Source organism: Triticum aestivum, chromosome 6D (genome assembly GCF_018294505.1).
Source record: "Triticum aestivum cultivar Chinese Spring chromosome 6D, IWGSC CS RefSeq v2.1, whole genome shotgun sequence".
NCBI lineage: Eukaryota > Viridiplantae > Streptophyta > Magnoliopsida > Poales > Poaceae > Triticum > Triticum aestivum.
The window spans coordinates 48,448,518-48,520,606 of NC_057811.1; the positions used below are offsets into that span (position 1 = coordinate 48,448,518).

Genomic DNA, 72,089 nt, shown 5'->3' on the forward strand with positions numbered 1-72,089 from the left:
CTCCTCTGGAAATACATCCGGATAATCCTTCACTACATGCACTTCCTCGTGAACAACTCCTGAGAGGGAATTTACTTGGGTTCTCTTTGGCGTGTGCCTGCATACATACTTAATCCTTTTTCCCTCCGGGGTGGTGAGCAGAATTGACCTACTAGCACAGTCAATGTTCCCTCCATACTCTGATAGCCAATCCATGCCTAGTATTATATCCAATCCTTGTGACTCCAAAATTATTAGGTCTGAGGGGAAAACATGGCTACCAATGGTTAAGGGTATCCGATCGCACCATCGGCTGGCCATATATTCCGCTCCTGGTGAGCTTACTAGCATGGGTGACCTAAGGGCTAAGGTGGGTAACTTAAACTTGTCCACAAATCCTCTTGATATGTATGAATGTGATGCACCAGTATCAAAAAGAACGAGAGCGGTAAATGACTTAACCAAAAACTTACCGATAACTGCATCTGGCTGCTCTTCAACCTCCTCTACGTTCACGTGGTTCACTTGTCCCCTGTTGAAAGGGTTGGGCTTCTTCCCAGAGCTTCCATTGCCATTACCATTCTTTGCTTTAGGACACTCATTGGCATAGTGTCCAGTCTTCCCGCACTTGAAACAAGTAATGTGACTTTGATCCTTCTTGGCGGGTGTGGCTGGGTTAGAGCGGTTCTGATTGCTACCTGCTCCATTCCCATTTCCATTCTTGGGGCCACTATGGTTATGTGAACTTCCTCCATTGTGGGTGTGGCCTCCATGGTTATGGGTATAACCTCCCGAGTTCGGGGTAAAACGTGGCTTCTGCTGAGCTCCTGAATGGTACTTCCCTTGTCCATACTTCCTTTTGCGGCTCTCAATCTGCTGCTGCTTGATACGTCTCCAACGTATCTATAATTTATGAAGTATTCATGCTATTATACTATCCTTCTAGGATGTTTTATATGCATTTATATGATATTTTATATGATTTTTGGGACTAACCTATTAACCTAGAGCCCAGTGCCAGTTTATGTTTTCTCCTTGTTTTAGAGTATCGCAGAAAAGGAAAACTAAACGGAGTCCAATTGACGTGCCACTTGACGGAGATCATTTTTGGACCAGAAGAAGCCCACGGAGTACCAGAAGCAGGCCAGAAGAGTCCCGGGCTGCCCACGAGGGTGGGGGGCGCCCCCCCTGGGCGCCCCCTGCCTCGTGGACAGCCCGGAGACCCCCCTGACGTGAAATCAACGCAAAACTCTTCTATATATACCCAAACTTCCAGAAAGAAACCTAGATCGGAAGTTCCGCCGCCGCAAGCCTCTGTAGCCACGAGAAGTCAATCTAGGCCCTCTCCGGCACCCTGCCGGAGGGGGCCATCATCACCGGTGGCCATGGAGGAGTATCCCGGAGGGGCCATCATCACCATGAAGGCCAAGGACCAGAGGGTGGAGGCCATGGAGGAGGAAGCACAAGGGGGAGAACCTCTCCTCCTCTCTTCCGGTGGCGCCGGAGTGCCATCGGGAGGGGAATCATCGCCACGGTGATCGTCTTCATCAACATCACCATCATCATCACCATCCTCATCTCTTTTACGCGGTCCACTCTCCCGCACCCCGCTGTAATCCCTACTTGAACATGGTGCTTTATGCCACATATTATGATCCAATGATGTGTTGCCATCCTATGATGTTTTGAGTAGATATCTTTTGTCTTTGGGTTGATTGATGATCTAGATTGGTATGAGTTGTATGTTTTATTTTGGTGCTGTCCTATGGTGCCCTCCGTGTCGCGCAAGCGTGAGGGATTCCCGCTGTAGGGTGTTGCAATACGTTCATGATTCGCTTATAGTGGGTTGGTGAGTGACTGAAACACAAACCCGAGTAAGAGGGATTGTTGCGTATGGGAATAAAGAGGACTTGATGCTTTAATGCTATGGTTGGGTTTTACCTTAATGATCTTTAGTAGTTGCGGATGCTTGCTAGAGTTCCAATCATAAGTGCATATGATCCAAGTAGAGAAAGTATGTTAGCTTATGCCTCTCCCTCATATGAAACTGCAATAGTGATTACCGGTCTTGTTAACAATTGCCTAGGACAATTCCGCACACCGATCCACCATTATTCCACACTCGCTATTTATAATATTTAGTAATATATTCTAACTTTATGATAACAGCACCTACTTTTATATTTTAGCTCTCCGATATCATGCAAAGTTATCCTCTTCATACCCACAACGTAGTTTTATTTCTCGTTTCTAGTTGGAAGCAAACGTTCGGTGCACGTAGAGTCGTATCAGTGGCAGATAGGGCTTGAGAGAATATTGATCTTACCTTTAGCTCCTTGTGGGTTCGACACTCCATACTTATCACTTCCACCTTTGGAAATTGCTACGATGATTCCCTGCACTTGGGGATTATCAAGCTCTTTTCTGGCGCCGTTGCCGGGGAGCAATAGCGTGGGGTTGATATTCTCGTGTGTGCTTGTTTGCTTTCTTCACTAAGTAGATTTTGTTTTTCCTTTTTGTTTCTGTTTAGTTGTGGGTGAAACATACAAATTTTAAAAGAATGAAAATACAAAAAAATATTACTTGCCTCTCATGCCTAAAAAGTTTTTCAAAAAGAGAAGTGATTGGAAAGTTATGCATTGAAGAAGTGAGGGTCGACCTTGAGCACTTGTGTTCATGCTCACGGAAACAATGTAGAATTTTTCATGGAAGTTTCTCTGTAAATAATTATCCCCTTGTATATATTCATTGTATTATAAAAATAATGTGCCAAGCTTTGGTTTTAGGATGATTAGATTGCTTGTTTACTATGTGCAGAACAAAAACAGAAACTTTGGCTGTAGTGCGTGAATTTACATTTTTTACTGGAAAGTCAAATGGGTCTGAAACTTTTTGCACATTACTTCTGTACAAATGTTTCAAATTTTCAAATTTATTTCATAATTTTAGGAGTTACAGAAGTTTACTAAACTTCCAGATTACTACAGACTGTCCTGTTTAAGACAGATTCTGTTTTTGATGCATTGTTGCTTGTTTTGATGAAACTATTGATTTCTATAGTGGATTAAGCCATGGAAAAGTTATATTACAGTAGCTACAATGCAAAAACAAAATATTAATTGGTTTCCAACAGTACCTATAGTAGTGATTTGCTTTGTTATACTAACGGATCTCACAAAGTTTTTGTTAAGTTTTTGTGGATGAAGTGTTCGAAGAACGAGGAGTTACCGATGTGAGAAGAATAAAGAGAGGCAAGAGTTCAAGCTTGGGGATGCCCAAGGCACCCCAAGTAAATATTTCAAAGGATACTCAAGCATCTAAGCTTGGGGATGCCCCGGTTGGCATCCCCTCTTTCTTCTTCAACAATTATCGGTATACCTCGGTTTTTGTTTTGTTCACATGATTTGTGTCCTTTGTGTTTTTCTTTTTCTTTAAGAACCATGCTAGTATGAGATGTCCCTTCATAATTTATAGAATACTTCATGTGCTTCACTTATATCTTTTAAGTATGATCTTATAGAATTGCTCTTTGTGCTTCACTTAAATCTTTTGAGTATGGTTTTATAGAATGCTTCGTGTGCTTCACTTATACATTTTGAGCTTGGATATTGGTTAGTCTATATTAATTGTAGAATGCTCCATGAACTTCACTTATATCTTTTGGAGTATGAATAATACTATCATTTAAAGTGGGTTTGGAAGAGTGTCAACTTTAGGAATTAGTGATCCCACTATTTTGGAGGGTGTTGAATCTTAGTGTGATATGTATGAAAGTGGATTTGGAAGAGTGTCAACTTTAGCTAGTAATGATTCCACTATTTCGGAAGAGGTTCCAATTGAGTATGAGAACAAAGTTGCTATCCATGATGCTACTGAAAATTATTATGAGGGAGGAATACATGCTTGTAGGAGTTGCAATAATATCAAGTTTCCTCTCTATGTGCTTAAAGTTTTGAAGTTATACTTGTTTTGCCTTCCTATGCTAGTTGATTCTTGTTCCTATAAGTTGTGTGCTCACAAAATCCCTAGGCATAGGAAGTGGGTTAGATTTAAATGTGCTAGTCATATTCTTCAAGATGCTCTCTTTGTGCTTCAATTCCTATCTTTTATGTGAGCATCATTGAAATCATCATGCCTAGCTAAAAGGCATTAAAGAAAAGCGCTTATTGGGAGACAACCCAATACTTACACTTACTGTTTTTGTGTGTTTACATGATTAATCTAATGTAGTAATCATGTTTTATAGCTTTTGTTTCAATAAAGTGCCAAGTAAGACCTTTGGGAAGACTTGGGAGAAAGTCAATGTGATCTTGCTGTAAAAAACAGAAACTTTGCGCTCACGAGATTAGCTGTCATTTTTTACAGAAGAGTGATTTTTAGTTGATTCTTTTTGCAGAAGATTAATAGACAAATTCCTCACGTTCACCAATTTATTTCATAATTTTTGGAGTAGCAGAAGTATGGTTTATGTTCAGATCATTACAGACTGTTCTGTTTCTGACAGATTCTGTTTTCATTGCATACTTTGCTTGTTTTCTAGTTTCTATGACTTATATTTCTCAATATAAATTGTAGAAATGATATGGTACAGTAGGCATTGTGTGAGAACAATTATGAACCTTGTCTTGACAGTACCAAAGTGAATGGTTTGCTCTTTATCATACTAACCTATCTCACGAAGTTTGGTTAAGTTTTGTGTGATTGAAGTTTTCAAGCTTTGGGTGAGATATCGATATGAGGAGAATAAGGAGTGGAAAGACCCTAAGCTTGGGGATTCCCAAGGCACCCCAAGGAAATATTCAAGGAATACTCAAGTACCTAAGCTTGGGGATGCCCCGGAAGGCATCCCCTCTTTCGTCTTCAAAACTATCGGTATACCTTACTCGGAGCTATATTTTTATTCGTCACATGATATGTGTTTTTCTTGGAGCGTATTTTCAATTTTACTTGCTGTTTGAATAAAATCATTGGATCTGAAATATTGAATGAAAAAGAATCCTCCCATGGCTAGTTAATTATTTGACTACTCAGTGTTCTTCACTCATATCTTTTGGTGTAGTTTGTCATTTGCTCATGTGCTTCATGTATATCCTATGAGTAAATGGTTGAATAAATTGAATGTCATAAATCTGAATTTATATATGTTTCGTATGCTTATAACAAGGGGAGTAATGACTTCACATATAATAAGTATAAGTAGTAAACTTATTGAAAGTTAGCAAACGTAGAATTGGTCACTTGAACAATTCATGAAAGAATATTGAAGGAAGAGGGATTTCACATATAAATATACTATCTTGGACATCTTTTGTAATTGTGAGCACGCATTAAAATATGACATGATAAAAGGTTGATGTTGGACAAGGAAGACAACGTAATGGGTTATGTTTTCTTATATCTGAAATAAAGTATATTGTCATGGATCGCCCAACACGTTGAGCTTGCCTTTCCCCCTCATGCTAGCCAAATTATTTGCACTAAGTAGAGATACTACTTGTGCTTCCAAGTATCCTTAAACCAAGTTTTTCCATGAGAGTCCACCATACCTACCTATGGATTGAGTAAGATCCTTCAAGTAAGTTGTCATCGGTGCAAGCAATAAAAATTGCCCTCTAAATATGTGTGATTGATTAGTGTGGAGGAAATAAGCTTTACGATCTTGTGATGTGGAAGAAATAAAAGCGACGGACTGCATAATAAAGGTCCATATCACAAGTGGCAATATAAAGTGACGTTCTTTCGCATTAAGATTTTGTGCATCCAACCCTGAAAGCGCATGGCAACCTCTGCTTCCCTCTGCGAAGGGCCTATCTTTTACTTTTATCTCTTACCCTTATGCAAGAGTCATGGTGATTTTCACCTTTCCTTTTTACATTTTATCCTTTGGCAAGCACCTTGTGTTGGAAAGATTCTGATATATATATATATCCAATTGGATGTAAGGCATCATGAACTATTATTGTTGACATTACCCTTGAGGTAAAAGGTTGGGATGCGAATCTATAAGCCCCTATCTTTCTCTGTGTCTGATTAAAACTTTGAACCCATAAATATCGCGTGAGTGTTAGCAATTGTGAAAGACTAAATGATAGTTGAGTATGTGGAGTTTGCTAAATCAAAGCTCTGACATAGACTCTTCCTGAAAATAAGATGAATTGCAATTGTTTGATGACTGAGAATATTGTTTGTTAGTTTTCAAGAAAGTTTATGATCTATACTTTAACATGTGATTGCTTGTTACTTGATCATGAAAAGTTTTATGAGATGAGCTACTGTTATGACATATAATGATGCTAGAAAAAGTGATTGGAATTATCATTGATCAAACTTAAGCACTTGCTAGCATTCACACTTCATAAATTATTTCTTTTATCATTTACCTACTCGAGGACGAGCAGGAATTAAGCTTGGGGATGCTGATACGTCTCCAACGTATCTATAATTTATGAAGTATTCATGCTATTATACTATCCTTCTAGGATGTTTTATATGCATTTATATGATATTTTATATGATTTTTGGGACTAACCTATTAACCTAGAGCCCAGTGCCAGTTTCTGTTTTCTCCTTGTTTTAGAGTATCGCAGAAAAGGAAAACTAAACGGAGTCCAATTGACGTGCCACTTGACGGAGATCATTTTTGGACCAGAAGAAGCCCACAAAGTACCAGAAGCAGGCCAGAAGAGTCCCGGGCTGCCCATGAGGGTGGGGGGCGCGCCCCCTGCCTCGTGGACAGCCCGGAGACCCCCTTGACGTGAAATCAATGCAAAACTCTTCTATATATACCCAAACTTCCAGAAAGAAACCTAGATCGGAAGTTCCGCCGCCGCAAGCCTCTGTAGCCACGAGAAGTCAATCTAGGCCCTCTCCGGCACCCTGCCGGAGGGGGCCATCATCACCGGTGGCCATGGAGGAGTATCCCGGAGGGGCCATCATCACCACGAAGGCCAAGGACCAGAGGGTGGAGGCCATGGAGGAGGAAGCACAAGGGGGAGAACCTCTCCTCCTCTCTTCCGGTGGCGCCGGAGTGCCATCGGGAGGGGAATCATCGCCACGGTGATCGTCTTCATCAACATCACCATCATCATCACCATCCTCATCTCTTTTACGCGGTCCACTCTCCCGCACCCCGCTGTAATCCCTACTTGAACATGGTGCTTTATGCCACATATTATGATCCAATGATGTGTTGCCATCCTATGATGTTTTGAGTAGATATCTTTTGTCTTTGGGTTGATTGATGATCTAGATTGGTATGAGTTGTATGTTTTACTTTGATGCTGTCCTATGGTGCCCTCCGTGTCGCGCAAGCGTGAGGGGTTCCCGCTGTAGGCTGTTGCAATACGTTCATGATTCGCTTATAGTGGGTTGGTGAGTGACTGAAACACAAACCCGAGTAAGAGGGATTGTTGCGTATGGGAATAAAGAGGACTTGATGCTTTAATGCTATGGTTGGGTTTTACCTTAATGATCTTTAGTAGTTGCGGATGCTTGCTAGAGTTCCAATCATAAGTGCATATGATCCAAGTAGAGAAAGTATGTTAGCTTATGCCTCTCCCTCATATGAAACTGCAATAGTGATTACCGGTCTTGTTAATAATTGCCTAGGACAATTCTGCACGCCGATCCACCATTATTCCACACTCGCTATTTATAATATTTAGTAATATATTCTAACTTTATGATAACAACACCTACTTTTATATTTTAGCTCTCCGATATCATGCAAAGTTATCCTCTTCATACCCACAACGTAGTTTTATTTCTCGTTTCTAGTTGGAAGCAGCCGTTCGGTGCACGTAGAGTCGTATCAGTGGCAGATAGGGTTTGAAAGAATATTGATCTTACCTTTAGCTCCTTGTGGTTTCGACACTCCATACTTATCACTTCCACCTTTGGAAATTGCTACGATGATTCCCTGCACTTGGGGATTATCACCGCTTCCCTTCAATCATAAGAGCCTTATCTACCAACTCCTGGTAGTTGGCGAATGTCGCTACCATCAGCTGCATACTCATCTCATCATTCAGCCCATCCATAAACTTCTCCTGCTTCGCGGCATCTGTGGCCACATCATCTGGGGCATAGCGAGCTAACTTACTGAACTCATCCACGTACTGCCCCACAGTATGGTTTCCCTGGCGTTAGTTGCGAAACTCACGCTTCTTCATGCTCATAGCTCCAGTTGAGACGTGAGCAGTGTGGAATGCTTGCTGAAACTGCTCCCAAGTGGCATTGGCTATAGGGAAAGTGGCTGCGTAATTCTGCCACCATGCGGCTGCGGGTCCATCCAATTGATGTGCGGCAAAACGCACCTTCTCTGCATCTGTGCAACCTGCGGTGGTCAACTCCCTTCCAATCCTGCGTAGCCAGTCATCAGCAACTATTGGCTCGGTGCTACTGGAAAACACCGGTGGCTGCAACCTCAGAAAACGGGCTAAGTTGTCAACAGGAGGTGGTGGCGGTGGGTTGTTGTTGTTGTTGTTGTTGTTGCCTTGGTTCTGGACTAGTAACTGCATCAGGGCATTCTGCTGTTGGATCAACTGAGTGAGCTTCGGTGGAAAGACAAATCCGGGGTCACGTCTCGGAGGCCTCTGATGGGTTTAGAGGGAAGAGATTAGAATAGAGTGAGGTCTAATGAGAAAGCACTACCCATATTCACATGAGACAAACACATTCATATCGCACCAAATCAATTCAAGCAAGGGCATACAATCGATCTAACTATCGTTACAGAAGTGCTCGGACTACTACTATCTACATGGGGAAATACTACTAATAATAGGGTGGTCTACTAGAAATTTTGATCGGTGGAAGACTCCATGATATCCGCTCCAACTTCATCTTCATAATCATCATCACTACTGTCGGGGTCGGAGTCAGTGTCGTCGATGATGATGTAGTCCTCGGGATGGTCGTCATCTCCTCCTGGCGCTGGGTCTCCCATGAATACTCCTAGCTTCCTTGTCAGGTCGTCATTCTTCTCCACTAGTATTGCAATTTCCTCCTTGTATCCGTCGCGTGTAGACTTGAGTTCCTCTTCTAGCTCCGTGTTCCTGGTCATCACCTTCTTCAAATCTATCATGCTTGCGCACATCTAGTTCTCCTGTCGACGAATGTACTGGTTTAAATCCTGGATGAAAGCTGCAATGGACCTGTCCCTCCTGGTGCTGATCATCTCCCATTGCTCATTTCGGCGCCCACATATCTGGTAGATGGTGTCCTTAAGATCCTTGTGATAAACTTTGCCGATGCATCCCATGGCGATGTGGGCTGCCATGCTCTTACCTAGACTCCAGGTTGGTGCATCAAAGGAAAACTCTATGGGCTCAGTAACTAGTGTGAATGTCCTTCCTGGAACTTGAACTCAAATCATCCAACGCTCTGATAACCCACAAGTATAGGGGATCACAACAGTTTTCGAGGGTAGAGTATTCAACCCAAAGTTATTGATTCGACACAAGGGGAGCCAAAGAATATTCTCAAGTATTAGCAGTTGAGTTGTCAATTCAACCACACCTGGATAACTTAGTATCTGTAGCAAAGTATTTAGTAGCAAAGTAATATGGAAGTAACGGTAACGGTAGCAAAGTAATATTTTTGGGTTTTGTAGTGATTGTAACAGTAGCAACGAAAAAGTAAATAAGCGAAGAACAATATGTGAAAAGCTCGTAGGCATTGGATCGGTGATGGAGAATTATGCCGGATGCGGTTCATCATGTAACAGTCATAACATAGGATGACACAGAACTAGCTCCAATTCATCAATGTAATGTTGGCATGTATTCCGAATATAGTCATACGTGCTTATGGAAAAGAACTTGCATGACATCTTTTGTCCTACCCTCCCGTGGCAGCGGGGTCCTAATGGAAACTAAGGGATATTAAGGCCTCCTTTTAATAGAGTACCGGACCAAAGCATTAACACATAGTGAATACATGAACTCCTCAAACTATGGTCATCACCGGGAGTGGTCCCGATTATTGTCACTTCGGGGTTGCCGGATCATAACACATAGTAGGTGACTATAGACTTGCAAGATAGGATCAAGAACTCACATATATTCATGAAAACATAATAGGTTCAGATCTGAAATCATGGCACTCGGGCCCTAGTGACAAGCATTAAGCATAGCAAAGTCATAGCAACATCAATCTCAGAACATAGTGGATACTAGGGATCAAACCCTAACAAAACTAACTCGATTACATGATAAATCTCATCCAACCCATCACCGTCCAGCAAGCCTACGATGGAATTACTCACGCACGGCGGTGAGCATCATGAAATTGGTGATGGAGGATGGTTGATGATGACGACGGCGACGGATTCCCCTCTCCGGAGCCCCGAACGGACTCCAGATCAGCCCTCCCGAGAGGTTTTAGGGCTTGGCGGCGGCTCCGTATCGTAAAACGCGATGAATCCTTCTCTCTGATTTTTTTCTCCCCGAACACGAATATATGGAGTTGGAGTTGAGGTCGGTGGAGCGTCAGGGGGCCCACGAGGCAGGGGGCGCCCAGGGGGCAGCGCGCCCCCACCCTCGTGGACAGGTGGAGGCCCCCCTGACGTGGATTCTTCTTCCAGTATTTTTAATATTTTCCAAAAATAAGTTCCGTGGAGTTTCAGGTCATTCCGAGAACTTTTGTTTCTGCACATAAATAACACCATGGCAATTCTGCTGAAAACAGCGTCAGTCCGGGTTAGTTCCATTCAAATCATGCAAGTTAGAGTCCAAAACAAGGGCAAAAGTGTTTGGAAAAGTAGATACGACGGAGACGTATCAACTCCCCCAAGCTTAAACCTTTGCTTGTCCTCAAGCAATTCAGTTGATAAACTGAAAGTGATAAAGAAAAACTTTTACAAACTCTGTTTGCTCTTGTTGTTGTAAATATGTAAAGCCAGCATTCAAGTTTTCAGCAAAGATTATGACTAACCACATTCACAATAACTCTTAGGTCTCATGTTTACTCATATCAATGGCATAATCAACTAGCGAGCAATAATAATAAATCTCGGATGACAACACTTTCTCAAAACAATCATAATATGATATAACAGGATGGTATCTCGCTAGCCCTTTCTGAGACCGCAAAACATAAATGCAGAGCACCTTTAAAGATCAAGGACTGACTAGACATTGTAATTCATGGTAAAAGAGATCCAGTCATAGTCATACCCAATATAAATTAATAATAATGGATGCAAATGACAGCAGTGCTCTCCAGCTGGTGCTTTTTAATAAGAGGGTGATGACTCAACATAAAAGTAAATAGATAGGCCCTTCGCAGAGGGAAGCAGGGATTTGTAGAGGTGCCAGAGCTCGATTTTAAAGCAGAGATAAATAATATTTTGAGCGGCATACTTTCATTGTCAACATAACAACCAAGAGATGGCGATATCTTCCATGCTACACACATTATAGGCGGTTCCCAAACAGAATGGTAAAGTTTATACTCCCCCTCCACCAACAAGCATCAATCCATGGCTTGCTCGAAACAACGAGTGCCTCCAACTAACAACAGTCCCAGGGGGAGTTTTGTTTGCAATTATTTTGATTTAGTTTGCATAAAGCATGGGACTGGGCATCCCGGTGACCAGCCATTTTCTCGTGAGTGAGGAGCGGAGTCCACTCCTCTTGAGAATAACCCGCCTAGCATGGAAGATACGGACAACCCTAGTTGATACATGAGCTATTCGAGCATACAAAACAGAATTTCATTTGAAGGTTTAGAGTTTGGCACATACAAATTTACTTGGAACGGCAGGTAGATACCGCATATAGGAAGGTATAGTGGACTCATATGGAATAACTTTGGGGTTTAAGGGATTGGATGCACAAGCAGTATTCCCGCTTAGTACAAGTGAAGGCTAGCAAAAGACTGGGAAGCGACCAACTAGAGAGCGACAACAGTCATGAACATGCATTAAAATTAATAAACATTGAGTGCAAGCATGAGTAGGATATAATCCACCATGAACATAAATATCGTGAAGGCTATGTTGATTTGTTTCAACTACATGTGTGAACATGTGCCAAGTCGAGTCACTTAAATCATTCAAAGGAGGATACCACCCCACTATACCACATCACAACCATTTTAATAGCATGTTGGCACGCAAGGTAAACCATTATAACTCATAGCTAATCAAGCATGGCATAAGCAACTATGATCTCTAATTGTCATTGCAAACATGTTTATTCATAATAGGCTGAATCAGGAACGATGAACTAATCATATTTACAAAAACAAGAGAGGTCGAGTTCATACCAGCTTCTCTCATCTCAATCAGTCCATCATATATCGTCATAATTGCCTTTCACTTGCACGACCGAACGATGTGAAAATAATAAGAGTGCACGTGCATTGGACTAAGCTGGAATCTGCGAGCATTCAATAAACAGGAGAAGACAAGGCAATATGGGCTCTTGGTTAAATCAACAATAATGCATATAAGAGCCACTTCAACAATTTAATCATGGTCTTCTCCTATCGACCCCCAAAGAAAAGAAAAGAAATAAAACTATTTACACGGGAAAGCTCCCAACAAGCAAAAAGAAGAACGGGAAATATTTTTGGGTTTTCTTTTTAATTATTACTACTACAGCAAGAAAAGTAAACTAACTAAAAGCTACAACTATTTTTTTGTTTTTCTTAAGGTTTATTAAACACACAAGAAGAAAGCAAGAAAAAGGAAAATAAACTAGCATGGATATTACAGAGAAAGAGTATGAGCACCGACATCTAGCAATGAGTGTGTGAACATAAATGTAATGTCGGTGGGAAATACGTACTCCCCCAATCTTAGGCTTTTGGCCTAAGTTGGTTTATTGCCACGGATGGCCTGGCGGATATCCATAGTTGTAGTTGGGGTCGTACTGAGATGCAGCGGTCATTGCATCGTGTGCAGCAGCTTGGAGGCGAGCTATCTCAGCCCTCCTCTTATACTCCTCCACCTCCTCTCTGGTTATGTAATGTCTCCCTTTTTCCTGAAAGTCAAAGAGAGTAGGGGCAGGAAGAACAATATTGACGGCGTGACGCCTGTCAAAGATTAGTCTGTACTGGAGAGGTGGTTCATTCCTCTCGACAACCTGATGATGAACCATAGCATTAAAGTCTAGATAAGTAGGAGGCAATTCATATCATCATCACGTATGGTTACACCAAGAAAATCAGCTAAGCGGGTTGCATAAGTTCCACCAAAGAAATCTCCATTAAATCTATTGTGATGCAACCTACGTGCAACAATGGCTCCCAAATTATAAGATTTATCTCCTAACACAGCACTCCTAAGAATACTGAGGTCAGGGACACACATGTGACATGCTTCATCCTTACCATTTATGCACCTACCTATGAAGAGAGCAAAATAATGTATAGCAGGAAAATGAATGCTCCCTATGGTTGCTTGTGCTATATCTCTAGATTCCCCCACAGTTATACTAGCAAGAAATTCTCTAAATTCAGATTTGCGGGGTTCACTAGTACTACCCCATTGTGGAAGTTTGCAAGCAGTGGTAAAATCCTCTAAGTCCATAGTGTAAGATTTTTCATAGAGATCAAACAGGACAGTTTGAGAATTGCGTGAAGATGAAAATTCAAACCTCCTCACAAAGGAACTAGTGAGATAGTGGTACTGGCGGCACTTTTCTCCCTCGAAGATCACAAGATTAGCGTTACACAAATACACGTTAAATTCTTCCTTGATTCCCGCTCGGTCCATAAAGCCTTCTGAAGGCCATTCACAAGGCCGCACTGGAGCGTTCCTTGGTGGCTCATCATCGGCATCGCGCATTGCGAGCCTGGGTCCTTGCTTCCTTGAAGGACCACCTTGGTACATTTTCCTAAGCATATTTCTTCCTCTGAAAAATTTCTGAAATTTTTAGTAACTTCAAATAAAAGTGAACCAAGCTCAACAAAATTGATAGCAACTACTCCTACAAGTGCCTAGAGACTATATCATGCATTAGAACTACTTGGAACCATATAAATTTGACATGCAAGCTCAAGAACATGGTCACCTAGGCAGCACAAATTTGCAATGAATAAAGCACTAGAACAAAAACTAATTGGACCAATGGAGGAGTCACATACCAAGGAACAATCTCCCCAAGCAGTTTTGTGAGAGGTGCTTTGAGCAAGGAGATCGAAAATCGCAGCAAAATGAGCTAGAACTCGTGCTTGAGCTGGATGGTGATTTTTTTGGGAGGAAGAAGAAGTGTGTGGGTGCAGGAATAAGTGGAGGGGAGCCACCATGGGCCCACCAAGCAGGGGGGCGCGCCCTGGACCCTCGTGGCCAGGTGCTTGCTCCCCCTGCTGTGTTCTCAGTGCCAGATATTCTCAAATATTCCAGAAAAAATCATATTCCATTTTCAGGGCATTTGGAGAACTTTTATTTTCGGGGTATTTTTATATTGCACGGATAATTCAGAAAACAGACAGAAAAATACTATTTTTACTTTATTTCAACTAAATAACAGAAAGTAAAAGGAGGGTACAGAAGGTTGTGCTTTCTAACTTCATCCATCTCATGCTCATCAAAAGGAATCCACTAACAAGGTTGATCAGGTCTTGTTAACAAACTCATTCCGAATAACATGGAACCGGAGAAATTTCGAATAACACTATGTTACCTCAACGGGGATATGCACATCCCCAATAATAAGAATATCATATTTCTTCTTGACAGTAGGAAGAGGAAATTCAAAACCTCCAAAAATAATCGATGGAATTTTTCCAATAGAATTGATACTGTGGACTTAAGGTTGTTTCCTCGGAAAGTGTACCGTATGCTCATTACCATTAACATGAAAAGTGACATTGCCTTTGTTGCAATCAATAACAGCCCCTGCAGTATTCAAAAAGGTCTTCCAAGAATAATAGACATACTATCGTCCTCGGGAATATCAAGAATAACAAAGTCCGTTAAAATAGTAACGTTTGCAACCACAACAGGCACATCCTCACAAATACCGACAGGTATAGCAGTTGATTTATCAGCCATTTGCAAAGATATTTCAGTAGGTGTCAACTTATTCAAATCAAGTCTACGATATAAAGAGAGAGGCATAACACTAACACCGACTCCAAGATCACATAGAGCAGTTTTAACATAATTTCTTTTAATAGAGCATGGTATAGTTCGTACTCCTGGATCTCCTAGTTTCTTTGGTATTCCACCCTTAAAAGTGTAATTAGCAAGCATGGTGGAAATTTCAGCTTCCGGTATCTTTCTTTCATTAGTAACAATTTCTTTCATGTACTTAGCATAAGGATTCATTTTGAGCATATCAGTTAAACGCATACGCAAAAAGATAGGTCTAATCATTTCAGCAAAGCGCTCAAAATCCTCATCATCCTTTTTCTTGGATGGTTTGGGAGGAAAAGGCATGGGTTTCTGAACCCATGGTTCTCTTTCTTTACCGTGCTTCCTAGCAACAAACTCTCTCTTATCATAACGCTGATTCTTTGATTGTGGGTTATCAAGATCAACAGCAGGTTCAATTTCTACATCATTATCATTACTAGGTTGAGCATCATCATGAACATCATCATTAACATCATCACTAGTTTCATGTTCATTACCAGATTGTGTTTCAGCATCAGAAATAGAAATATCATTTGGATTCTCAGGTGTTTCAGCAATAGGTTCACTAGAAGCATGCAAAGTCCTATCATTTTTCTTTTTCTTCTTTTTAGAAGGACTAGGTGCATCAATATTATTTCTCTGAGAATCTTGCTCAATTCTCTTAGGGTGGCCTTCAGGATACAAAGGTTCCTGAGTCATTTTACCAGTTCTAGTAGCCACTCTAACAGCATAATCATTATTCTTACTATTCAATTCATTGAGCAAATCATTTTGAGCTTTAAGTACTTGTTCTACTTGAGTGGTAACCATAGAAGCATGTTTACTAATGAGTTTAAGTTCACCTTTAACTCTAGACATATAATCACCCAAGGTTCAATCATATAAGCATTTTGTTTTAATTGTCTACCAAAATAAGCATTAAAGTCTTCTTGCTTAACCATAAAGTTATCAAAATCATCCAAACATTGGCTAGCAAACTTAATAGGAGGGATTTCAGCTTTATCATATCTATAGAGAGAATTTACCTTTACTACCTATGTCGGGTTATCAAGACCATGAGTTTCTTCAATAGGTGATGGATTAAGATCATATGTTTCTTCAACAGGCGGTAAATTAAGACCATGTATTTCTTCAATAGGAGGTAAATTCTTAACATCTTCAGCTTTAATACCCTTTTCTTTCATAGATTTCTTTGCCTCTTGCATATCTTCAGGACTGAGAAATAGAACACCCCTCTTCTTCGGAGTTGGTTTAGGAATAGGCTCAGGAAGTGTCCAATTATTTTCATTTGTCAACATATTATTCAATAAAATTTCAGCTTCATCCGGTGTTCTTTCCCTGAAAACAGAACCAGCACAACTATCCAGGTAATCTCTGGAAGCATCGGTTAGTCCATTATAAAAGATATCAAGTATTTCATTTTTCTTAAGAGGATGATCAGGCAAAGCATTAAGTAATTGGAGAAGCCTCCCCCAAGCTTGTGGGAGACTCTCTTCTTCAATTTGCACAAAATTATATATTCCCTTAAAGCAGCTTGTTTCTTATGAGCAGGGAAATATTTAGCAGAGAAGTAATAAATCATATCCTGGGGACTACGCACACTAACAGGATCAAGAGAATTAAACCATGTCTTAGCATCACCCTTTAATGAGAACGGAAATATTTTAAGGATATAAAGGTAGCGAGTTCTCTCATCATTAGTGAACAGGGTGGCTATATCATTTAATTTAGTAAGATGTGCCACAACAGTTTCAGATTCATAGCCATAAAAAGGATCAGATTCAACCAAAGTAATTATATCAGGATCAACAGAGAATTCATAATCCTTATCAGTAACACAGATAGGTGAAGTAGCAAAAGCAGGGTCAGGTTTCATTCTAGCATTAAGAGATTGCTGCTTCCATTTAGCTAATAACTTCTTAAGATCACTTCTATCATTGCAAGCAAGAATGGCTCTAGCAGATTCTTCATCCAGAACATAACCCTCAGGCACAACAGGCAATTCATATTTATTAGGGGGAGAGTCTTCATCATCACTATCTTCAATATTATCAGTTTCAATAATTTCATTCTCTCTAGCCCTAGCAAGTTGTTCATCAAGAAATTCACCAAGTGGCACAGTAGTATCAAGCATAGAAGTAGTTTCATCATAAGTATCATGCATAGCAGAAGTGGCATCATCAATAACATGCGACATATCAGAATTAATAGCAGAAGCAGGTTTAGGTGTCGCAAGCTTACTCAAAACAGAAGGTGAATCAAGTGCAGAGCTAGATGGCAGTTCCTTACCTCCCCTCGTAGTTGAGGGATAAATTTTTGTTTTCGCGTCTTTCAAGTTCTTCATAGTGACCAGCAGATATAAATCCCAAGTGACTCAAAGAATAGAGCTATGCTCCCCGGCAACGGCGCCAGAAAATAGTCTTGATAACCCACAAGTATAGGGGATCGCAACAGTTTTCGAGGGTAGAGTATTCAACCCAAATTTATTGATTCGACACAAGGGGAGCCAAAGAATATTCTCAAGTATTAGCAGTTGAGTTGTCAATTCAACCACACCTGGATAACTTAGTATCTGCAGCAAAGTATTTAGTAGCAAAGTAATATGGAAGTAACGGTAACGGTAGCAAAAGTAATATTTTTGGGTTTTGTAGTGATTGTAACAGTAGCAACGGAAAAGTAAATAAGCGAAGAACAATATGTGAAAAGCTCGTAGGCATTGGATCGGTGATGGAGAATTATGCCGGATGCGGTTCATCATGTAACAGTCATAACATAGGGTGACACAGAACTAGCTCCAATTCATCAATGTAATGTAGGCATGTATTCCGAATATAGTCATACGTGCTTATGGAAAAGAACTTGCATGACATCTTTTGTCCTACCCTCCCGTGGCAGCGGGGTCCTAGCGGAAACTAAGGGATATTAAGGCCTCCTTTTAATAGAGTACCGGACCAAAGCATTAACACATAGTGAATACATGAACTCCTCAAACTACGGTCATCACCGGGAGTGGTCCCGATTATTGTCACTTCGGGGTTGCCGGATCATAACACATAGTAGGTGACTATAGACTTGCAAGATAGGATCAAGAACTCACATATATTCATGAAAACATAATAGGTTCAGATCTGAAATCATGGCACTCGGGCCCTAGTGACAAGCATTAAGCATAGCAAAGTCATAGCAACATCAATCTCAGAACATAGTGGATACTAGGGATCAAACCCTAACAAAACTAACTCGATTACATGATAAATCTCATCCAACCCATTACCGTCCAGCAAGCCTATGATGGAATTACTCACGCACGGTGGTGAGCATCATGAAATTGGTCATGGAGGATGGTTGATGATGACGACGGCGACGGATTCCCCTCTCCGGAGCCCCGAACGGACTCCAGATCAGCCCTCCCGAGAGGTTTTAGGGCTTGGCGGCGGCTCTCTATCGTAAAACGCGATGAATCCTTCTCTCTGATTTTTTCTCCCCGAACACGAATATATGGAGTTGGAGTTGAGGTCGGTGGAGCGTCAGGGGGCCCACGAGGCAGGGGGCGCGCCCAGGGGGCAGGCGCGCCCCCACCCTGGTGGACAGGTGGAGCCCCCCCTGACGTGGATTCTTCTTCCAGTATTTTTAATATTTTCCAAAAATAAGTTCCGTGGAGTTTCAGGTCATTCCGAGAACTTTTGTTTCTGCACATAAATAACACCATGGCAATTCTGCTGAAAATAGCGTCAGTCCGGGTTAGTTCCATTCAAATCATGCAAGTTAGAGTCCAAAACAAAAGCAAAAGTGTTTGGAAAAGTAGATACGACGGAGACGTATCACGCTCCTCTTCTAGTAAAGTGGCGGTGTAGGTCTCGGTGAAGCTTGGTATTCCGATGTTCGGGTACCTAGTGACTTCCTTCAAGTGTCTCCCAAAAGGTGTGTCTTCATCCGGTTGTGCAAACTTGTTCCTTGAGTCCGCCATCCTTTAGAGTCAAAAATGGAGAGGAGTCAGAAATCAGTAGAGAAGAGTGACCTATGGCTTTTCTTAGTGGTCGTGTCCTACAATCAGCGTGTGCCCTGATACCATCTTGTAGCGATCAAACCTCAAACAGTCGAATCTCTGTGCTTAAGTGTCATCCCTGGATCGCTAATGCTGACACACACAGTACTTGAAGGATTTATAACAGAGTGGAATCACACACTTAGTAGATCGAGTGTCTCAAAAGAGAACTTTTTACAATAAATATGGCTTAAGGGCATCTAAATAAGATAACATCGGAAGGCTTGGAAGATAAAGTGAGTCCATCAACTCCAATGGCATGGCTGAGTGCACGACAACGACCTAGCGCACATTACTCTTCGTCTGAAAAGTCTGCAACATGATATGTTGCAGCCCGAAACGGGTCAGCACATGGAATATGCTGGCAAGATAACACAATAGAGCAATGAACAAGTAAATACTATCACTACATGTATATATGGCTGGTGGAGGCTCTATGGTTACAAGGTTTTGCGAAAAAGCCAATTTTTTCCTACATCAAAGGAATATATTTTATTTAACTATCATGATAGTTGATAAACATTGAGAATGGTACCCCCATCTCAATCCCAATTAAAAGTAATTAACAGCCCAACAAAATTAATTTAGAGTGATGAGATCAACATGATAATCCAAGAACCAGATACTCAAGATGTCCATAACCGGGGACACGGCTAACCATGATTAGTTTGTACACTCTACAGAGGTTTGCACACTTTTCCCCACAAGACTCGATCTCCTCCGTTGGATTTCTCGCACTACATGGTGTTTGAGAAACGGATGACCGAGACACAGTCTTTCAGAAACATTAACTCTTTACTTTGGGTAGACAGTACCAACCTACATCCCCTACATCTGCTAGTCTACCACTGAAAGAGGTCATGCAACGTACTCAACTATGCTAGAGCCCATAATAGCTTGTGGCTGCACACGGAAGTTTCTTGCATAAATAATCTTATGATCCCTTTGAGCCTGGGTGGCGAACCAAAAGGACAGCACTGGTATATCCCCAGGTGCCCGCAACCAATCCACCCAGATGTGTATTTAAGTAGCCACCTTAAGTTAACCATTAATTAACAATCTCACATCTGTCATGGATACACTCAAACCCAATCCACGTCTACGAGCATAGCATGGCAATATAAGCATATCGTAGAAGTAACTCCTAGGGTTTTGATAATAAAGGACAATAGGTTCTACCTCATCATCTACTTCCCAATACCCACATGTTAAATCACATCCTAATCATGCAGTGTTTGAGGATTGTAACTAATGCATAAAAACTAGATAATAAAGGGGTAATATCAATGTGTTACTTGCCTTGCTGACGATCTGCAAACCCTAGAGACTCGTAGTAGCACGCTTCGTACTCCGGGAATTCTATCGCAAACAAACAATAGCATACATAAGCACTCCAACACAGATGCAAGGGTAAAACTCAAATAAGAAGATCCAATCTGAAGTTCAACTGAAGAGATTCGATTTTCAAAAAGAATCGATCGAATCGGAGCTACGGAACTGAAACTACGGTCAAAAGAACTTCGAATTCAAATCTGCTTGAAACTAATATTTAAATTGTCAAAACCATGTTCAAGTTGCTTAACCAGAAAGAGGGGTTCGAGACGAAGATTTTGGCGTTGGTTTCACTGGATTTGGACGAACGGTTAAAAAGTTGCGAGGGTTTGAAGATCAGGGGCTAATCCGCGATAAAAATAATCGCGGATAGGTCCCTGGCCGAAAATAAACAGAAAAAAATCTATCGGACGAACGTCCGCTAACAGAGACAAACGAACGAAAACGTTCGTTAAAACGAGCTAACGAACGAACGTTCGCGGAATAAGCTAAACCGAGAAAACCGAACCGATCTAATAAATAAATAAAAACTGATCTAGGGTTTAAAAAAACGAACGGTTTTTACCTAAATCGAAAAAAAACCGGCGGCGGCTTCGGTCAACGGTGGCGTGGCTCCGGCGGAGTGGGGCGACGGCAGCGCGGGATGGTGGTGCGGCGCGGCGCGGCTCGGCGGCGGCTGCAGGCGGCGGGGCGGCTGGGCGAGGCGTGGGACGAGGTGGAGAGGGGGCTCGGGCTCCGGTATTTAAGGGGCCGGGGGGCTGCTTGCGGGAGGGGCAAGGGAGTCCGGGGCGGCGACGGCTTGCCGGCGATGCTGTGCGGCGGCAGGACTCCGGCTCGGGGTCGGGGGCGACCGGGGCGCTAGCTGGGCCGCGGCCCACTCGGGCACGCGCGCAAGGCGCGGGGAGGCGGCGGCGGGGCTGGCTCGGCCTCTGGCTGGGCCGGCCTGGCTCTCTTAAAAAAAACAAATTCCGCCGAAAAGAGAAAATCCTAAATAAAATATAAAAAATTCTAAAAATGCCAAAATCAATTTTCACCGTCTAAGTAAAATATTTAGAACAAAGTGAACATTTTCTTGGCCTAAAAATGTAATTTTGAAAAATGCATATTTTTTCCTAATTCGAATAAAATAGCAATAAATCCAAATAAAATAATCATTTGATTTTAATATTTTTCCTCCAATATTTCTTTTATTTTGGAGAAGTCATATTATCTCCTCTCGTTTATTTTTATACTGGAAATATTTTTGGAGAGAAAAATAATTAAAACCAAAGTAATCCTCTTTTCAAATTTGAGAAAAATTCAAATATGAAAAATAAATGAAATCCCCAACTCTCTCCGTGGGTCCTTGAGTTGCTTAGAATTTCTAGGATCACAAACGAAATGCAGATAAAATATGATATGCATATGATGACCTATGTATAACATTCCAAATTGAAAATTTGGGATGTTACAAAACAGTACAACACCGAGGATGGATTGGTGGCAGGTGGCTGCGGCGGCCCTCATACCCGGCAGGCGTCCTGGTTGAGGAGTGCGCCGGACTGGTAGGTGCCCCATACCCGGCAGGCGTCCTGGTTGGGACCTTAGGTCTTAGATGTTAGGTTTGGCTGCGAGGTCTGTTTAGTACTAGGTCCAGACTATCAGCATCCCTTCATCAATTGGATAGGAGTAGCAACAATTTTGTTGCCTAGGCGGTGACTTCAGTCTTACTGTTGTATGACTTTGTAAGGTCTTCTATGAATTATTAATAAAGTGGCTGCATGCATCATCCAGATGCAAAGGCCGGAGGTCCTCCTCCATTTCTAAAAACTCTTTACTCAACCATGGTCAAATGTGCCAAAATTTGCAAGGGCACCCACCTGCCAAGCCCTGCCCAGGCGCTTGAGTGTCTCGTGATTCGCGAAGTAGTTGAATCTCGTATGAGGCACAATAAGTTTTAATTTCAGTCGTTGAAACTTATGATTTTTATTCTAAAACTTGCGATTTTCTCGCTCGCTTTACCAAGTTCATAGATAAATTTTATAAGCGCATTATTTTGTCGGTTGTAGGCGCAAAAAATGCGATTTTTATCTGTAGCTCGTACTAAGTTTCAAGAGTTAAAACTTAACATTTATTGTCACTGGTCCTCTGTTTCTTGCAATGAATTCACTCATTTTGTTCATCACGTATGATAAACATTGAAATATAATCAAATAAAAGAGAATGGTCTCGGGGTGTAGATTATTTTTCCCTCGCGAAAACAGCATTGTTACAAGGATGATGTCGGTTTTTTGGGGGTGAATAGTGGCTTGTATTACTCAACCATGGCCAAATGTGCCAAAATTTGCAAGGGCACGCACCTGCCAAGCCCTGCCCAGGCGCTTGAGTGTCTCACGATTCGCGAAGTATATAGTTGAATCTCGCACGAGGGCATAGTAAGTTTTAAGTTTCAGTCATGAAACTTATTTTATTCTGAAACTTGCGATTTTCTCGCTCGCTTTTACCAAGTTTCATAGATAAAATTTAAAGGCGCATTGTTCTGTCGGTGGTAGGCGCAAAAATTGTGATTTTTATCTGTCGCTCGTACAAGTTTCAAGAGTTAAAACTTAACACTTATCTGTAAAATTCGTCAAAACATATTCAAAATGGATCTTATTTGAAAGCCATCCTCGCGAGAAACACAAATATGAAAACAAACTTAATATCGATTGTTCGCTCAAATGATATAGAAGTTTGAAAATCGGAAGTCAAAAATAAAAGCACGCGCAGGGGACTCGGTGCCCTGAGACGTGTGTGCCACAAATCCTCGTCCAACATGTATATAGCCTATCCAAATAGTAGTTCTAGGTTTGGTACTACCATATTTTGCCAAGATCCTGACTACAACTAACATAAGTAAAACAAACTACATGTTCAACACACATCAATTCTCTCATCTCATGCACCAGGCTACAATACCTTGACATACATGTGCCGCCTTTATTGATCATCGCACAAGCTTCCAGACACATATCAATCTTTAGCTTCAAAGACAAATGACACCACTCTAGAGCAAGTGAACATCCTTCTCTAATCACTTGAATATTTGAATCCAACACATTACGACACGAAAAAAGTTGATGGCAAGCTAATACAACAATACCTCCCAAGTGATCCATGATGATAATTCCTGAAGGCCAATCGAGTCGAGTAGTGTATGATCCACTTGGTTTCGCTACGCCTAATATGCCTCATTCCCGCGGTGCAAAATTCGCCAAATAGTCATGAAGAGCATGACATGCTCCATCTCCGGAAGGTCAGTCAAGTAGTGTATGATCCATTTGGTGCCAGCACGCTTGATATTAGCTAGATTAGGTACGTAAGCACCAAATAGCCGCCATTTGATCACCATACGTGTTGGAATCTGATAGACCATGGAAATAATTTTTTGGCTTGGCACCACAAAGTGGACATATAAAAGTTTCACCTACGTTTCTTGAGTGCCTGTTATCGCAGGTGGCAAAAGAGTTAGTGCCTAATCTCCACATGAAGGTACATACCTTAGGTGGGGCAGGGCACGTCCATAGTGTCATCCAAACGACGCGCATGCGGTCCAATGCCTCGCTCGCTGCACTAGATTTTATGTCGGTGGAGATCCACAAGCTCTGCTCTATGGACACTAGGGACTGAGAAAATACCAGACTTCTCGAGTCCCCATGCAATTATGTCCTCTTGGTGTTGATTTATTTCAATTTTGATGATATCTTTGATATCGCATGCAAGAAGTGTTGCTGAAGGCTGCATGTCCCATGCACCATGATCATCAAATCAACTATAAGACCCACCTTTCTTTGCTGAGGTGGTCTTTACTGCCTGTTGGAACATTTCGATAATCAGGAACGACAAAGGTGTTTAGAAATGAGAGACCATCTTTTGCAAGGCGGAGAGCTAGTTTCATTAATGACATGGCCCTCTTAGCTTATAGGATCAAGGCAAAAAATAAGCAGGAGTTAATCAGGTGGATTTCTCACTTGCCTCCTTGAGGGAGGATAGTTCTTTTTTTATTATATTTTTTGTATGGTTCTTTTATTTTTTTTGTTCCTTTTTCTTTTTGGGGACTTCTCCCTTGTAATTTTCTTTGTACATATCTGATTTCTTTGGTGTTTTAATAAAGGAAGAGCTGTGGGGCTTTGCCCTGCAGTTATAAGTTTGAAAAAATATAAGACCCACCTATTGGCATCTTAACCAGCGAACCCATCGGAGCACAAGGTAATAATTTCCCCTTGCAAATGCGGATGCCAAACATATGAAAATAATGAAATTAATTAATAGATCACCCCTTCTCGTTTCCGATCACCGTCATTCCTTTGTGGGCATCCAATTTTCTACGTGGGGTTCAATTGACCTAATCGGTAATCCGTACGTGGACAAAAGCCACCGACTGTTGAGTACCCTCCCCAAACATGCTTCGAAAGATAGCGAGACTCCCACGAGGTGTACATCATCAGGTAAAGCTAGTTGGTGAAGTCTAAGATTTGGGCAAGCTCAACCGTGTTGTTGTAATGGTAAGAGGAGACAATTTGTAGAAGGATGACAAGGATCTCTGCAACATTAAGGTAATGCTCATCTTGTTCCTGCTATTGCTACTGTTGCACCACAATATCTTTGGTTAGGGTAATATTGAGAAGAAACTATATTTAAAATTTATTGATTTTTTAGCTTAAAAGGAAAAATAATTGGACTCTTGTTGTAAATGTAGTTATTAAACAAAATTTGTAGTGAGGGGTTAGACACATGGTGAGGATGGTAAAAATAGCTTTGTTTCTTACTAATATTGTGAGAATAATTTATTTGGATTTTCCCTAGGGTTGAAATAGTTATGAAACTCAACATGCAACTTTTATGTTGACTTTAGTTTGAAGGTCATGGAAATGTATGCATGTGGTATGATTTTTCCTTTTTCTTTTTTCTCAACCACAAACGTCATATCACTTTTGTGTGTTTCCTTCAATCATTGGACAAGGGCTCTCAGTGTGCATGATATTGAAAGCAAGTGTAAAGGAAGAAAGGGTTTCAGGCAGGGGCCAACCAACCAAGTGAAGAATTGTCACCTGCACTTCCCCATTCTTTGGATGATATTAAAATTAAATATGACACAAAATAGTTGAATCGGAAGAAAAGTTTTAGGTATTCGTTGTTGGAAAAAATCTACAAATGTCAATCACTAGCCCATCTTTTGTTTGTGGTACCAAAGTTTCCGGAATTTCTGCTGCAAATAATGTGTGCGAGGGGTGCATCCTAGAACTCAGTTATTTTAATGCAAAAGAGGCTTGATGCATTCGGTCTACAACTGTGTTAATATGGTCTACAACTGTGTTTATATAGAAAAAACAACATCCTATGCATGTTAGAATAACTTTTCTGTCTATGTATGTGAGTGTCTGTCATTCTACTATAATAATGTTAATTATTTTTCCAAAATCATGTAACTCATGTTGGAGCCCAAGATAAAGGTGATGACTGATTGATATTGAACTACAAGAATATATACGCCCCCAATGGGCACTTAACTAGTATATATATATATATATATATATATATATATATATATATATATATATATATATATATATATATATATATATATATATATATACTCCCTCTAATCCCTATTAATTGTCACAAATTTAATATACCTTTAATAAAAAATTGTATTAAGTCTGTGACAATTAATATGGATTGGAGGGAGTATTACAAAAGAAATCATTTTTTAGGGGGTATATAAAAGAATAAAAGAAATTAGTGGTGATTTCAACCTCTGCGGCGTGTGTTCGTGTGTGGGCTTCAATCTTTGTGTGGGAAAGTAGCAGAACGTGACTTTGGGCCTCCAGTCATGGCCTTATGGGCTCTGAGCAGCAGCGCAGCGTGATATCCGCGTCGTCTGTTGAGCCGAGCGTCGGTCTGGACCTGCGCTTGACTCACTGCACACCACCCTGCACCGCACGACCTGCGTGAGCAAGGAGGGCGAGATGGCGACGGCCAGCCTCCCCGGCTCGCCGGAGGCGGCGGCGGCGGTGCTGGAGAACGACGACCTGGTCTCCGAGATCCTCCTCCGCCTCCCCCCACAGCCGTCCTCCCTCCCGCGCGCCTCCCGCGTCTGCAGGCGCTGGCGCCGCCTCCTCTCCGACCCCGCCTTCCGCCGCCGCTTCCGCATTCACCACCGCCGCGGCACCCCTCCGCTCCTCGGTCTCTTCGGCTCGAGCCGGGGCGTCGTCACCTTCCAGCCAGCCCTGGACGCCCCCGACCGCCTCCCCCGCGGCCACTTCTCCCTCAACCTCGACGACGACTACATGACCCTCGGATGGCGCCACGGCCTCGCGCTCTTCTACCTCCCGGACTCGCTCCAGGTCGTCGTCTGGGACCCCCTCGCCGGCGCCCAGCACCGCCTCGACATTCCCGAGGGGTTCGTGCTCGACCCGTCGGAGGACCCAGTCAACGGGGCGGTGCTTCGCGCCGCCGGGGACATCGACCACTTCCAGGTGGTCCTGGTAACCAGCGACGGGAGACGACCAGCACTTGCCTGCGTTTACTCGTCGGAGACTGGGTTATGGGGTGATTTCATCTCCGCGCAGCTCCAATCCGCGACCATGGTCCATTGGGGCGAGCCCTCTGTGCTGGCTGGGGGTTGCATTTACTGGTTGATTTCTGTGACGAGTATCCTCGAGTTTGATTTGGATAGCCAGAGCCTAGCTGTGATATTGGTGCCAGCGGACATGCTTACCGGCAGGAGTCACCAGTCCACGGTTATGCGAGCAGAGGGTGGTGGGATGGGTTTCCTCAACGTGGCAGACTTCACTGCCGAATTTTGGAGGAGGGAGACAGACTGTGATGGTTCATGGATGCTTGGAGGAACTGTTGAATTGGACAAGTTACTTCCCCCAGGTTCAGATAACGAAGCCCTGCGTATGTTAGGTTATGCGGAGGAAAACAATGTGGTGTTCTTCTGGACAGTTGTTGGTGTCTTCATGTTCAACCTTCAGTCATTGGAGCCCACGAGACTTTCTGAGATTGGCATCTCTGGTTATGGTTATCATCCATTCGAAACCGTCTATACTCCAGGTATTAGCATGCCTTTTCACTGTGGTTATAACAAAATTGAGTTATTCCTTTCATAATTGGCTGATTAAATGTTGCTTATTTCCTTTTGTGTTAATCTGGCCATTTTAGGTAGCAGTAAGATCACTTGTTTCTTTTGCTGCTTCATGACCTCTTCAACATATCTCTTCCCTATCTACAAATGTTGTTTCTAATATTGTTATTTTTTCATCGAACTTTGAACTATCTGCTTCAAGTCAGAGCTATGCAAGGAAGAACAAAAACAATATGAACCTAGGCATACCGTAACAGGGAATTACTCGGCGGCTATGAAGCTGTGAAATTATCAAACGGACAATCTATTTTGTTGATGTCGTGGATTGACCCCGCATCAGTTAAACAGGATACATAGGTGATATGAAATGGCATACAATTAATACCAAGATTGGCTAATTCTTTGTGTAATAACTGAACTGAATTACATAATTGCCTGCCTACTGAAATATGCAAAAGATGTATAATGGTAGTGTTAGCAGATAGCTGCAGTGCAGCTTTTTTCCTATTGAGATTTGATGCATAGTAGTTTGAAGTTTAGACAACTATATATGAATAACTAGCTTGAACAAACTAAAAATGTCAAATATGTAGCTCAACTGGTACTTGGAGGATCAAAAGCTAGTTATATTTCTTCCCTTCGATATTGTTGTCTCTGGTGATCTTGCTAATAATAGTAAATTATTAATAACGACTTAGTTTTTAATGTATGAAATAATTGCTCATTTTGTCACTTGTAGGAGAGTCCTGTTGCATGTGAGACAGGTCCATCTGTACCAGGGAAAGTTAATAAATAAAGTTCAGTTCATCTTTTCAGGATATTCTTTTGAAAAGATAATCTAAATCTAAATAGTCATGATCACTTCTGTTGGTACGAATTATTTTGTGTTGTTCGGTATGGAGTGGAATGAGAATAAGATAATTCTGGACAACTTCACTTCTTTTGTGATCAGATGACGGTCCAAGTCTGCATGTTCTTCACTTATATGATATAATGAGTATATACTGTTTTGAGAATATTCTTTGAATTTGACAGCAGGTGTGGTTCTGCTTATCAATTCATTTTTTTTATCAAAACTATTTTGTTTCTCAGATTATAGCTGCGAGTTGATCCAAGTATCTTGTTTGTGCATCCTCGTATCTATTTGGCCATTTGTTTTTGTAATGCCATTGGTCGTTTGACTTCTTATGCATGTATAACAGGCATTGGTGGTGGACAAGAGGGAACTGACAAGAGGCGCTCGTGGTGGAAACGATGTAGGCAACACATAAGAGGATTATTCAGTTGCGCTCGTGGTGGAAACGATGGAGATAACAAATAAGAGGATTATTCTGTTAGATATGCTATTGTGATGTATTGGTCGAGCAAGGTAAGCTTAACCTCTGCATGCAAGTTGAGGCATCTGAACTGTTATTTTACGAAAATGTCTCGCTTTAATTTTTATTACCATTTCTCAAGTACCAAATTTCAAGAGAGTACTCTATGATTCTCTCTACAACCCTTTGCTAACTATTGCCCACCTAGCAGCCTCCCATCATGCTTCCATGAATCGCTGTCTCCTGGATGTTTTCTCCAGGCTCTACTGCACTGCCTTCTCATAGATGATGTGTCTGCCATGTTAAGTTGTGGCAGAATGAAAATTTTCCTCTTTCCCATGCTTAGTGAAAAACTTGAATACTCTTTCTTCACTGGTGGTTCTTGTAAGTGGATGCTGGTAGATTGTCCAGTTGCGCTCGATTTGAGTGTCAATTAGGATGTGAGTGAGCGTTATCTGGTCAATGGAGTGAAATCGCCTAGTGTAACGAGTATCTTCATGTTCTCTTGGTACAAATTTCTGAATGGATCAAATAGTACCCTTTGTACTGAAATTTCTTTTGTGATAAATAAAAGTTCGATGGACCATATGTTTGCATCCTTATCATCTTCTTTCATACATTCACACTTCCTCTAGTTTTTTAATATATTATAAATACCTCTGTATAGGCAATAAATGTTCATGAAAAAAATGCCTAATGTGCTATATATACAGCTTGAGTGAAGATCTAAAAAGATCAGTTGTCATATCTGCTAGCAAACTGATTTTTACTGTTTGAAGTACAACAAAGGAAATTCGGCATTGCTAAGTACTGCTAGCATTATTATTCATTTCCCCCCTGAAATTGCCTTGGTGATTTTAAATTTAGTATAACTGAGTCTAGCTAAACAAATCTTGAGTAGAGAAACACCTAATAAGCTATATCTGCAACATGACTTTGAACAACACTGAAACTCGAACAGCTGATAGATCAGTAAGCCTTTTTCCCACTGGCATTAGTGAACATCTGTGGATGAACAATGTCGAGGCGTCGAGCATGATTGGTTGGTAGCCAAGAATTTGCTAGCCAACATTTTGGCATGCCAAAATATTGCAACACCCAAGATTTGCCTGTTTTTGGCAAATTTTGTGAGATGGTCAAAGTAAGTTGGTGGCCAACCAATTGGTAGCCAAATTTTTGTCTTGCCAAAATGTTGGTTGGCCAATTTTAGGTAATCAACCAATCATGCTCTAGGACAACCAATTTTGATCATGTTATGTTATAATTGGTTAGTGTTTTCTCTCTCCTTTTTTGCTATAGTTCGATTAGCATGATTATTAGCTGATTCAAGTTGTACTATTTTCACGACACACTCCTAGTTGTATATACCCACAAAGCTGTTTGATCTATACAAGTATTTTGGCTCCCCCTCTGTTCTCTGTGTCTAGGTGCATATACCCACAAAGCCGGTAACATATGTTTGGTTACCTCCTTGTTCTCTGAATTACTCGCTGCCTGTTTGTTGGAGCTGGAAGTGAAAACCTTAGTTTTATATTTTGCACCTAGTATGAAAGCTTATGTAGTTGTATCTCAGAAATATTTTGTGTGGATGATTTCACATATGTAAACATGCCTCGGCTACATGGTTCTAATCATCTTTCACCTTACCACTCCTTTTCAGGTCGGCGGCATGATGCTTCGTGTGTGATAACCACTTCGTATCTGGTGAAATCTCATTTGGTCGCGTTACTACATATACGGTTGCCAGACATATTGCTGTGCCTATGGAAGTGAAAATAGACGTATTACACGAACATGTGTGTTCTTATGACACTGCCCGTCAGGTTTTTCCTATGTACCGTATCTCGCGGATTGGATGAATTGCGAATGTGTATGCGGATATCTGTGGATGGTAGAGGGAATGTATCGTGATGTCTTTTCGGGAGGGGAATACGGTGATTAGTTACTTGTAAGCAAGGAACAAATTGATTTGCCCATGGTTTTTCCTGCCCCGCATGACGACATGCGCGGCAGCACAATTTCTCCCTCCCTGCGCCGATTGCGTGTTGCATCAGGCCAGGAGATTTTAATTTGGCGCCGGGTTTCTGCTTATATATGTTCCATGATGTCCCTGCTTGTCCCATTTGTGCTTGTCTGTGCGTGTGTGTTTGTGTTGAATCTAGAATCGCAGTATCTAGAATCTGATTCCGAGCTCAGTATCTAGAAATCGCAGTGGTTCTGATGTGTGAATTGCATCAGTAGTCTGACCTAGGAGGTGTGAAGAAGCTCACGTATGTTGAATTGCACCAGTAGTCTGACCTAGGAGCTGTGAAGAAGCTCCTGTATGTTGAATTGCAATTTGCACCTGCCTTAAATAAAATGTCTCACTCCTTCCTCTCAAGCAAGATGAATAATCTGGCTGTAGAGTGAACAAGTCAGGGATAGGTGAATCAAAGCCAAGGAAATATTAGCATGGATTTCGTCTACACATCGATGCCTGCCTTTGCTTTAGGATGTTAAAATAAAGGTAACTTTCAAAATTAATTAGTTAAAATTGAGTGTCTCCGTCCGGGGACCCGCCGTGACGACGCCGAGCTGCAGCCCGGACTCAGAGACGCCGCCTGGCAGCACCGACGACGCCGGAGCTCCTCCACCGTGTCCAGCTCTGACCCCCCGGCGCTTCTCCATTGCCTGCTTCTTCTGGAGCCGGCATCTGCATCTCTCTGAAGAAGGAAGAAGCAGAGGATGTGGGAGCGTCCTCCGTGCCAAGTTCAGAACCGGGCATCTCTCCATTGTGTGCTTCAGAAGAAGCAGGCATCTCTCTCTCCGATGAAGAAGAAAGAAGAAGAATCCAAGGATGTGGAAACACCTTACCTTCTGTGTCAAACCCAATAAACCCAGGCAATTGCTTCAGAAACAGATAGCAGCTCGCCGGAGACGGAATCATTCGACAATTCCACCGGAGCATCCTCCGCCGCAAGCTCGGTCCTTGGCAGCCACCACTACAGTTTGTGCTTCAGAAACAGATACGAGCCATCTGAAGAGAGAAACTGTCAATGTACTATCTGACCTTGAGAGTCAAGTTTAAGCTTCAGCTTCAGCTCCAACTCCTCAAGCGGCATCAGCAGCAGCCTCGCTGTCACTCCAGCCATGGATGGCCGACATCCTGCGGAGGCCCGCCGCATGACATTGTAAAGGTTAAATAAATATTGATGTCGCTAATGCAGGGGCAGCCAAAGCTTTGGTTCTCCGAAATGGCGGATCATATGGGCTGCACTGCAGTAAGGTTGAAGTTGAGTCCGACTGTCAACCAGTAATAATTGAAGCGATCTATGATGCCTCTCAGTACTTTGGTGCCGACGCTGCGGTTTATGCTGAATGTCTGCAACCAGCGGTGAATTTTCGCAAATAATCTTCCTTCTATTTATGTAATCGTAGCGCTAGTCATGTCACCGATACACAAGCAAAGGCTACTTTCAGTTCTAGAACATCAGCTTATTGGGATTCAGATCCCCAGACTTCGTCTCATCACAACTTGTAAATGTTATTGCTATTATACGATGAACAGAGTCCTATATGTTGTACAACATTATTTATTTCGAAATATGTATCTGGCAACCGTGTGGCAGATCGCAAAACTGCCACACGATCTCATCAACGTCTATTTTGAATCTAGTGGACACGATCCCGCATCGCAGCCCCCTGTTATCTCTCTCCCTCGACCCAACCCTTGCCCTCGCCTGCATTGACCATGTCCATCTCGCCGTGCCTCGCGATCCCCACGGCGGCGCCCTGCCCCGTGCTGCTGGCGCGCGCCGGTGTGCTCAGGTGAGGCTGCTCGCTGGGTTCCCCGCGCCCGCCTTCCGTCTACTCACCGTGCCGTCGGGTGATCTCTGTGTGTGCGTGTATGCAGGGGATACGCCGCTCTGCCGCAGCCGCTGGTCCGGCCGTGCCGGAGCCGGGGGAGTGCCATCGTACGTGTGCAACGCGTCGGTGTAGCTCAGCCCGCCCACGACGGAGTGGGCCTCCGTCGCGGCCGCTGCGTGAGTGCCTCCCCTCATCTCCTTGTCGATACCTAAAAGTACCTTTTTCGGTGTGATTTGCTCCTACAGAAACGCATGAGCCTATCCGGGCTCCGAATCTGTTCCTGCTTTTGCTTGCGAGAGTTGTAAATTGCGCAACTGCTGGTGTCAGATAGTAAGATACGCGATCCTGTCATAGATTATGCAACCTGTCGATGGTTACTCATTCAGAACTCTGAGGGCATCATACAACAACTGTTAGATGGAGTTGGTTCTTAATCAGTAAACATGAGCTGATATTTTTCACAGCAAGTAAAAAAATATACACATCATGTCCACAGCTCTAGGAGGTAGGAGCAACATTAACACACTTCACAAGAACTAGATAGACAGTGTACTTGCAGTACCATATGCTGCGACGACGAATGCTGCTAGATATTCAGTCTGTTTACACATGAACATGACACCGTGTGTTCACTAGCGTCACTCTTTATCACAGGAAAGTGCAATGCATGGTTTTCGTATTAAAAGTTTGAATGTTGTATAACTCGAATGCAGAAATTTACTCAAGGTATAAAATCAAGTCATGTTAACATCATCAGTCTATTAATATACCCTGATAACTTCAGTATAAGTAGCATGATAATATATGAAGCGCAGACCTGATAACTTCGTACAAACACCACGATATCATTGACCGGGGAAATTGTCGTGGAATTAATACGTCAGATGTCCTAGGTGTAAGGACTTAGTCGTGAGGCCAACGCATCTTTGTAGTAGCTTGAGAGGGGTTGATTGGGATGAGAGACGCATGACGGATCAACGCACAAGACAAGGGGTTAGACAGCTTCGGGCCCCGGGAAACATCATCCGGTAATAGCCCTACGTGCTGTTTGAGGCTAGGTCTCATTATGATCACGGGAGAGTTGCCGGGAACCGGCTCTCGGTGTCTAGCCCTAGAGATTGTTTCTTGTTGCCTCCCTCCTTTGGGGTGCCCTGCCGCTCCTTATATAAGTTAGAGGGGCGGGTTACATGTGGAGTCCTAGTAGGACTAGGACTAATCTATCTTCTCTTACAAGTTAATTACAAGTCCGGGTCTTGCTTCCTTGTAAAGGAAATATTCGTCATCCCTTTCTTCTTAAGCCGGCCCATCATAAACGTGAGCCGGCCTTCTGGGCCTTGGGTCTAGTCTTCTATCTGACCCGCCGTCGGGGTCATCCATGAGTCGTCAGGCTCGTGAATCGTCTGGCAGTGAGCCGCCAGACCCGTGAGTCGCCAGTTCTCCGGCGGGTCACGGTGAAGCGCCAAATCCGGCCGGGTCATACTTCCGGCCGGGTCATACCGCGGGGTATATCCCCGACAGAAATGTTGTTCAAAAACATACCATCGATAACTCTATGTAAATACATGGTAATATATGCACCGAAGATCTGATAACTCAGGTACAAATACAGTGATAATTGTGACCTTGGGAAAAAAGTTGTTGAAAACACCCTACCACCCGGTACTTCAGTGTAAATAGCATGAGAATATATGAACCATAGACCTCATAATTTAAGTACAAATACCGCCATAACATTTTGACCAAAGGGGAAAGTTGAAAAACAATAGCATGGTGATATATACGAACCCATACTTGATAACTTAAGTACAAACACCGCCGTAACATTTGACCAAGGGGTGAATTTTGTTGAAAAACATACCTCCGATAACTTAGGTGAAAATAGCACGGTTATATATGAACCCATACCTGATAACTCACGTATAAACACCACGGTAACTTAAGGGGGGAGGTGGATTTGTTGAAAAATACCCCCGATAACTCATGTGAAAATAGCACGGTAATAAACGAACTGCATACAAACATCGTGGTAACTTTGACCAAGTGGAAAAAGGTTGTTGAAAAATATAATCCTGGTAACTTATGTGAAAATGACACGGTAATATACGAACCGCGTACCTGATAATTTATGTACAAAACACCATGATAACTTTGACAATGCAAAAAAGTTGTTGCTGAAAACATACGCCCGGTAATTTATGTGAAAATAGCACGATAATGTAAAAATTGCATAACCGGTAACTTACGTACAAACACTACGGTAACTTTGACCATGGGGAAAAAAGGTAGTTGTTGAAAAATACCTCCGGTAACTTAATTATGTGAAAGTAGCATGTTAAGTTGCATATCCCATGGGTGGTAACTTATGACCTAATAGATTACGTACAAACACCACAATAACTTTTACCAAGGGGAAATACTTGTTGAAAAACATAACCCTGGTAACTTATTTGAAAATAGCACGGTAACTTGCATAGAACAGGCGTGGTAACTTATGTAGACCATGCGTGGTAACTTTTGATCCGAAAAAAAGTTGTCAAAACATACCAACATGGGATCTAGTTTCGAAGATCTCGTCGCGAGAAATCTTTTATATGAAAACGGTTTTTACATCGGACCGATGGTTTGAGCTACAAAACATTTTGAATTTTTTGGAATATAAGAGAATCTTGGATGACGTCAATTTTTTTGTCATCTAGTGCATGTATGAAATTAGAGGAAGGAATGAACGTGAATGAAGAGTGAGTCACTCTAATTGCATATAATTATATGGAAGAAATGAGGTGTGTGGTAGTTTTGCTATCTGTCACACATGTGCCAAATATCACAGTCCTATTTATTTACTACTATCGAGAAAGACCATGGATTGACTATTATTTTTATTTATGTCTTTGGACCAATATTCCGTATCGCAGGTTTTGCAGGCACTCGAGAAAAAGAAGAACATAACATAATGTAGGAAGAGTTTCCCAAATTTCTATTGCTATTTAATTAAAGTTTTTTTATCACTGGATGTGAATGCTTGCTGCGAGTTACTCATGAGAGCCATCATCATCATGTACAAAAACAAGGTGAAAATTCCCATACACTGTTAGTTGCTCAAACTAAAAATAGATAAACTATACATCCTGTCTAAAGTAAATACTGTTTCACATCGGACGAGATACACCGGCCCATTTGCACATTTTGAAACAACAGCATCACATGTACGAGTGAGTTACCCCTCAAAAAAAATAATAATCTACCAGTGAGTAAAGTTGCCGCCCGACAAACTCACAAATTAAACAGTTTGTTGTTGTTTTACCTGATCTTAAGCATTCACCAGAAAGCAAGAACCTGAACTTGTGTGCGATCTTGACCAAATAGGAAGGCAGATGCATGGCAGGCAATGTTAGCTTTCTCCAATCAAATACAAGATACACAAAAAGGGTATAAAACATTGTTTTCCATTGACCCAACAAGTTACAACACAGGGCCTCAGACACGAGTCGTCTTCAAGTTGATTTTCCCAATTGCTTGCACATACCTACTTTAGAAGAAAGTCACAAGAAACACTCGGGTTTAAATTAATAAAGCCCGATAACGGAAAATAACAAAGTCACATAGTCTTACAAGGCAAACCGAAATAACAACGATACAAACTGTGCAGAGTATTGAGACAAGGCTCCGACAACAGTTGAGCACAAATAGATAATAGATAAGTAAGGCAAGATAAATGAAGCTGGCGACGATTAGGGCATCTGATTTGCACATACCTACTCATCTTTGTTTCCAGGAAACTAATCAAGTAGGTAGTTAGGATCCAACTACGGCAGTGACTAGTTCTGTGGTGGCCTTGCCAAGGCTGAACTTGGTTGCCCCTGTGAGAATTGCCTGGGACTTCATGTCGGTGATGATGGGTTGCTACCGAGCCGCGATGCGGCGTCTGCGTTGAAGCTTGGCGGCGGAGTCCTTGACCCTCTTGGTGTGCCCAGAGTGCTTGCGCAGCTCGTACTCACCCATGTAGGTAAAGTTGGATTCCTCTTTAAGTTGAGCTTCCTGTTCCAACTTTCTCCTAGATAGCTTCTCATCTTCAAGTAGAGATTCTAATTCGTTGCCAGGAAACTCGCTTATCCAGCATGGCGTGTATGGGAAAGATGTGTCTGTCTTTCCATATGGTATTCCATATGGTCTTCCATAATCCCATGTCCATGAATTGCCCAAGTCCTGAAATTTTGAGTTGATCCAGTCATAGGCTAGACCTCTAGATCCTGATGAATTCAAGAAGACAACCTCTTTATAAGGATGAAATCCAAGGAAAAAATAATGTCTGTAGTTTTCCTCTTCAACGACGTCTACAGACTCTTCAACGACGTCTTCAGGCTCTTCAACGACGTCTTCAGTGTCAAGAACATTATCCTCGTTAGAGTTCCAGTCGTAGTCATGTTTCTCGTCCACTGGGGCTTTGTGCTCAGGGTCCCCCTTACGGACGTTAACCTTTTGCAAGATTCATTGTCTGCCCAGTTGTTGAGCATAGTCGACATATTCAAAGGTCTTAAGACGGGTATGATGTTTTAACACCCATTCTATTCGACCGCAAGATTCACTGAGATACCAAACCTGAAGTCGATTCAAGACATCAAGTATTGCACAATACACCCCTCGCGATGATCTCCCGAGATGGTGGTTGTTGGGATATCCTATCAATTCATTGGCACCTGGTAGTTTAATTACTCTGTACGTGTGATCCGACAAGGACATTCTGCAAACATGAACAAATCGGATAATGCAGATTATTAATATACACATGAGTGAACCATGGTGGTATACATTTTTTAAAGGAGAATGATGGCCGATGAGGACGTTGATACCTGGTAAGATAGCAATTCTTGGTTTGGATGTAGAGCGTTCTTTGCCAGTAGACGCCATAATAACGACACTCATCATACCACGGATACGACACCATGTTGGCGACGATCCCTGCAGCCTCCCCTTCCCGAAGGAAGGTCGTCTCGTCCCATCGCTGAGTCACCGACGAGAATACATGGATGGGGTATGACGCGGGAGGCCACTCCGACTCGAGCGACGGGTTGTCATCGTCGTCGTCGGATTCCCCGTCGGCTGGCAGTCGCCATGGCACGCGTGGGATCAGAAAGACCTGGTAGTGCGGCGACACGGCGGGCTCGAACGCGAGGTGGGCAGTGTGGTTGAATCCTGGCATGTGCGGCCGGGGGCGTTTGGGCAAACTCGCCCACCGACGGGTGGCCGGGTTGACGACGTACTCGCGTGGGCGCGGCAGTGCGCGGTCGCTGGACTCGCGGCAAAGCCAAAGGCCTTCGCAGTGGTCCTTGACCTTGACGCCCATGCACAGGCAGGGCAGGAAATCAATCCCTCCGTCGATCGCCGGGCCGGTCGAGGTGCGGGAGAAGAACTCCGAGAAGTAATCCCCCGGGAAGTTGATGAAGATGCCGCGCACCGAGCGCGGAAGCAGGCTGCCGCACAGGCGGTCGTCGACGGCGTCGCGCCACGCCGTGCAGACCCGCCGGGCCACGGCCAGGACGTGCGGCGCGAGACGCCGGAGGACCTCCGCGAGGGCGTCGTCGGGTAGCGCGGCCGGCTCCGATTCCATCGTCGGTCGATCTCGTTTCGAGATCGCGCACGCGGCGGCGCGGTGTTTTGGTGCTGCAGCTCGTTCTCACACTCCTGGATCTGGAGGTTCAGGGGGGAAATTGGGGCTAGGGAACGAACTGAAGAAGCGGGGATCGGATTTGCTCCACCTACTGTCTCACGCTCTACTTAACTACTTGTACATCGGCTGAGAGAAACCCACACGCGCGACCTGTTCACACATAACACGGACGCACGGCTGTCAATGTGATCGTGACAGTTGGCGAATTATTTTTTTTAGTATCGCGAATTTTATTTTATTTTTGCGAGAAACGGCGAAATATATTTGGAACTGTCTGAAATAACACGTAATTATGCGGTTAATACCGTAATACAAACATTTAGTTCATACTTCGTTCGTTCTAAAAGGGTTGTTTTAGATTTGTCTAGATACAGATGTATCTGGACACGTTTTGTCTAGATAAAGATCGAGGACCAATCTTTTTCAGCAATGAAATTGACCATAAAAGTTTTTTTGGCTAAGTTAGCTTACCATACAAGTTTACTTCTCCACTAAACAAGCTTACCCAACAAGCAAGTTTCACTACTAAGAAACCTTATCATCCAACTTTGCTTCACTACTAAGGAAACTTGCTATGCAAGTTCCTTCTTCATAAGCTTTGAGAGATGAAGTAACTTGGTGACCAAAGAGTGTAGCAAACTTATGAAGAAAGGTTTCTTATGGGCTAAGAAATGGATGGCTATATGTACTCTCCTTTTGGGAGTATTTGATAAATAAATAAAAACACAAGGGTATCGAGTAGCTCACTTGATCTTGTACACAAATCCACCAAAGATTAATGACCGAGAGCTCCCAAGTTTCTCTCCCTACATATTATGTTCATTGGTCTACTAATCATGATTGTGCAATTAGTTCTTCTATGTTATTGAATGTCGTGATTGGCAAGTGCGATCAAGCGACTCCAGTATCAGCCCCAAAGTTTCACAACTAGAACGAGGTGTAAACCTCGGATAATGTATAACTCAGATGATAGATTGTATTTCGGCTCATCTATTTTTTTGTCTGCTTTTTTGTTGTGGAAATTGAGAGCATTTATTAAAGATGGTCATGGAGTCATCATACCCATGAGGCTAGTGACCAAGAAGGGAGTTAAGTTAAGTAAACCCTCACTCGGCTGAAGCGAGCAAGCATGCTCCGCACACAATTGGGCTAGGAAATTGGCAGCTCTGTTAACATGTTGAATTACAAATGGATTGGTTGCAAGAGGGGCCTGCAACAATACAGACGATCCTGCCCTACCTCTCCCTTCTTGTTGCAGACATTCTCCATCGCTTCATTGCGCGGGATCCACTACCCAGACAGCCCCTAGCCGACGACGCCCCGTGTCCCTTGAGTCAATGCGTGGATGATACACTCATCATCATGAGGGCTAGCGTCGAGGCAACAACTTGGATGAAGGCGATCATGGACATGTTCTTCAACGCCATTGGGCCCGTGATCAAATTCAACAAGGACGGTGCCATGGCCCAGGGGTGCCGCAGGACACCGTAACTCAACCCATCAGGCCGACATAAGGCCCGTGCTAATATTGGGCCCCAGACTCTAGCCTGGCTTATGGGCTCTCCAAGAAGAAGAAAGTCGGCATATGTGTCATGCAAGTCATGAAGACCGGACCGACATTGGACTTCTCCAATCGCCATAGATCGCTTAGGACTCTATAACCCTAATCATGTTGCTGATAGCCGAGCAAAGGCTACTTTCAGTTCTAGAACATCAGCTTTCTGGGATTCAGATCCCTAAACTTTATTTCATGACAACTTGTAAATGAGATTAGTATTATACAATGAATAAAGTCCTATTCCTGTAAAAGAAAATAGCTAATTGACACCATCGTCTTGCACAACATTATTTATTTATTATTGGGAAAGACCATGGATTTTTTTTAACAGATGAAAGACCATGGATTGACTATTATTTATTTACATCATTGGAAAAATCTGTTGTGCCGAAGGTTTTGCATGCGTTTGTCAAAAGGAAAATGTTTCACGACGGAGCGCTGGCCGAAGCTTTGGCCAATCACGTCCACGCGCAAACGCACTCAACGACTCGCCTAGCAACACGTAGGATGGGGGCCCCGCCCACATGCGTATTCTCCCTCCTTTTTCTCTTCTTCCTGTCGCCTCGTCTCTCTCTTCTCTCTCCCCGCTGCCATTGTCAACCGTCGCCCCGCCCGGAGGCCTCCCAGGGCACCGCCGCCATGGGAATCAGCCGATCTGGCCGCCCTTGACCAGATCCGCGTGGATCCACATGCATCGGAGCTCTACCTACCTCGCCGGACCGGCCACACCGGAGCTGCAACCAGCCATGCCGGGATACACTCCCGCGGTGCAAATTTGCTGGAAGCGGTAGACGTCGAGGTTACAACCATGGTGATTTTTTGGTATAACCGATGAGCCTCGGTGCTACAACCTCTCGGCGCAAATTTGCTGGAACCGGCGGACGACGAGGTTACAAGCATGGTGATTTTTTGCTACAACCGGCGAGCCTCGGTGCTACAACCTGTATCGGTTTTTGCTACAAACAGTCACGGCGAGACGACATATGACCCTTTTTTGCTACAACCGTTGTTGGTTTTGCTACTATCGGCGATGAATTTTGCTGCATCGGTGATGGATGACGACATAGCCACCGGCATGGCGTGCTTGCAACAAGGCAAGGGGTGTTGCAACCATGGCCACAAGAGCTGGAACCGCAGTCCAGCGGAGCTGCAGCGGCGGTCCGATGGAGCTGCAAGAGTACCCCCTACGGCTGGGATGTTGCAGCTGCTTACCAGGCGAGCTGGAACCACGGTGCGGTGGAGCTACAAGGGGGGTGACCTCTTTTGATTTTTGGGATGATGCAACTGCGGACCGGCGGAGAGAGATCGATGTTGGAACCAGTCCGACGGAGAGCCAGCGACGCTGCTTCCCGGAGTTGCGGCGCTCACCACCGGCAGTGCTGGAACTACATATCAAGGAAGCTGGAAACGCCCGGGGAGGAAGCCACGACCACTCAACGGCGACGGGAGCACGGCGGCCGACGAGCACGGGAGGCTCAAGGGCAAGCGTGGAGTCATGGCTGGTGGGCGCGAGGAAGGAGACTGGCGTAAGGAAGGAGACACACATGTGGGGGCGAGGTGTGGAATCATGTGGTTGGGACGCGCGCATCGTGCGGCTGGGGGCTGACCGGCCGAAAATTTCGGCCGGCACGCCGGCGTAGAGTACTACCCTCGAGAAAAAGAAAGAACCGAAAGTAATACAAGAAGAGTTTCCCAAATTTCTATTGTCGTTTAGTTAAACTTTTTTTCAATCACATGATCATCATCATCACGTACAAAAAGAGTTACTCATGAGAGCCATCATCATCACGTACAAAAACAAGGTGAAAATTCCCGTACACAGTTAGTTGCTCAAACTAAAAATAGATGAACTATACGTCCTGTCTAAAGTAAATACTGTTTCACATCAGACGAGATACACCGGCCCATTTGCACAGTTTGAAACAACAGCATCACATCTACAAGGTTGCCGCCCGACAAACTCGCAAATTAAACATTTTGTGGTTGTTTTAACCTGATCTCAAGCATCCACCAGAAAGCAAGAAACCTGAACTTGTGTGCGTTCTTGACCAAATAGGAAGGCAGATGCATGGCAGGCAATGTTAACTTTCTCCAATCAAATGCAAGATACACAAAAAAAATTATTTTCCAAATTGCTTGCACATACCTACTTTAGAAGAAAGTCACAAGAAACACTCAGGTTTAAATTAATAAAGCCCGACAACGGAAAATAACAAAGTCACATAGTCTTACGAGGCAAACCGAAATAACAACGATACAAATTGTGCAGAGTACCGAGACAAGGCTCCGACAGCAGCTGAGCACAAATAGATAAGTAAGGCAAGATAAATGAAGCTGGCGATGATTAGGGCATCTGATTTGCACATACATACTCATCTTTGTTTCCAGGAAACTAATCAAGTAGGTAGCTAGGATCCAACTATGGCGGTGACTAGTTCTGTGGTGGCCTTGCCAAGGCTGAACTTGGTCGCCCCGGTGCGATTCACCTTCGACTTCATGTCGGTGATGATGGGTTCCTGCCGAGCGGCAATGTGGTGTCTGCGACGAATCTTGGCGGCGGAGTCCTTGACCCTCTTGGCACGCCCAGACTGCTTGCACAGCTCGTACTCGTCCATGTAGGTGAAGTAGGATTCCTCCTCAAGTTGAGCTTCCAGTTCTAGCTTGTTCCTATATAGCTTCTCGTCTAAAAGAAAAGATTCTAATTCGTTTCCAGGAAACGCGCTTACCCAGCAAGGCGTGTATGGAAAAGATACGCCTGTCTCTCCATATGGTGTTCCATACGCTTGACATGTCCATGAACTGCCCAAGTCCTGGAATTTTGAGTTGATCCAGTCATAGGCTAGTCCTCTTGTTGATGTATTCAAGAAGACAACCTCTTTATAAGGATGAAATCCAAGGAAACCATAAGATATATGCTCTTCATCTTCAATGACATCTACCGCCTCTTCAACGATGTCTTCAATGTCAAGAACGCTATCCTCGTCAGAGTTCCAGTCATAGTCATATTTCACGTCCACTGGGGCTTTGTGCTCAGGGTCCTCCTTACGGAGGTTAACCTGTTGTAAGATCCATTGTTTGCCCAGCTATTGAGCATAGACGGTCTTAAGACGGGTATCATGTTTTAACACCCATTCTATTCGACCGCACGATTCACTGAGATACCAAACCTGAAGTCGTTTCGAGCCATCAAGTATTGAGCCATCAAGTATTGCACAATACACCCCTTGCGATGATCTCCCGAGATGGTGGTTGGAATATACTATCAATCCACCGGCACCTGGTAGTTTAATCACTCTGTACGAGTGATCTGACAAGGACATTCTGCAAACACAAACAAATCAGATAAAGTAGATTAATATAAACATGGGTGAATCATGGTGGTATATACAATTTGTTGAAGTGAGCTACGATACGTACCTCATAAGATAGCCATGTTGGCAATGGATGTAGAGTGCGCTTTGCCAGTATACGGCATGATAGAGAGACGGATCATACCGCCAATCCAACTGCATATCGGCGACGATCCCGGCAGCTTCCCCTTCCCGAAGGAAGGTTGTTGTGTCCCATCGCTGAGTCACCGAGGAGAACACATCGATGAGGTATGACGCGGGAGGCCACTCCAATTCGAGCAACGGGTTGTCATCGTCGTCGCCGGATTCTCCGTCGGATGGCAGTCGCCATGGCACGCGTGGGATCAAAAAGACCTGGTAGTGCGGCGACACAGCGGGCTCGAACGCGAGGTGGGCGGTGTGGTCGAATCCTGGCATGAGCGGCGGGGGGCGTTTGGGCAAACGCGCCCACCGCCGGGTGGCCGGGTTGACGACGTACTCGCGCGGGCACGGCAGTGCACGGTAGCTCGACTCGCGGCAAAGCAAAAGGCCGTTGCAGTGGTCCTTGACCTTGACGCCCATGTCGCAGTGGTCCTTGACCTCGACGCCCATGCAAGGCAGGAAGTCGAACCCTCCGTCAATCGCCGGGCCCGTCGACGGGCGGGAGAAAAACTCCGAGAAGTACTGCCCCGAAAAGTTGATGAAGATGCCGCGCACCGAGCGCGAAAGCAGGCTGCCGCGCAGGCGGTCGTCGATGGCGTCGTGCCACGCCTTGCAGACCCGCCGGGTCTCGGCCAGGATGTGCGGGGGGAGACGCTGGAGGACCTCCGCGAGCGCGTCGTCCGGTAGCTCGACCGGCTCTGATGCCATCGTCGATCGATCTCGGTTTGAGACCGCGCACGCGGCGCTGTGTTTTGGCGCTGCAGGTCGTTGTCACACTCTTGGATCCAGATCTAGATTGGAATTGGGGGCTAGAGAATGAATAGAAGAAGCTGGGACTTGGGGTTTAGAGTATATGAAGACAATTAATACTACTTGCGCTGTCTCACGTTGTACACCACCCTACTATCCCACGCTGTACTTATACACCGGTTGAGAGAAACTCACGCGCGACTTGGCCACACCTAACATAGACGCACGATGCCCACGATTCTGGCCCATGGGCTTCGGCGTCCGGTAGCATTGGCTGTCAATGTGGTCGTCACAATTGGCGATTTTTTAGTATGGCGAAATATATTTGGAATTGTTTGAAACTACGTATTATAACACGTAATTATGCAGGTAATACAATACTGTAATAGAAACATTTAACTCATGCCCCTTTGTCTTAAAAAAGTAGTTTCAGATTTATCGAGATACAGATATATCTAAACACGCTTGGCTGAGCTAGCTTGCCATACAAGTTTTCTTCTCCACTAAGCAAGCTTACCCTACAATCAAGTTTCACTAGTAAGAAACCTTGTCTTGCAAGTTTGCTTCACTACTAAGGAAACTTGTGATGCAAGTTCCTTCCGCTCCAAGGTATCTTGTAGATAAGCTTTGAGAGATGAAGTAACTTGGTGACCAAGGAGTGTAGCAAACTTATGAAGCAAGATTTCTTATGGGCTAAGGAATGGATGGCTATATATACTCTCCTTTTGGGAGAGTTTGGTAAATAAATAAAAACACAAGGGTGTCGAGTAGCTCACTTGATCTTGTACATAAATCCACCAAAGATTAATGACCAAGAGCTCCGAAGTTTGTCTCCCTACAACTTGTGTTCACTGGTCTGCTAATCATGATCGTGCAATGAGTTCTTCTGTGCTATTGAATGTCGTGATTGGCAAGTGTGATCAGGCGACTCCGATGTCAGCCCCAAAATTTCACAATTGGAACGAGGCGTGAACCATGGATAATGTATAACTCAGACAATAGATTGTATATAGACATGTTCTCCAATGCCATCGGCCCATGATGAATTTCAACAATCACGGTGCCATGGCCCAGGGGTGCCGCAGGACACCGTAACTCAATCCATCAGGCCGATGCAGGGCCCCCGTGCTAATATTGGGTCCCAGACTCTAGCCTGGCTTATGGGCTCTCCAAGAAGAAGGAAATCGGCATTTGTGTCGTGCAAGTCAAGGAGACTGAACCGACATTGGACTCCTCCAATCGCCATAGATCACTTATGACTCTATAAACCTAATCATGTTGCTGATAGTCGAGCAAAGGCTACTTTCACTTCTAGAACATTAGCTTTCTGGGGTTCAGAATCCCGAACTTTATTTCATCACAACTTGTAAATGACATTGTTATTATACAATCAATAAGGGGCATCTCCAATAGGAACCCGCAAATTTTCTCCCGAATCCGTCTGCAGAAAGGGAGAGACCAGCCCGTGGACACGGATGTGGGAGGACGATATCCAACGCTAGCCGCATACATTGGGCCTACAATTCAAACCAACCTTACAAAATTCGATTAAACCAGATGGATTTCATTCAAGTCCGCATATATTTTAAATATAAAGGTCAATATTCCAACCGTTTAAGTTAAAAACTAGAAAAAAACATAAACCTTATACCAGACGACTGAGGGAGTCCTGGACTAAGGGGTCCTCGGGCGTCCGGCCTGTTGGCTATGGGCCGGACTGATGGGCTGTGAAGATACGAAGACCGAATACTGTACCCGTGTCTGGATAGGACTCTCCTTGGCGTGGAAGGCAAGCTTAGCGACCGAATATGTAGATTCCTTTCTTTGTAACCGACCTTATGTAACCCTAGATCCTCCCGGTGTCTATATAAACCGGAGGACTTAGTCCGGATAGAGGATACTCATTATCATAGCCATACACGCTAGACCTCTAGGGTTTAGCCATTACGATCTCGAGGTAGATCAACTCTTGTAACACTCATATTCATCAATATCAATCAAGCAGGACATAGGGTATTACCTCCATAGAGAGGGCCCGAACCAGGGTAAACATCGTGTCCCTTGTCTCCTGTTACCATCGACCTTAGACGCACAGTTCGGGACCCCCTACCCGAGATCCACCGGTTTTGACACCGACATTGGTGCTTTCCTTGAGAGTTCCACTGTGCTATGGACAAAAGGTTTGATGGCCCCTTCAATCGTCAATAATGATGCCGTCCAAGGAGAAACTTTCCTCCCCGGACAGATCTTCGTGTTCGGCGGCTTCGCACTGCGGGCCAATTCACTTGGCCATCTGGAGCAGATCGAAAGCTACGCCCCTGGCCATCAGGTCAGATTTGGGAGCTTGAACTATGTTGCGGACACCCATGGAGACTTGATCTTTGCCGGATTCGAAACCGCGGTAGCCGCTCCGGGTCACCCCGATGATCATGACCTAAATCTGTCATCTGGCCGCATCCAGGAGATTGCTCCTGTAACCGCTCTGGCCCTAGATCCGGAGCAAGCTGCGCCATCCAAGGACGGGAGGATCAACCCCACCACGGAGACCACAGATTCCACTGTGTTGGAGCCGCACATAAACTTAACCTCTCATGACGTCTTTGTCAGCGGAACTCCGGACTCCTCTCCGGCCGTAAGTTCCGAACCACGTGAGCCCGCAGACGCCGAGCTTGATCGCTTGTCGACCTTCGAATTCAGCGCCGCAGACATCTTCCAGCACTCCCCTTTGGCCGATGTGCTAAACTCATTAAAGAACCTGTCCTCGACGGAGGACTCACAGCCGAACTATATCTGACTCGAACTAGGGGCTGACGATGGAGAATTTTGCTTCCCACCCGCCACCCACTTCATAGCCACAGTCGAGGATTTGACCGACGAACTTGATTACGACTCCGAGGACATCGACAGCATGGACGACGATGCCGGAGAAGAAGAGGCCCAGAACCTGCCGTTCACCGGACGCTGGACGGCCACTTCCTCGTCGATGTATACATGGTGGATGCACCAAAGGAGAACAGCGGCGATGACAAGGAAGATCTGGTAGAGGATAAACCTTCCGAAATATAATCCAAGCGCCGGCGTCAGCGACGCCGCTCTAAGTCACGCCGCAGTAAACACAGCAACACCGGCACAGGAGAAGATAACACTCTGGAAGGTGCCGAAGACAATGAGACCCCGTTGATACAGCTAATGAACAAGATGAATGGGAAGGCGGGTAGGTTAGCCCCGGTAAACAGGCCACGCACGAAGATCCGGAGGACGATAATTACCTTCGGCACCGAGGATTTCATCATGCCTGAGGAACCTCTTGAGCAGGAGCGCTTTAAGCACCAGCTAATTACCACTGCGAGGAGCCTGAAAAAGAAGCAGCAGCAGCTTCAAGCTGACCAAGATCTGCTCAATGATAAATGGACCGATGTCCTAGCAGCCGAAGAGTACGGCCTCAAGCGCCCAACCAAAAGCTACCCAAAGCACAAATTGCTACCTCAGTTCGACGAGGAGGCGCCAGAATACATACCTCCATTGTACAAAGCGGCTGACCGACCACCACGTGGTTGGGACAAAACGGCAACTCACGCCGAACACCAGCCAACCCCGCCTCATCGCACAGGTAGAGGTAAATTAGCCCACGGTCATACATATGACCTCCGGCAAAGCCTGGACAATAAAGCAGGACATACTAGATCAATCTACGGATCGCGAGGACGTGCCTCGACACGCGACGACGGCCACCTATTCGGACATGACAAATTTAGTCATGCGCGGGATGAAAACCGCAGACGGACTCCATCAGAGCTACGTCGCGAACGGCCCGATATAGAGGCGCCGCACACCCTCATTACTTCACCGATGAGGTCCTGGATCATGAATTCCCAGAAGGGTTCAAACCCGTTAATATAGAATCATACGATGGAACTAGAGACCCCGCGGTGTGGATCGAAGATTTTATTCTCCACATTCATATGGCCCGCGGCGATGACCTCCACGCCATCAAATACCTCCCTTTAAAACTCAAGGGGCCAGCTCGGCACTGGCTCAACAATCTGCCTGCAAATTCTATTGGCAGCTGGGAGGACTTGGAAGAGGCCTTCCTCGATAACTTCCAAGGTACATATGTTCGACCTCCGGACGCTGATGACTTAAGCCACATAGTCCAACAACCCGGAGAGTCCGCCAGGAAATTCTGGACTAGGTTCTTAACTAAAAAGAACCAAATCGTTGATTGTCTGGATGCCGAAGCCCTAGCAGTCTTCAAACACAGCATCCGCGACGAATGGCTCGCTCGCCACCTCGGCCAAGAAAAGCCAAAATCCATGGCAGCCCTCACGACACTCATGACCCGCTTTTGTGCGGGTGAGGACAGTTGGTTGGCCCGTAGCAAAAACAATGCAAGCGACACCGGTACCCCTGAAGCTAAAACTAGCAAAGACAAGTCTCGACGCAACAGATACAAGCGTCGAAACAACAGTGATAACACCGAGGACACGGCAGTCAATGCCGGATTCAGGGGCTCTAAGTCCGGCCAGCGGAAGATGCCGTTCCAAAAGAACAATTCAGGCCCAGCCAGCTTGGACCGCATACTTGATCGTCCGTGCGAGATTCATGGCACCCCAGACAAGCCACCCAATCATACAAATAAAGATTGCTGGGTTTTTAAACAGGCCGACAAATTAAACGCCGAGAACAGGGAAAAAGGATCGCAAAGCAAGGACGATGACGAAGAGCCCCATCAACCGAACACACGGGGATAGAAGAAGTTTCCCCCTCAGGTCAAAATGGTGAACATGATATACGCTACCCACATCCCCAAGAGGGAGCGCAAGCGTGCGCTTAGGGACGTCTACGCAATAGAGCGAGTCGCCCCAAAATTCAATCCATGGTCATCATGCCCGATCACTTTTGATCGCCGGGATCATCCGACCAGTATCCGTCACGGTGGCTCAGCCACACTGGTCCTAGACCCAATAATCGATGGGTTCCACCTGACTGGTGTCCTTATGGACGGAGATAACAGCCTTAATCTGCTCTATCAGGATACAACGCGAAAAATGGGCATTAACCCATCTCGGATCAAGCCCACCAGGACTACCTTCAAAGGAGTCATACCAGGTGTAGAGGCCCGTTGTACGGCCTCAATCACACTAGAGGTTGTCTTCGGATCTCCGGACAACTTCCGAAGCGAGGAGTTAATCTTCGACACCGTCCCCTTCCGCAGCGGCTATCATGCACTGCTCGGACGAACTGCGTTTGCTCGATTCAATGCAGTACCACATTATGCTTATCTCAAGCTCAAGATGCCCGGTCCATGCGGTGTCATAACAGTCAACGGAAATACGGAACGCTCCCTCCCTACAGAAGAGCACACAGCTGCCTTAGCAGCAGAAGTACAGAGCGGCCTTCTCAAGCAGAACCTTAATTCGGCTGCCAAGCCCACGGACACCGTTAAGAGGGTCCGAACTACTCTGCAGCAAGAGAGCTCGGCTCGTCAGGAGCTCGACTAGCAATCCGGCCTCGGTCGCAGCCCCGATCAAGTAGTGGCATTCGTGCCGCGTGTACATAACTACGCACTCAAAATCCCATGGGCATCGACGGAGGCACAACTAGCTTGTGGTCCGTAGTACGGCTCAACCGACGTAGGATACACACATACTTTCACTTTTACTTGTTTCCTTTGCAGGTCTCAATCCCACATGCACCATCTGGTAGTCTGATCATCGGTCCTCTGGAAGGGTAAGCACACCAAGACGATGAGAAACACAGACATACGGGGGACTTTTAGGTGATTCAGTTAACAACAACTCTACCTGTTTTTCAAGACCCATATGCAGCTCTCTCTTGGTTTCGGCATGTCAAATAGCCTGTTGCTTATCGCACTACCTGTATCAATGTGCTTTGACGTACTAATTAAATTACAATGAGAACAGTTTGCAGCTGGAGCTGTAGGACTCCAGCTTTTTACCTTCGCATCTTTTCTGTTTTCTTTCTTTTTTCTTTCTTTCAGCCCCCCTGTGGATAATCCTACCAGGTAGCACACGTACACTTTGGTACGTTTTCATGTTCGCCAGGGGCTGCATAGCACCCCACACTATGGCAACAAAAGTCCGAACACTTTTTATAAGTATAGTTCGGCACCCCGAATTTAGCATTATATGCATTGGCTCCGAATCATGTCTTTGGTCAATAGTTGGGTTGCCCGGCTCCTGTGCTTGCTACCTTACGTTCCGCTATATCAGCTAAGGTAGTAAAGGGAGAACTACTATGATTGTGCCTTGGTTTATCCAAAGGAGCACCTCAGTAGAGAAACCCGAAAACTGACTGTCATGATGCGGCGAGAGCCGGTCAGCTGTTCGGAGGTTGCAAATCGTTGGAGATTTCTTCCGCATTACGCGAAGGATTGGTACTTCCCGATCAGATGCCTATAGCACCCTAGTTCGGATACTAGGGGATGCGCCCATGTTTTTATTGTCGCACTCCTATGGCTAAGTGAGGGCGTTACAGCCGCATAGTTTGGTTGCCTGGTTCGTTGCGCTAAACAACTCCTTCAAGGACCATGTAATTGGATCAAGATTGTTTAGATTCCATCTCGAACACCCCCGTACTACCTACGTGGGGGCAGAAGCCGACGACTGGTTAACCCTCAGATTTCATACAATATGGCCGCATAGGAAGTAAAATTGTTAAAACATAACAAGCATTATATTGCATAAACAACTTGTTTTATACAAGGCAGAGGGAGCTCAAGTACATTCACTCAAAGATAATGTCTTTCGCACAGTGATCCGCAACAATGCGGGACCCCTCCAGGACACCATCAAAATACATCTCGGGTCGGCGGTGCTTTGATACGTCTCCAACGTATCTATAATTTTTGATTGCTCCATGCTATTATATTATCTATTTTGGATGTTAATGGGTTTTATTTTACACTTTTATATCATTTTTGGGACTAACCTACTAATCGGAGGCCCAACCCAAATTGCGGTTTTTTTTGCCAATTTTAGGGTTTCGAAGAAAAGGAATATCAAACGGAGTCCAAACGGAATGAAACCTTCGGGAACGTGATTTTCTCAACAAACATGATCCAGGAGACTTGGAGTAGGCGTCAAGAAACAACGGAGGAAGGCACGAGGCAGGGGGCGCGCCTACCCCCCCTGGGCACGCCCTCCACCCTCGTGGGCCCCTTGTTGCTCCACCGACGTACTTCTTCCTCCTATATAAGTCCATGTACCCCCCAAACATCCAGGAGCACCACGAAAACCTAATTCCACCGCCGCAACCTTCTGTACCCGAGAGATCCCATCTTGGGGCCTTTTCCGGAGCTCCACTGGAGGGGGCATTGATCACGGAGGACCTCTACATCAACTCCATGGCCTCTCCGGTGATGTGTGAGTAGTTTACTTCAGACCTACGGGTCCATAGTTATTAGCTAGATGGCTTCTTCTCTCTCTTTGGATCTCAATACAAAGTTCTCCTCAATCTTCTTGGAGATCTATTCGATGTAATCTTCTTTTGTGGTGTGTTTGTCGGGATTTGATGAATTGTGGGTTTATGATCCAGATTATCTATGAACAATATTTGATTCTCCTCTGAATTCTTTTATGTATGATTGGTTTATCTTTGCAAGTCTTTTCGAATTATCAGTTTGGTTTGGCCTACGAGATTGACCTTTCTTGCAATGGGAGAAGTGCTTAGCTTTGGGTTCAATCTTGCGGTGCTCGATCCCAGTGACAGAAAGGGAACCGACACGTATTGTATTGTTGCCATCGAGGATAAAAAGATGGGGTTTATATCATATTGCATGAGTTTATCCCTGTACATCATGTCATCTTACTTAAAGCATTACTCTGTTCTTATGAACTTAATACTCTAGATGCATGCTGGATAGCGGTCGATGTGTGGAGTAATAGTAGTAGATGCAGAATCGTTTCGGTCTACTTGTCTCGGACGTGATGCCTATATACATGATTATACCTAGATATTCTCATAATTATTTGCTTTTCTATCAATTGCTTGACAGTAATTCGTTTACCCACCGTAATACTTATGCTCTTGAGAGAAGCCACTAGTGAAACCTATGGCCCCTGGGTCTATCTTCCATCATATTAATCTTCCAATACTTAGTTATTTCCTTTGCCGTTTATTTTACTTTGCATCTTTATTTCTCTTTATCATAAAAATACCAAAAATATTATCTTATCATATCTATCAGATCTCACTCTCGTAAGTGACCGTGAAGGGATTGACAACCCCTTTATCGCGTTGGTTGCGAGGTTCTTATTTGTTTGTGTAGGTGCGTGGGACTTGAGCATGATCTCCTGCTGGATTGATACCTTGGTTCTCAAAAATTGAGAGAAATACTTACGCTACTTTACTGCATCACCCTTTCCTCTTCAAGGGAAAACCAACTCAGTGCTCAAGAGGTAGCAAGAAGGATTTCTGGCACCGTTGCCGGCGAGATTCGCGCCAAGTCAAGTCAAGATTTGACTCCCAACAACGATCCATTACTGGCACCGTTGCCAGAGTCTACGCACAAGTCAAGACATACCAAGTACCCATCACAAACTCTTATCCCTCGCATTACATTATTTGCCATTTGCCTCTCGTTTTTCTCTCCCCCACTTCACCCTTGCCGTTTTATCCGCCCTCTCTTTCCGCTCCCCTTCTCTTTTTCTATTTGCCTTTTTGCCCATTTCTTATTTGCTTGTGTGTTGGATTGCTTGCTTGTCACGATGGCTCAAGATAATACTAAATTGTGTGACTTTGCCAATACCAACAATAATGATTTTATTAGCACTCCGATTGCTCCTCTTACCGATGCTGAATCTTGTGGAATTAATACTGCTTTGCTGAATCTTGTCATGAAAGATCCGTTTTCTGGCCTTCCTAGTGAAGATGCCGCTACCCATCTAAACAACTTTGTTGATTTGTGTGATATGCAAAAGAAGAAAGATGTGGATAATGATATTGTTAAATTGAAGCTATTTCCGTTTTCGCTTAGAGATCGTGCTAAAGCTTGGTTTTCGTCTTTGCCTAAAAATAGTATTGATTCATGGAATAAGTGCAAAGATGCTTTTATCTCTAAGTATTTTCCTCCCGCTAAGGTCATCTCTCTTAGAAATGATATTATGAATTTTAAGCAACTTGATCATGAACATGTTGCACAATCTTGGGAGAGGATGAAATCAATGATACGTAATTGCCCATCACATGGTTTGAATTTATGAATGATTATACAGAATTTTCATGCCGGGTTGAATTTTGCTTCTAGAAATCTTGTAGATTCGGCCGCGGGAGGCACTTTTATGGAAATCACTTTAGGAGAAGCTACCAAACTCCTAGATAATATTATGGTTAATTATTCTCAATGGCACACTGAAAGATCTACTAGCAAAAAAGTTCATGCAATTGAAGAGATTAATGTTTTGAGTGGAAAGATGGATGAACTTATGAAATTGTTTGCTAATAAGAGTGCTCCTACTGATCCTAATGATATGCCTTTGTCTACTTTGATTGAGAATAATAATGAATCTATGGATGTGAATTTTGTTGGTAGGAACAATTTTGGTAATAACGCGTATAGAGGTAATTTCAATTCTAGGCCATTTCCTAGCGATTCCTCTAATAATTATGGTAATTCCTACAACAATTCTTATGGAAATTTTAATAAGATGCCCTCTGATTTTGAATCTAATATTAAAGAATTTATTACTTCGCAAAAGAGTTTCAACGCTTTGATTGAAGAAAAATTGCTTAAGATTGATGAATTGGCTAGGAACGTTGATAGAATTTCTCTTGATGTTGATTCTTTGAAACTTAGATCTATTCCACCTAAGCATGATATCAATGAGTCTCTCAAAGCCATGAGAATTTTCATTGACGAGTGCATAGAAAGAACCGCTAGGATGCGTGCTAAGAAAGATTGCTTTGTGAAAGCGTGTTCTTCTAGTTTTCATGATAATAAGGATGAAGATCTAAAAGTGATTGATGTGTCCCCTATTAAATCTTTGTTTTGCAATATGAATCTTGATAATGATGGGGCTGAAGATGGGCCACCTTTACCTAGAAGGCGTTCCAAAAATTCGGAGTTTTTAGATCTTGATGCAAAATTGATAAAAGTGGGATTGAAGAGATTAAAACTTTAAATAACAATGAACCCACTATCTTGGATTTCAAGGGATTTAATTATGATAATTGCTCTTTGATAGATTGTATTTCCTTGTTGCAATCCGTTCTAAATTCTCCTCATGCTTATAGTCAAAATAAAGCTTTTACTAAACATATCGTTGATGCTTTGATGCAATCTTATGAAGAAAAACTTGAGTTGGAAGTTTCTATCCCTAGAAAACCTTATGATGAGTGGTAACCTACAATAAAAATTAAAATTAAAGATCATGAGTGTTATGCTTTGTGTGACTTGGGTGCTAGTGTTTCCACGATTCCAAAAACCTTGTGTGATGTGCTAGGTTTCCGTGATTTTGATGATTGTTCTTTAAACTTGCACCTTGCGGATTCCACTATTAAGAAACCTATGGGAAGAATTAATGATGTTCTTATTGTTGCAAATAGGAACTATGTGCCTGTAGATTTCATTGTTCTTGACATAGATTGCAATCCTTCGTGTCCTATTATTCTTGGTAGACCTTTCCTTAGAACGATTGGTGCAATTATTGATATGAAGGAAGGGAATATTAGATTCCAATTTCCGTTAAGGAAAGGCAGGGAACACTTCCCTAGAAAGAAAATTAAATTACCATATGAATCTATTATGAGAGCCACTTATGGATGTTGGGGAACGTAGTAATTTCAAAAAAATTCCTACGCACACGCAAGATCATGGTGATGCATAGCAACGAGAGGGGAGAGTGTTGTCCACGTACCCTCGTAGACCGAAAGCGGAAGCGTTAGCACAACGCGGTTGATGTTGTCGTACGTCTTCACGATCCGACCGATCAAGTACCGAATGCACGGCACCTCCGAGTTCAGCACACGTTCAGCCCGATGACGTCCCTCGAACTCCGATCCAGCCGAGTGTTGAGGGAGAGTTTCGTCAACACGACGGCGTGGTCACGATGATGATGTTCTACCGACGTAGGGCTTCGCCTAAGCACCGCTACAGTATTATCGAGGCGGACTATGGTGGAGGGGGGCACCGCACATGGCTAAAAGATCAAACGATCAATTGTTGTGTCTAGGGTGCCCCCTGCCCCCGTATATAAAGGAGCAAGGGGGGGAGGTGCGGCCGGCCAGGAGGAGGCGCGCCAGGAGGCGTCCTACTCCCACTGGGAGTAGGACTCCCTCCCTTCCTTGTTGGACTACGAGAGGAGAGGGAAGGAGAGAGGGGGAAAGGAAAGGGGGGGCGGCGCCCCCCTCCTTGTCCAATTCGGACTTGGGGGGGGGGGAGGGGCGCGCGGCTGCCCCTTGGCCGGCTCTCCTCTTCCACGAATTGGGCCCATGAGGCCCAATAGCCTCCGGGGGGTTCCGGTAACCCCCCGGTACTCCGGTATATATCCGATAACCCCCGGAACCATTCCGATGTCCGAATATAGTCATCCAATATATCAATCTTCATGTCTCGACCATTTCGAGACTCCTCGGCATGTCCGTGATCACATCCGGGACTCCGAACAACCTTCAGTACATCAAAACATATAAACTCCTAATATAACTGTCATCGAAACGTTAAGCGTGCGGACCCTACGGGTTCGAGAACTATGTAGACATGACCGAGACACGTCTCCGGTCAATAACCAATAGCGGAACCTAGATGCTCATATTGGCTCCCACATATTCTACGAAGATCTTTATCGGTCAGACCGCATAACAACATACGTTGTTCCCTTTGTCATCGGTATGTTACTTGCCCGAGATTCGATCGTCGGTATCTCAATACCTAGTTCAATCTCATTACCGGCAAGTCTCTTTACTCGTTCCATAATACATCATCCCACAACTAACTCATTAGTTGCAATGCTTGCAAGGCTTAAGTGATGTGCATTACCGAGAGGCCCAGAGATACCTCTCCGACAATCGGAGTGACAAATCCTAATCTTGAAATATGCCAACCCAACAAGTACCTTTGGAGACACCTGTAGAGCACCTTTATAATCACCCAGTTAGGTTGTGACGTTTGGTAGCACACAAAGTGTTCCTCCGGTAAACGGGAGTTGCATAATCTCATAGTCATAGGAACATGTATAAGTCATGAAGAAAGCAATAGCAACATACTAAACGATCGAGTGCTAAGCTAACGAAATGGGTCAAGTCAATCACATCATTCTCCTAATGATGTGATCCCGTTAATCAAATGACAACTCATGTCTATGGCTAGGAAACATAACCATCTTTGATCAACAAGCTAGTCAAGTAGAGGCATACTAGTGACACTCTGTTTGTCTATGTATTCACACAAGTATTATGTTTCCGGTTAATACAATTCTAGCATGAATAATAAACATTTATCATGATATAAGGAAATAAATAATAACTTTATTATTGCCTCTAGGGCATATTTCCTTCAGTCTCCCACTTGCACTAGAGTCAATAATCTAGATTACATAGTAATGATTCTAACACCCATGGAGCCTTGGTGCTGATCATGTTTTGCTCGTGGAAGAGGCTTAGTCAACGGGTCTGCAACATTCAGATCCGTATGTATCTTGCAAATTTCTATGTCTCCCACCTGGACTAAATCCCGGATGAAATTGAAGCATCCCTTGATGTGCTTGGTTCTCTTGTGAAATCTGGATTCCTTCGCCAAGGCAATTGCACCAGTATTGTCACAAAAGATTTTCATTGGACCCGATGCACTAGGTATGACACCTAGATCGGATATGAACTCCTTCATCCAGACTCCTTCATTTGCTGCTTCCGAAGCAGCTATGTACTCCGCTTCACATGTAGATCCCGCCACGACGCTTTGTTTAGAACTGCACCAACTGACAGCTCCACCGTTCAATGTAAACACGTATCCGGTTTGCGATTTAGAATCGTCTGGATCAGTGTCAAAGCTTGCATCAACGTAACCATTTACGATGAGCTCTTTGTCACCTCCATAAACGAGAAACATATCCTTAGTCCTTTTCAGGTATTTCAGGATGTTCTTGACCGCTGTCCAGTGATCCACTCCTGGATTACTTTGGTACCTCCCTGCTAAACTTATAGCAAGGCACACATCAGGTCTGGTACACAGCATTGCATACATGATAGAGCCTATGGCTGAAGCATAGGGAACATCTTTCATTTTCTCTCTATCTTCTGCAGTGGTCGGGCATTGAGTCTTACTCAACTTCACACCTTGTAACACCGGCAAGAACCCTTTCTTTGCTTGATCCATTTTGAATTTCTTCAAAACTTTGTCAAGGTATGTTCTTTGTGAAAGTCCAATTAAGCATCTTGATCTATCTCTATAGATCTTGATGCCCAATATATATGCAGCTTCACCGAGGTCTTTCATTGAAAAACTCTTATTCAAGTGTCCCTTTATGCTATTCAGAAATTCTATATCATTTCCAGTCAGCAATATGTCATCCACATATAATATTAGAAATGCTACAGAGCTCCCACTCACTTTCTTGTAAATACAGGCTTCTCCAAAAGTCTGTACAAAACCAAATGCTTTGATCACACTATCAAAGCATTTATTCCAACTCCGAGAGGCTTGCACCAGTCCATAAATGGATAGCTGGAGCTTGCACACTTTGTTAGCTCCATTTGGATCGACAAAACCTTCCGGTTGCATCATATACAACTCTTCTTCTAGAAATCCATTCAGGAATGCAATTTTGACATCCATTTGCCAAATTTCATAATCATAAAATGTGGCAATTGCTAACATGATTCGGACAGACTTAAGCATCGCTACGGGTGAGAAGGTCTCATCGTAGTCAATCCCTTGAACTTGTCGAAAACCTTTTGCAACAAGTCGAGCTTTATAGACAGTAACATTACCGTCAGCGTCAGTCTTCTTCTTGAAGATACATTTATTCTAAATGGCTTGCCAATCATCGGGCAAGTCAACCAAAGTCCACACTTTGTTCTCATACATGGATCCCATCTCAGATTTCATGGCCTCAAGCCATTTTGCGGAATCTGGGCTCACCATCGCTTCTTCATAGTTCGTAGGTTCGTCATGGTCTAGTAACATAACCTCCAGAACAGGATTACCGTACCACTCTGGTGCGGATCTTACTCTGGTTGACCTACGAGGTTCAGTAACAACTTGATCTGAAGTTCCATGATCATCATCATTAACTTCCTCACTAATTGGTGTAGGCATCGCAGAAACCGGTTTCTGCGATGAACTAATTTCCAATAAGGGAGCAGGTACAATTACCTCATCAAGTTCTACTTTCCTCCCACTCACTTCTTTCGAGAGAAACTCCTTCTCCAGAAAGATTCCGAATTTAGCAACAAAAGTCTTGCCTTCGGATCTGTGATAGAAGCTGTACCCAACAGTCTCCTTTGGGTATCCTATGAAGACACATTTCTCTGATTTGGGTTCGGGCTTATCAGGTTGAAGTTTTTTCACATAAGCATCGCAGCCCCAAACTTTAAGAAACAACAACTTTGGTTTCTTGCCAAACCACAGTTCATAAGGTGTCGTCTCAATGGATTTTGATGGTGCCCTATTTAACGTGAATGCGGCCGTCTCTAAAGCATAACCGCAAAACGATAGCGGTAAATCAGTAAGAGACATCATAGATCGCACCATATCTAGTAGAGTACGATTACGATGTTCGGACACACCATTACGCTGTGGTGTTCCGGGTGGCGTGAGTTGCGAAACTATTCCGCATTGTTTCAAATGAAGACCAAACTCATAACTCAAATATTCTCCTCCACGATCAGATCGTAGAAACTTTATTTTCTTGTTACGATGATTTTCAACTTCACTCTGAAATTCTTTGAACTTTTCAAATGTTTCAGACTTATGTTTCATTAAGTAGATATACCCATATCTGCTTAAATCATCTGTGAAGGTGAGAAAATAACGATATCCGCCACGAGCCTCAACATTCATTGGACCACATACATCTGTATGTATGATTTCCAACAAATCTGTTGCTCTCTCCATAGTTCCGGAGAACGGCGTTTTAGTCATCTTGCCCATGAGGCACGGTTCGCAAGTACCAAGTGATTCATAATCAAGTGGTTCCAAAAGTCCATCAGTATGGAGTTTCTTCATGCGCTTTACACCGATATGACCTAAACGGCAGTGCCACAAATAAGTTGCACTATCATTATCAACTCTGTATCTTTTGGCTTCAATATTATGAATATGTGTATCACTACTATCGAGATTCAACAAAAATAGACCACTCTTCAAGGGTGCATGACCATAAAAGATATTACTCATATAAATAGAACAACCATTATTCTCTGATTTAAATGAATAACCGTCTCGCATCAAACAAGATCCAGATATAATGTTCATGCTTAATGCTGGCACCAAATAACAATTATTTAGGTCTAAAACTAATCCCGAAGGTAGATGTAGAGGTAGCGTGCCGACCGCGATCACATCGACTTTGGAACCATTTCCCACGCGCATCGTCACCTCGTCCTTAGACAATCTTCGCTTAATCCGTAGCCCCTGTTTCGAGTTGCAAATATTAGCAACAGAACCAGTATCAAATACCCAGGTGCTACTGCGAGCATTAGTAAGGTACACATCAATAACATGTATATCACATATACCTTTGTTCACCTTGCCATCCTTTTATCCGCCAAATACTTGGGGCAGTTTCGCTTCCAGTGACCAGTCTGCTTGCAGTAGAAGCACTCAATCTCAGGCTTAGGTCCAGACTTGGGTTTCTTCTCCTGAACAGCAACTTGCTTGCTGTTCTTCTTGAAGTTCCCCTTCTTCTTCCCTTTGCCCTTTTTCTTGAAACTGGTGGTCTTATTGACCATCAATACTTGATGCTCCTTTTTGATTTCTATCTCCGCAGCCTTTAGCATTGCGAAGAGCTCGGGAATCATCTTATCCATCCCTTGCATGTTATAGTTCATCACGAAGCTCTTGTAGCTTGGTGGCAGTGATTGGAGAATTCTGTCAATGACGCTATCATCCGGAAGATTAACTCCCAGTTGAATCAAGTGATTATTATACCCAGACATTTTGAGTATATGCTCACTGACAGAACTATTCTCCTCCATCTTGCAACTGTAGAACTTATTGGAGACTTCATATCTCTCAATTCGGGCATTTGCTTGAAATATTAACTTCAACTCCTGGAACATCTCATATGCTCCATGACGTTCAAAACGTTGTTGAAGTCCCGGTTCTAAGCCGTAAAGCATGGCACATTGAACTATCGAGTAGTCATCAGCTTTGCTCTGCCAGACGTTCTTAACATCGTAAGTTGCATCGGCAGCAGGCCTGGCACCCAACGGTGCTTCCAGGACGTAATTCTTCTGTGCAGCAATGAGGATAATCCTCAAGTTACGGACCCAGTCCGTGTAATTGCTACCATCATCTTTCAACTTTGCTTTCTCAAGGAACGCATTAAAATTCAACGGAACAACAGCACGGGCCATCTATCTACAATCAACATAGACAAGCAAGATACTATCAGGTACTAAGTTCATGATAAATTTGAGTTCAATTAATCATATTACTTAAGAACTCCCACTTAGATAGACATCCCTCTAATCCTCTAAGTGATCACGTGATCCATATCAACTAAACCATGTCCGATCATCACGTGAGATGGAGTAGTTTGAACGGTGAACATCACTATGTTGATCATATCTACTATATGATTCACGCTCGACCTTTCGGTCTCCGTGTTCCGAGGCCATATCTGTTATATGCTAGGCTCGTCAAGCTTAACCTGAGTATTCCGCATGTGCAACTGTTTTGCACCCGTTGTATTTGAACGTAGAGCCTATCACACCCGATCATCACGTGGTGTCTCAGCACGAAGAACTTTCGCAACGGTGCATACTCAGGGAGAACACTTATACTTTGATAATTTAGTGAGGGATCATCTTATAATGCTACCGTCAATCAAAGCAAGATAAGATGCATAAAAGATAAACATCACATGCAATCAATATAAGTGATATGATATGGCCATCATCATCTTGTGCTTGTGATCTCCATCTCCGAAGCACCGTCATGATCACCATCGTCACCGGTGCGACACCTTGATCTTCATCATAGCATCGTTGTCGTCTCGCCAATCTTATGCTTCTACGACTATCGCTACCGCTTAGTGATAAAGTAAAGCATTACAGGGCGATTGCATTGCATACAATAAAGCGACAACCATATGGCTCCTACCAGTTGCCGATAACTCGGTTACAAAACATGATCATCTCATACAATAAAATTTAGCATCATGTCTTGACCATATCACATCACAACATGCCCTGCAAAAACAAGTTAGACGTCCTCTACTTTGTTGTTGCAAATTTTACGTGGCTGCTACGGGCTTAGCAAGAACCATTCTTACCTACGCATCAAAACCACAACGATAATTTGTCAAGTTGGTGCTGTTTTAACCTTCGCAAGGACCGGGCATAGCCACACTCGGTTCAACTAAAGTTGGAGAAACTGACACCCGCTAGCCACCTGTGTGCAAAGCACATCGGTAGAACCAGTCTCGCGTAAGCGTACGCGTAATGTCGGTCCGGGCCGCTTCATCCAACAATACCGCCGAACCAAAGTATGACATGCTGGTAAGCAGTATGACTTATACCGCCCACAACTCACTTGTGTTCTACTCGTGCATATAACATCAACGCATACAACCAGGCTCGGATGCCACTGTTGGGCAACATAGTAATTTCAAAAAAATTCCTACGCACACGCAAGATCATGGTGATGCATAGCAACGAGAGGGGAGAGTGTTGTCCACGTACCCTCGTAGACCGAAAGCGGAAGCGTTAGCACAACACGGTTGATGTAGTCATACGTCTTCACGATCCGACCGACCAAGTACCGAACGCACGTCACCTCCGAGTTCAGCACACGTTCAGCCCGATGACATCCCTCGAACTCCGATCCAGCCGAGTGTTGAGGGAGAGTTTCGTCAGCACGACGGCGTGGTGACGATGATGATGTTCTACCAACGCAGGGCTTCGCCTAAGCACCGCTACAGTATTATCGAGGTGGACTATGGTGGAGGGGGCCACCGCACACGGCTAAAAGATCAAACGATCAATTGTTGTGTCTAGGGTGCCCCCCTACCCCCTTATATAAAGGAGCAAGGGTGGGAGGTGCGGCCGGCCAGGAGGAGGCGCGCCAGGAGTAGTCCTACTCCCACCGGGAGTAGGACTCCCTCCCTTCCTTGTTGGACTAGGAGAGGAGAGGGAAGGAGAGAGGGGGAAAGGAAAGGGGGGGCGCCCCCCTCCTTGTCCAATTCGTACTTGGGGGGGGGGGGCAGGGGCGCACGGCTGCCCCTTGGCCGCCTCTCCTCTTCCACCAATTGGGCCCATGAGGCCCAATAGCCTCCGGGGGGTTCCGGTAACCCCCCGGTACTCCGGTATATATCCGATAACCCCCGGAACCATTCCGGTGTCCGAATATAGTCATCCAATATATCAATCTTCATGTCTCGACCATTTCGAGACTCCTCGTCATGTCCGCGATCACATGCGGGACTTCGAACAACCTTCGGTACATCAAAACATATAAACTCATAATATAACTGTCATCAAAACGTTAAGCGTGCGGACCCTACGGGTTTGAGAACTATGTAGACATGACCGAGACACGTCTCCGGTCAATAACCAATAGTGGAACCTGGATGCTCATATTGGCTCCCACATATTCTACGAAGATCTTTATCGGTCAGACCGCATAACAACATACGTTGTTCCCTTTGTCATCGGTATGTTACTTGCCCGAGATTCGATCGTCGGTATCTCAATACCTAGTTCAATCTCGTTACCAACAAGTCTCTTTACTCGTTCCGTAATACATCATCCCACAACTAACTCATTAGTTTCAATGCTTGCAAGGCTTAAGTGATGTGCATTACCGAGAGGGCCCAGAGATACCTCTCCAACAATCGGAGTGACAAATCCTAATCTCGAAATATGCCAACCCAACAAGTACCTTTGGAGACACCTGTAGAGCACCTTTATAATCACCCAGTTACATTATGACGTTTGGTAACACACAAATTGTTCCTCCGGTAAACGGGAGTTGCATAATCTCATAGTCATAGGAACATGTATAAGTATTGAAGAAAGCAATAGCAACATACTAAACGATCGAGTGCTAAGCTAACGGAATGGGTCAAGTCAATCACATCATTCTCCTAATGATATGATCCCGTTAATCAAATGACAACTCATGTCTATGGCTAGGAAACATAACCATCTTTGATAAACGAGCTAGTCAAGTAGAGGCATACTAGTGACACTCTGTTTGTCTATGTATTCACACAAGTATTATGTTTCTGGTTAATACAATTCTAGCATGAATAATAAACATTTATCATGATATAAGGAAATAAATAATAACTTTATTATTGCCTCTAGGGCATATTTCCTTCAATGGATTGCCTACCAAAGATGGCAATACCTAGATCTATCCTTGCTTTTATGCCTAGCTAGGGGCGTTAAACGATAGCGCTTGTTGGGAGGCAACCCAATTTTATTTTTATTCCTTGCTTTTTGTTCCTGTTTAGTAATAAATAATTTATCTAGCCTCTGTTTTGGTTGTGTTTTTTGTGTTTAATTAGTGTTTGTGCAAAGTAGAACCGTTGGGAAGACTTGGGGAAAGTCTTTTTGATCTTGCTGTAAAAAACAGAAACTTTAGCGCTCACGAGAATTGCTTCCAGTTTTATTTGGAAAGTGCTATTTAGTTAATTCTTTTTGAAGATGATTAATAGATAAATTCCTCACGTCCAGAAATTTATTTTAGAATTTTTTGGGTTCCAGAAGTTTGCGTTAGCTACAGATTACTACAGACTGTTCTGTTTTTGACAGATTCTGTTTTTCGTGTGTTGTTTGCTTATTTTGATGAATCTATGGCTAGTAAAAGAGTTTATAAACCATAGAGAAGTTGGAATACAGTAGGTTTAACACCAATATAAATCAGGAATGAGTTCATTACAGTACCTTGAAGTGGTGTTTTGTTTTCTTTCGCTAACGGAGCTCACGAGATTTTCTATTTTGAGTTTTGTGTTGTGAAGTTTTCAAGTTTTGGGTCAAGATTTGATGGATTATGGAACAAGGAGTGGCAAGAGCCTAAGCTTGGGGATGCCCATGGCACCCCAAGGTAAAATTAAAGGACACCAAAAAGCCTAAGCTTGGGGATGCCCCGGAAAGCATCCCCTCTTTCGTCTTCGTCTATCGGTAACTTTACTTGGAGCTATATTTTTATTCACCACATGATATGTGTTTTGCTTGGAGCGTCTTGTATGATTTGAGTCTTTGCTTTTTAGTTTACCAAAATCATCCTTGCTGTATGAAGGAAATATGCCCTAGAGGCAATAATAAAGTTATTATTTATTTCCTTATATCATGATAAATGTTTATTATTCATGCTAGAATTGTATTAACCGGAAACATAATACATGTGTGAATACATAGACAAACAGAGTGTCACTAGTATGCCTCTACTTGACTAGCTCGTTTATCAAAGATGGTTATGTTTCCTAACCATAGACATAAGTTGTCATTTGATTAACGAGATCACCTCATTAGGAGAATGACGTGATTGACTTGACCCATTCCGTTAGCTTAGCACTCGATCGTTTAGTATGTTGCTATTGCTTTCTTCATGACTTATACATGTTCCTATGACTATGAGATTATGCAACTCCCGTTTACCGGAGGAACACTTTGTGTGCTACCAAACGTCACAACGTAAATGGGTGATTATAAAGGTGCTCTACAGGTGTCTCCAAAGGTACTTGTTGGGTTGGCGTATTTCGAGATTAGGATTTGTCACTCCAATTGTCGGAGAGGTATCTCTGGGCCCACTCGGTAATGCACATCACTATAAGCCTTGCAAGCATTGTGACTAATGAGTTAGTTGCGGGATGATGTGTTACGGAACGAGTAAAGAGACTTGCCGGTAACGAGATTGAACTAGGTATCAAGATACCGACGATCAAATCTTGGGCAAGTAACATACCGGTGACAAAGGGAACAACGTATGTTGTTATGCGGTTTGACCGATAAAGATTTCGTAGAATATGTGGGAGCCAATATGGGCATCCAGGTCCCGCTATTGGTTATTGACCGGAGACGTGTCTCGGTCATGTCTACATAGTTCTCGAACCCGTAGGGTCCGCACGCTTAACGTTACGATGACAGTTTATAGAGTTTTGATGTACCGAAGGAGTTCGGAGTCCCGGATGAGATCGGGGACATGACGAGGAGTCTCGAAATGGTCGAGACGTAAAGATCGATATATTGGACTAGGGAAGGGGGGCGCCCCCTTCCTTCCTTCTCTTTTTCTCTTCCTCTTTTCCTATTCCATATGGGAGGTGGAATCCTACTAGGACTCGGGAGTCCTAGTAGGACTCCACACTTGGTGCGCCCCCTCCTAGGGCCGGCCTCCTCCTCCCTTGCTCCTTTATATACGGGGGCAGGGGGCACCCCATAGACACAACAATTGATCCTTGAGATCTCTTAGCCGTGTGCGGTGCCCCCCTCCACCATATTACACCCCGAGAATACCGTTGCGGAGCTTAGGCGAAGCCCTGCGTCGGTAGAACATCATCATCGTCACCACGCCGTCGTGCTGACGAAACTCTCCCTCAACACTCGGCTGGATCGGAGTTCGAGGGATGTCATCGAGCTGAACGTGTGTAGAACTCGGAGGTGCCGTACGTTCGGTACTTGATCGGCCGGATCGTGAAGACGTACGACTACATCAACCGCGTTGTGATAACGCTTCCACTGTCGGTCTACGAGGGTACGTGGACAACACTCTCCCCTCTCGTTGTTGTGCATCACCATGATCTTGCGTGTGCGTAGGATTTTTTTTGAAATTACTACGTTCCCCAACAGTGGTATCAGAGCCTGGTTTTATGCGTTGATGCTATGCACGAGTAGAACACAAGTGAGTTGTGGGCGATATAAGTCATACTGCTTACCAGCATGTCATACTTTGGTTCAGCGGTATTGTGAGATGAAGCGGCCCGGACCGACATTACGCATACGCTTACGCGAGACTGGTTTCACCGTTGCGAGCACTCGTTGCTTAAAGGTGACTGGCGGGTGTCTGTCTCTCTCACTTTAGTTGAACCAAGTGTGGCTACGCCCGGTCCTTGCGAAGGTTAAAACAGCACCAACTTGACAAACTATCGTTGTGGTTCTGATGCGTAGGTAAGAACGGTTCTTTCTAAGCCCGTAGCAGCCACGTAAAACTTGCAACAACAAAGTAGAGGACGTCTAACTTGTTTTTGCAGGGCATGTTGTGATGTGATATGGTCAAGACATGATGTGATATAATTTGTTGTATGAGATGATCATGTTTTGTAACCGAGTTATCGGCAACTGGCAGGAGCCATATGGTTGTCGTTTTATTGTATGCAATGCAATCGCCATGTAATGCTTTACTTTATCACTAAGCGGTAGCGATAGTAGTAAAAGAAATAAGTTGGCGAGACGACAACAATACTACGATGGAGATCAAGGTGTCGCGCCGGTGACGATTGTGATCATGACGGTGCTTCGGAGATGGAGATCACAAGCACGGTGCTTCGGAGATGGAGATCACAAGCACAAGATGATGATGGCCATATCATATCACTTATATTGATTGCATGTGATGTTAATCCTTTATGCATCTTATCTTGCTTTGTTTGACGGTAGCATTATGAGATGATCCTTCATTAAATTATCAAAGTATAAGTGTTCTCCCTGAGTATGCACCGTTGCGAAAGTTCTTCGTGCTGAGACACCACGTGATGATCGGGTGTGATAGGCTCTACGTTCAAATACAACGGGTGCAAAACAGTTGCACACGCGGAATACTCAGGTTAAACTTGACGAGCCTAGCATATAACAGATATGGCCTCGGAACACGGAGACCGAAAGGTCGAGCGTGAATCATATAGTAGATATGATCAACATAGTGATGTTCACCGTTGAAACTACTCCATCTCACGTGATGATCGGACATGGTTTAGTTGATATGGATCACGTGATCACTTAGAGGATTAGAGGGATGTCTATCTAAGTGGGAGTTCTTAAGTAATATGATTAATTGAACTTAAATTTATCAGGAACTTAGTCCTGATAGTATTTTGCAAATTATGTTGTAGATCAATAGCTCGCGTTGTTGCTTCCCTGTTTTATTTTTGATATGTTCCTAGAGAAATATTATGTTGAAAAATGTTAGTAGCAAAGATGCGGATTGGATCCTTGATCTGAGGATTATCCTCATTGCTGCACAGGAAAATTATGTCCTTGATGCACCGCTAGGTGACAGACCAATTGCAGGAGCAGATGCAGACGTTATGAACGTTTGGCTAGCTCAATATGATGACTACTTGATAGTTTAGTGCACCATGCTTAACGGCTTAGAATCGGGACTTCAAAGACGTTTTGAACGTCATGGACCATATGAGATGTTCCAGGAGTTGAAGTTAATATTTCAAGCAAATACCCGAGTTGAGAGATATGAAGTCTTCAACAAGTTCTATAGCTAAAAGATGGAGGAGAATCGCTCAACTAGTGAGCATGTGCTCAGATTGTCTGGGTACTACAATCGCTTGAATCAAGTGGGAGTTTATCTTCCAGATAAAATAGTGATTGACAGAATTCTCTAGTCACCATCACCAAGTTAATAGAACTTCGTGATGAACTATAGTATGCAAGGGATGACGAAAGTAATTCCCGAGCTCTTCGTGATGCTGAAATCGACGAAGGTAGAAATCAAGAAAAACATCAAGTGTTGATGGTTGACGAGACCACTTCAAGTGTTGATGGTTGACGAGACCACTAGTTTCAAGAAAAGGGCAAAGGGATAGAAGGGGAACTTCAAGAAGAACGGCAAGCAAGTTGCTGCTCAAGTGAAGAAGCCTAAGTCTGGTCCTAAGCCTGAGACTAAGTGCTTCTACTGCAAAGGGACTAGTCACTAGAAGCGGAACTACCCCAACTATTTGGTGGATAAGAAGGATGGCAAAGTGAACAAAGGTATATTTGATATACAGATTATTGATGTGTACTTTACTAGTGTTTATAGCAACCCCTCGGTAATTGATACTGGTTCAGTTGCTAAGAGTAGTAACTCGAAACGGGAGTTGCAGAATAAACAGAGACTAGTAAAAGTGAACAAAGGTATATTTGATATACAGATTATTGATGTGTACTTTACTAGTGTTTATAGCAACCCCTCGGTAATTGATACTGGTTCAGTTGCTAAAGAGTAGTAACTCGAAAACGGGAGTTGCAGAATAAACAGAGACTAGTAAAAGGCGAGGTGACGATGTGTGTTGGAAGTAGTTCCAAGATGATATGATCATCATCGCACACTCCTTGTACTTTCGGGATTAGTGTTGAAACTAAATAAGTGTTATTTGGTGTTTGCGTTGAGCATGAATATGATTTGATCATGTTTATTGCAATACGGTTATTCATTTAAATTAGAGAACAATTGTTGTTCTGTTTACATGAATAAAACCTTCTATGGTCATACACACCAACGAAAATGGTTTGTTGGATCTCGATCATAGTGATACACATATTCATAATATTGAAGCCAAAAGATGCAAAGTTAATAATGATAGTGCAACTTATTTATGGCACTGCCGTTTAGGTCATATTGGTGTAAAGCGCATGAAGAAACTCCATACTGATGGGATTTTGGAATCACTTGATTATGAATCACTTGATGCTTGCGAACCGTGCCTCATGGGCAAGATGACTAAAACGCCGTTCTCCGGAACTATGGAGAGAGCAATAGATTTGTTGGAAATCATACATACAGATGTATGTGGTCCGATGAATATTGAGGCTCGTAGCAGGTATCATTATTTTCTGACCTTCACAGATGATTTGAGCAGATATGGGTATATCTACTTGATGAAACATAAGTCTGAAGTATTTGAAAAGTTCAAAGAATTTCAAAGTGAAGTAGAAAATCATCGTGACGAGAAAATAAGGTTTCTATGATTTGATCGCGGAGACAAATATTTGAGTTACGAGTTTGGTCTTCAGTTAAAACAATGTGGAATAATTTCACAAATTCGTGCCACCTGGAACACCACAGCATAATGGTGTGTCCGAACGTCATAACCGTACTTTATTGGATATAGTGCAATCTATGATGTCCCTTACCAATTTACCACTATCGTTTTGGGGTTATGCATTAGAGACAGCTACATTCACGTTAAATAGGGCACCATCAAAAGCCGTTGAGACGACGCCTTATGAACTGTGGTTTGGCAAGAAACCAAAGTTGTCGTTTCTTAAAGTTTGGGGTTGCGATGCTTATGTGAAAAAGTTTCATCCTGATAAGCTCAAACCCAAATCGAAGAAATGTGTCTTCATAGGATACCCAAAGGAGACAGTTGGGTACACCTTCTATCACAGATCCGAAGGCAAGACATTCGTTGCTAAGAATGGATCCTTTCTAGAGAAGGAGTTTTCTCTCGAAAGAAGTGAGTGGGAGGAAAGTAGAACTTGATGAGGTAACTATACCTGCTCCCTTATTGGAAAGTAGTTCATCACAGAAATCTGTTCCTGTGACTCCTACACCAATTAGTGAGGAAGTTAATGATGATGATCATGTAACTTCAGATCAAGTTACTACCAAACCTCGTAGGTAAACCAGAGTAAGATCCGCACCAGAGTGGTACAGTAATCCTGTTCTGGAGGTTATGTTACTAGACCATGACGAACCTACGAACTATGAAGAAGCGATGGTGAGCCCAGATTCCGCAAAATGGCTTGAGGCCATGAAATCTGAGATGAGATCCATGTATGAGAACAAAGTGTGGACTTTGGTTGACTTGCCCGATGATCGGCAAGCCATAGAAAATAAATGGATCTTCAAGAGGAAGACGGACGCTGATAGTAGTGTTACTATCTACAAAGCTAGAATTGTCGCAAAAAGGTTTTTCGACAAGTTCAAGGTGTTGACTACGATGAGAGTTTCTCACTCGTATCTATGCTTAAGTCTGTCTGAATCATGTTAGCAATTGTCGCATTTTATGAAATCTGGCAAATGGATAAACAAAACTGCATTCCTTAATGGATTTATTAAAGAAGAGTTGTATATGATGCAACCAGAAGGTTTTGTCAATCCTAAAGGTGCTAACAAAATATGCAAGCTCCAGCGATCCATCTATGGACTGGTGCAAGCATCTCGGAGTAGGAATATACGCTTTGATAAGTTGATCAAAGGATATAGTTTTATACAGACTTGCGGTGAAGCCTGTATTTACAAGAAAGTGAGTGGGAGCACTACAACATTTCTGATAAGTATATGTAAGTGACATATTGTTGATCGGAAATAATGTAGAATTATTCTGCAAAGCATAAAGGAGTTTTTCAAAGAAAGACCTCGGTGAAGCTGCTTACATATTGAGCATCAAGATCTATAGAGATAGATCAAGACGCTTGATAAGTTTTTTCAATGAGTACATACCTTAACAAGATTTTGAAGTGGTTCAAAATGGAACAGTCAAAGAAAGAGTTTCTTGCCTGTGTTACAAGGTGTGAAATTGAGTAAGACTCAAAACTCGACCACGGCAGAAGATAGAAAAAGAATGAAAGTCATTCCCTATGCCTCGGCCATAGGTTCTATAAAGTATGCCATGCTGTGTACCAGATCTATTGTATACCCTACACTGATTTTGGCAAGGGAGTACAATAGTGACCTAGGAGTAGATCACTGGACAGCGGTCAAAATTATCCTTACTGGAATAAGGATATGTTTCTCGATTATGGAAGTGACAAAAGGCTCGTCGTAAAAGGTTACGTCGATGCAAGTTTTGACAAAATTTGCAAAATACTTACGGATCTGAATGTGACAGACCCGTTGACTAAAATTATCTCACAAGCAAAACATGATCACACCTTAGTACTCTTTGGGTGTTAATCACATAGCGATGTGAACTAGATTACTGACTCTACTAAACCCTTTGGGTGATGGTCACATGACGATGTGAACTATGGGTGTTAATCACATGGTGATGTGAACTATTCATGTTAAATCACATGGCGATGTGAACTAGATTATTGACTCTAGTGCAAGTGGGAGACTGAAGGAAATATGCCCTAGAGGCAATAATAAAGTTATTATTTATTTCCTTATATCATGATAAATGTTTATTATTCATGCTAGAATTGTACTAACCGGAAACATAATACATGTGTGAATACATAGACAAACAGAGTGTCACTAGTATGCCTCTACTTGACTAGCTCGTTAATCAAAGATGGTTATGTTTCCTAACCATAGACATAAGTTGTCATTTGATTAACGAGATCACCTCATTAGGAGAATGACGTGATTGACTTGACCCATTCCGTTAGCTTAGCACTTGATCGTTTAGTATGTTGCTATTGCTTTCTTCATGACTTATACATGTTCCTATGACTATGAGATATGCAACTCCCGTTTACCGGAGGAACACTTTGTGTGCTACCAAACGTCACAACGTAAATGGGTGATTATAAAGGTGCTCTACAGGTGTCTCCAAAGGTACTTGTTGGGTTGGCGTATTTCGAGATTAGGATTTGTCACTCCAATTGTCGGAGAGGTATCTCTGGGCCCACTCGGTAATGCACATCACTATAAGCCTTGCAAGCATTGTGACTAATGAGTTAGTTGCGGGATGATGTGTTACGGAACGAGTAAAGAGACTTGCCGGTAACGAGATTGAACTAGGTATCGAGATACCGACGATCAAATCTCGGGCAAGTAACATACCGGTGACAAAGGGAACAACGTATGTTGTTATGCGGTCTGACCGATAAAGATCTTCGTAGAA

General features: G+C 43.6%; 1 protein-coding gene and 2 pseudogenes across 1 annotated transcript; 1 reads left to right on the top strand and 2 right to left on the bottom strand.

The window, feature by feature from the left end:
• The first annotated feature begins 26,361 nt into the window (after nt 1-26,361).
• LOC123141017 (uncharacterized) lies at nt 26,362-30,982 on the top strand. Its single transcript, XM_044560269.1, has 3 exons — nt 26,362-27,521; nt 28,755-28,921; nt 30,529-30,982. The coding sequence occupies exons 1-2, from the start codon at nt 26,432-26,434 to the stop codon at nt 28,871-28,873; spliced, it is 1,209 nt and encodes a 402-aa protein (XP_044416204.1). The 5' UTR covers nt 26,362-26,431; the 3' UTR covers nt 28,874-28,921; nt 30,529-30,982.
• A 5,159-nt stretch (nt 30,983-36,141) lies between these two features.
• On the bottom strand, nt 36,142-38,450 carry LOC123141018 (uncharacterized; annotated as a pseudogene).
• A 3,697-nt stretch (nt 38,451-42,147) lies between these two features.
• LOC123141019 (uncharacterized) lies at nt 42,148-44,301 on the bottom strand (annotated as a pseudogene).
• Nucleotides 44,302-72,089: the final 27,788 nt, after the last annotated feature.

What these genes read in the sequence shown, in the direction of transcription:
- LOC123141017 (XM_044560269.1), top strand. Translation starts at nt 26,432, where the DNA reads ATGGCGACGGCCAGCCTCCCCGGCTCGCCGGAGGCGGCGGCGGCGGTG. An exon ending in CGAAACCGTCTATACTCCAG is followed by an intron (nt 27,522 to 28,754) that starts GTATTAGCATGC and finishes CATGTATAACAG; the next exon opens with GCATTGGTGGTGGACAAGAG.